A 65,306-nucleotide genomic window follows, 5' to 3' on the forward strand; every position below is an offset into this window, starting at 1 on the left:
TTCAATAAATTGGGTGAATTTTGGCCCATTCCTCCTGACAGAGCTGGTGTAACTGAGTCAGGTTTGTAGGCCTCCTTGCTCGCACACACTTCTTCAGTTCTGCCCACCAATTTTCTATAGGATTGAGGTCAGGGCTTTGTGATGGCCACTCCAATACCTTGACTTTGTTGTCCTTAAGCCATGTTGCCACAACTTTGGAAGAGTCATTGTCCATTTGGAAGACCTATTTGCAACCAAGCTTTAACTTCCTGACTGATGTCTTGAGATTTTGCTTCAATATATCCACATAATTTTTCCTGCCTCATGATGCCTTCCATTTTGTGAAGTGCAACAGTCACTCCTACAGCAAAGCACCCACACAACATCATGCAGCCACCCCCAGTGCTTCACGGTTGGGATGGTGTTCTTCGGCTTCCAAACATAACGATGGTCATTATGGCCAAACAGTTCTATTTTTGTTTCATCAGACCAGAGGACATTTCTCCAAAAAGTATGATCTTTTCCCCATGTGCAGTTGCAAACCGTAGTCTGGCTTTTTAGTGGCGGTTTTGGAACAGTGGCTTCTTCCTTGCTGAGCGGCCTTTCAGGTTATGTCGATATAGGACTCGTTTTACTCTATACTTTTATATATACTTTTGTACCTGTTTCCTCCAGCATCTTCACAAGGTCCTTTGCTGTTGTTCTGGGATTGATTTGCACCAAAGTACGTTCATCTCTAGGAGTCGTCTTCTTCCTGAGCAGTATGACAGCTGCGTGGTCCCATGGTGTTTATACTATTATTTGTACAGATGGAAATTGCTCCCAAGGATGAACCTGACTTGGGCTAACAGACAAACACACATGCAACCGACATTCTATCCCTGCCAGGGAACCAACATTCTATCCCTGCCAGGGGACCAACATTCTATCCCTGCCAGGGGTCCAACATTCTATCCCTGCCAGGGGACCAACATTCTATCCCTGCCAGGGGACCAACATTCCATCCCTGCCACGCCACCAACATTTTATCCCTGCCAGGGGACCAATATTCTATCCCTGTCAGGGGACCAACATTCCATCTCTGCCAGGGGACCAACATTCTATCCCTGCCAGGGGACCAACATTCTCTCCCTGCCAGGGGCCCAACATTCTCTCCCTGCCAGGGGACCAACATTCTATCCCTGCCAGGGACCCAACATTCTATCTCTGCCACTCGACCAACATTCTATCCCTGCCACACGACCAACATTCTATCTCTGCCATGCAATCAACATTCCATCTCTGCCATGCAACCAACATTTTATCTATGCCAAATGACCAACATTAATTCTCTGCCATGAAATTCACAGAGAATGCTGTGAAGGAACGAGACATCAACTTTTCTGATCCAGGCAAAATCATGCAACAATATTATTATCATGGATATATCCAATTAAATGTCAATAGAAAAGCTACGAAGAAAGAGGAAAATTGAGTGTTTTCTGCCCTTCCAGCTGTAGAGTGTGTAGCTTTATTTGGCTACATGAGAAGATGTTAGCCAGCCTGCATAGCAACCATTTTTTGTTAGGCATAGCAAACAATGATTTTGCATTGATGAAAGTATTTTTTTTTTGTCCTAGAATAATTAAATAGGTTGAAAAAAAAGTGATTGGACAGTCAGCAGTCTAGGCGTGGTTATTGTCCCCGTTTCACACGGGCTATTTTGGCACTGTGTTTCTGGGGCTAACTTTAAAAAGTCGGTGCTAACCCTGCTCCGGAGCAGGGCCAGCTAGCCCTGGGCTAACGTTGGTGCTAGCCCACTTACAATGTTCAAGTGTGAACACTCGCTTAGCCCCGGGCTAAAATCTCCCTTAGCTCAGGCTCTCAGGAGGCTCTTAGCCCAGGGCTAAGGTGCAGTGTGAACGCGCCTTGTATGTATTTATAAACATGTAGACAAATTGGGCTTTAACCACTACCTCTCTGGTTCTCAGACGATGAAGAGTACATGCAGCAGGCTGCAGTCCCTCTGGACTCTGAGACCCACGGCGGGGAGGACGTGGCCATCTACGCCAAAGGCCCCATGGCCCACCTCTTTCACGGGGTCAAAGAGCAGAACTATATCGCCCACGCCATGGCCTACGCAGCCTGCATCCCACCCTACACGGACTGCCCACCACATCCGCCCGCCTCAACTGGACACACACACACCCTCTCTGGGCTGCTTCTCTGTCTGGCTAGCCTCCTCTGGATCCTGTTCAGATGACGACACACAATCCGACCATCATGGGTACAGTGTCCATATTAGGACAGTTACCGGTCCATAAAAGTTGTGCCGGAGATGGTGGAAACGGGATAGTTCTAGGTTGTCTATTTTGGAGAAGTGTCTAGATTGCTACGTCATATTGCACTGCAGCAATTTCTAACCATCCTCATAAGGTTCTAAATGGAACATGTAAGGTGCTATAAAGATAATTTTCTTAAGGTTCTATGAAGAACCGTTAAGAAAGATTCTACATAGCACCAAAACAGGGTTCTGCTATGCTTATACAACCCTGTTTGGGACTATAAAGAACCATTAAGAAAGATTCTACATAGCACCAAAACAGGGTTCCGCTATGCTTATACAACCCTGTTTGGGACTATAAAGAACCGTTAAGAAAGATTCTACATAGCACCAAAACAGGGTTCCGCTATGCTTATACAACCCTGTTTGGGACTATAAAGAACCCTTTTTTATGGTTCTTTATAGAACCTTTATGGAGAATGGTTCTATAACTAACCTTTCACAATCCGAAAGGTTCTTTGTAGATCCTTTTGAAGAAACATAAAGGGTATTTTAATCTGGCCAGCCATATTATATTGTTAAAATTCCATCTGTGTAATTTTTGTGTAACTTGACAAGTAGAATCAAGTGAGCTACCTCTGGAACAACCGGGAGTAGTCAACCGTTCACAATTGACACAAGGTCATACGCGAGTCTTTCACAAGACACCGTCACTGGCCACAGTCATATATAATATGTAACGGAATAACATGACACATTAGATCAACTGGAATTACACTCTTACTCACGGTTGCACAAAAACAGCTATGACTAAAACCACGGTCCAAAATATTCACCAGCCACTAAAAGAGCTATGACTAAAACCACGGTCCAAAATATTCACCAGCCACTAAAAGAGCTATGACTAAAACCACGGTCCAAAATATTCACCAGCCACTAAAAGAGCTATGACTAAAACCACGGTCCAAAATATTCACCAGCCACTAAAAGAGCTATGACTAAAACCACGGTCCAAAATATTCACACAAGCCACTAAAAGAGCAAAGAATCCTGTAAAGAACCATTGAAGAGCTCAAAGGGTTATTGGAGTCATTACGGTTCCACTTATAACCATCACAAATCCCAAAGAACCCCTTGAGGAACCCTCATGTTTTAGTGTGTACACTATTAATGTGGTTTGTAGTGAAACTGGAAAACAGGAAACCTGGAATGTCACCCAGATGTATTTCCTAGTAGAAGTAGGCCTTACTATAAGCTCCAAAGAGATGGGGTCTGTATATTTGATTTGCAATCACTATAGCTGGACGAAGACAATAAGATGACTGGTAACTAAAGAAGATGTAGTGGCTTAAGTAGTATGGTCACGTATCTAAATTGTTACTATGGCAATTTAAAATGGAGCTGACCATAGCTCAAATAAACCTAAATACTAAATATAGAGATGTTTTTATGTTAAATACACATGTTTAGTATTAAATACATGTCTTTGCTTCGATGTATTTCCTAAAGTGTTTCCATTCCCCTTTAAGCAGTATGGTCAGGTATCCCAGACACAGGTCAAGCCTGGGCGTCCCGCTAGAGGGACAACTTCCGGTGAAACTGAAGGGCGCGCAATTCAAATAAATAATCATACAAATGATGGATATTTAACATTGAGGTACATACAAGTGTCTTCTATCGGTTGAAAGCTTCAATTCTCGTTAATGTAACTGCACTGTCTGATTTACATTTGGGCTTTACAGTGAAAACATGCCATGTGATTGGTTGAGGACGGGGTCCCACATCAAAATATTTGTCCACCGGCACAGGTTTCATACATTCACAAATAGCGATGAAATATTCACTTACTTTTTGAAAATCTTCCTCTGATTTGTCATCCAAAGGGTCCCAGCAGGTACGTCACTAGAGATTCATGGATAGGGGGGCTAAGCCTCTTTTAGGGGGGTCTGGGCACACTCCCCTAGGATTTGTTTTTAAGCCCCCAAAATCATCATGTATTTTTAGAGTAACAACGGGTGTAAAATCAATCAAATAAATGTTATTTTTGGTTGGGTAAAAGTATACCTGTCTCATAGTTTGTGTTAGACACTGATCTAATATGACTTACTTAAATTCTAACCAAATAAAGAAATTAAAGTCCACTCTGTCCCCATCCATCCAACACCAACAAAAGGCACAAACATTGCTAGCCAGAATACTAGCCAAAATACTTTCTGGGTGTTATTTTGAGAGAGAGAGAGAAATGTGAAGACTTGCAGGTCATATTATACCATTAGAAGAAAATCCAGGACTGCATTTATGGACCTCAGCTGGCATGCCCAGCCAGTGTTTGAGAGCTGTACAAGTTCAGCTGATGCTATTCCAAGTTTGGACTGAGCTTCTTTGACCTTGTGGTGGTTAACTAGGGATGTACTGAAAAACGAATACACGTTCTCCAAGAAACTGAAAAACTCAGCAGCCTCTGAAATAGCCCTGCAAGTATGACACAACACCAAATGAATCTCATGAGCTTTTACACCTGCATTGTTTGCTGTTTGGGGTTTTAGGCTGGGTTTCTGTACAGCACTTTGAGATATCAGCTGATGTACGAAGGGCTATATAAATAAATTTGATTTGATTTGATTTGATTTGATGAGCATAGCAATGTACATGAATTGCCTCCGGATGCAGCACTCTCAAATGTGCTTGTACACCTCCTTTGGACCCACTCATGACAGCTGCACCATCATAGGTCTGTGCAACGCACTTTACGCCTGCTACCCCTCTCATTTGGAGTTGCTGTTGCAACTCATCTGCTATCGATTTGGCATCAAATGACTTGATTTCTGCTAGTGCTAGTAAACGCTCCTTAACTGTCCCCTCTGTCACATACCTAACACACAGAGCCAACTGTTCAGACTGCCCATCCCTGACCTCATCCACCATAATGGTATACATTCCAGACATTGACATCTCAGAGACCATGGTGTCCATAATCTCTTGAGCACAGCATTAGATCAGGTCATTCTGAGATTCTGAAGAGACATACATCGCATTTGATGGAGTATTGTACCTTTACAGGAAAGGGTTAAACTCCTTCAAAAGTTCCATACATTCAAGAAAGTTCCCTCTATTTGTTCTTTCACTAGAGACATCATTGGCACGGAAAGAGAGTCCCGGTCTTCCTAACATTGAGGTGACCGCAACAATTCTCCTCAGATACTCCCTTCTCTCTGCAATATCACTAGCATGGGCACATGTTCAAATCTGAGCAATGTTCCCACGAGTGCTAGTTGCCTGGTAGCTTTGCCATGCCACAACACTGTCTCTGTGTGTTTGTGCCATTTCATGTTTACCGAAGATAAACAAAGCTTTTTTTCCCAATTTTTGCAGCCATTACTGACAAAAGAATAAAATTGAATGTTTTTGCCAAAAAACTCTAGATGGAAAGCAGAAAGCTGTGTTTTTGTGGACAGAGGACTCTACACAATTGTATTTCTCAAACCCCTTTTATTAGTACCAAAACGTTTGTGTTGGTAGCTATCCAGCTTCACTTGTCTGGGCCCAGTGTCTTTGTCAATTAAATCGCTCTCATTTCTGGAAGGAGTTGCTGCAGCGGCTTGACTACTTTCTTTCTCTGGATCTTTGTTCTCCCTCTCTCTCTGGATCTGTTTCTTGTCCCTCTCTCTGGATCTGTTTGTTCTCCCTCTCTCTCTGGATCTGTTTGTTCTCCCTCTCTCTCTGGATCTGTTTGTTCTCCCTCTCTCTCTGGATCTGTTTGTTGTCCCTCTCTCTCTGGATCTGTTTGTTCTCCCTCTCTCTCTGGATCTGTTTGTTGTCCCTCTCTCTCTGGATCTGTTTGTTCTCCCTCTCTCTCTGGATCTGTTTGTTCTCCCTCTCTCTCTGGATCTGTTTGTTCTCCCTCTCTCTCTGGATCTGTTTGTTCTGATCCCTCTCTCTGGATCTGTTTGTTCTCCCTCTCTCTCTGGATCTGTTTGTTGTCCCTCTCTCTCTGGATCTGTTTCTTGTTCTCCTCTCTCTCTGGATCTGTTTGTTGTCCCTCTCTCTCTGGATCTGTTTGTTGTCCCTCTCTCTCTGGATCTGTTTCTTGTCCCTCTCTCTCTGGATTTGTTCTCCCTCTCTCTCTTTGTTTGTTCTCCCTCTCTCTGGATCTGTTTGTTCTCCCTCTCTCTCTGGATCTGTTTGTTCTCCCTCTCTCTCTGGATCTGTTTGTTCTCCCTCTCTCTCTGGATCTGTTTGTTCTCCCTCTCTCTCTCTGGATCTGTTTGTTTGTCCCTCTCTCTCTGGATCTGTTTCTTGTGTTCTCCCTCTCTCTCTGGATCTGTTTGTTCTCCCTCTCTCTCTGGATCTGTTTGATCTGTCCTCTCTCTCTGGATCTGTTTCTTGTCCCTCCCTCTCTCTGGATCTGTTTGATCTCCCCTCTCTCTGGATCTGTTTGTTTCTCTCTCTCTGGATCTGTTTGTTCTCCCTCTCTCTCTGGATCTGTTTGTTCTCCCTCTCTCTCTGGATCTGTTTGTTCTCCCTCTCTCTCTGGATCTGTTTGTTCTCCCTCTCTCTCTGGATCTGTTTGTTCTCCCTCTCTCTCTGGATCTGTTTGTTCTCCCTCTCTCTCTGGATCTGTTTGTTCTCTCTCTGGATCTGTTTGTTCTCCTCTCTCTGGATCTGTTTCTCCCTCTCTCTCTGGATCTGTTTGTTCTCTGGATCCTCTCTCTCTGGATCTGTTTGTTCTCCCTCTCTCTCTGGATCTGTTTGTTCTCCTCTCTCTCTGGATCTGTTTTTCTCCCTCTCTCTGGATCTCCCTCTCTCTCTGGATCTGTTTGTTCTCCCTCTCTCTCTGGATCTGTTTGTTCTCCTCTCTCTCTGGATCTGTTTGGATCTGGATCTGTTTGTTCTCCCTCTCTCTCTGGATCTGTTTGTTCTCCCTCTCTCTCTGGATCTGTTTTTGTTCTCTCTCTTCTGGATCCTCTCTGGATCTGTTTGTTCTCTCTCTCTCTGGATCTGTTTGTCTCCCTCTCTCTCTCTCTGGATCTGTTTGTTCTCCCTCTCTCTCTGGATCTGTTTATTCTCCCTCTCTCTCTGGATCTGTCTTGTCTCTCTCTCTCTGGATCTGTTTGTTCTCCCTCTCTCTCATCGGTTTGTTCTCCCTCTCTCTCTGGATCTGTTTGTTCTCCCTCTCTCTCTGGATCTGTTTGTTCTCCCTCTCTCTCTGGATCTGTTTCTGTTTCTCTGGATCTGTTTCCCTCTCTCTGGATCTGTTTGTCCTCCTCTCTCTCTCTCTGGATCTGTTTGTTCTCCCTCTCTCTCTCTCTGGATCTGTTTGTTCTCCCTCTCTCTCTGGATCTGTTTATTCCCCCTCTCTCTCTGGATCTGTTTGTTCTCTCTCTCTGGATCTGTTTGTTCTCCCTCTCTCTCTGGATCTGTTTGTTCTCCCTCTCTCTCTGGATCTGTTTCTTGTCCCTCTCTCTCTGGATCTGTTTGTCCTCCCTCTCTCTCTCTCTGGATCTGTTTGTTCTCCCTCTCTCTCTCTCTGGATCTGTTTGTTCTCCCTCTCTCTCTGGATCTGTTTGTTCTCCCTCTCTCTCTGGATCTGTTTGTTCTCCCTCTCTCTCTGGATCGGTTTGTTCTCCCTCTCTCTCTGGATCTGTTTGTTCTCCCTCTCTCTCTGGATCTGTTTGTTGTCCCTCTCTCTCTGGATCTGTTTGTTCTCCCTCTCTCTCTGGTTCTGTTTGTTCTCCCTCTCTCTCTGGATCTGTTTGTTCTCTCTCTCTGGATCTGTTTCTTGTCCCTCTCTCTCTGGATCTGTTTGTCCTCCCTCTCTCTCTCTCTGGATCTGTTTGTTCTCCCTCTCTCTCTCTCTGGATCTGTTTGTTCTCCCTCTCTCTCTGGATCTGTTTATTCTCCCTCTCTCTCTGGATCTGTTTGTTCTCTCTCTCTGGATCTGTTTGTTCTCCCTCTCTCTCTGGATCGGTTTGTTCTCCCTCTCTCTCTGGATCTGTTTGTTCTCCCTCTCTCTCTGGATCTGTTTGTTGTCCCTCTCTCTCTGGATCTGTTTGTTCTCCCTCTCTCTCTGGTTCTGTTTGTTCTCCCTCTCTCTCTGGATCTGTTTGTTCTCTCTCTCTGGATCTGTTTGTTCTCCCTCTCTCTCTGGATCTGTTTGTTCTCCTCTCTCTCTCTGGATCTGTTTGTTGTCCCTCTCTCTCTGGATCTGTTTGTTCTCCCTCTCTCTCTGGTTCTGTTTGTTCTCCCTCTCTCTCTGGATCTGTTTGTTGTCCCTCTCTCTCTGGATCTGTTTGTTCTCCCTCTCTCTCTGGTTCTGTTTGTTCTCCCTCTCTCTCTGGATCTGTTTGTTCTCCCTCTCTCTCTGGATCTGTTTGTTCTCCCTCTCTCTCTGGATCTGTTTGTTCTCCCTCTCTCTGGATCTCTTTGATCTGTTTGTCCCTCTCTCTCTGGATCTGTTTGTCTCCTCTCTCTCTCTGGTTCTGTTTGTTCTCCCTCTCTCTCTGGATCTGTTTGTTCTCCCTCTCTCTCTGGATCTGTTTGTTCTCCCTCTCTCTCTGGATCTGTTTCTTGTCCCTCTTTCTCTGGGCATGCTTGTCATCTTTCACTTATACAGCTCACATGTTGATCTCTGCCTTGCACAGAAACCTCTCTTTCTGCATGACCCTTTAAGATATCATGAACATCATTTATTTATGCCTAACAAAGGTAAGACATATGCTGTACAATTCTAACTGAAAGCTTAAACATCTACTTGCTTTTTTTGTAATCACTAACCATCAGACATGCTCCCTCAGCCCTGACAGCCTCCAGCTTCTTAGCCTCATTCTGGTCTGCTGTGTTTTGACATGTATTGTTATTTAACTCACCTAGACAATAACTCAAGGCTTAATAGGTCGTCAGAGCTGTTGGCACTGCCTCTCTTGAAGAATGTCCATATATCCATTTAACGTTAGTCAATAGCTAGAAAAACTGAGGATTATACAATGACATTGTGATCAACACTATGTCACCTTTTCTACACATGACCTTATCATTGTTTTACAATGGCCTACTGAATGAAAGCAATTGAGTATGAAAAGAGATGTGCATGATGTTACGTCATCTGTCTCATTTATAGCCTGGCACAGATTGCAAAACTACATTAAATACAACGTTAACTAGATTTCATCGCCACATAACTTATGTCGCGTTTAAAAGACACCGTTACCGTTAACTAGCTCGTAACGTCTGTTACACTGTAACTTACAGGCAGCCTCACTTAAACACGTATTGGTTAACAAAGCTTTGATTATGACCAAAGTCTATAATAGTGAATACTCTCTCTCTCTGTTCTAACTTACCACAAATTCACATCGTAGCCTATCTGCATGAATCCATCCTGTCAGAGCCTTTTCCTCAGTTTCCTGTTAGCTAGCAGTCTCAAGCCACAGCAATAACGTTAACCAAAATGTTAGATACAAGTAGACCTAACTGTCACCAACGTGTGCAGCAGCCTCCCCCAGGTCCTAGTGCCTGCCCGGTAAGCAGTTTAAGATGCGATGGAACGGTTGACGAAAAAAAAGAAATCACAGAGAAAATATATTGACTGATATATTGATTTATTTGGGGGGGGGCTAACGACGTCCCCGGGTCCCAGAAATAACATGTAGTGTCATTTTATTAGATCAAATCCTTCTTTATATCCCATAAAGTCTGTTTGGTTGGCGCCATTGATTTTAGTAATCCACTCGTTCAACTTGCAAAGAAAGGAATCCGAAAATTTACCCCTAAACTTTGTTTCAACAAGTCAAAATATGTTTCTATTTACTCCTCAGATACCCTTAAATGTCATCAAACTATAATATACGGAAGGAAGTAATAGGAAAGATACGTCTTGTCTTCTTGGTCGTGCGCAAACACGGATTTCCAAGACTGTGTCCCTGTACTTAAAGTGTTATTTCTTACTCGTTTTTCAAGTTATAAGCCTGAACCCTTGAACATAGACTACTGACACCAAGTAGAAGCCGTAGGAATTGCATCTTGGGAGCTTGAATTGAGTATGCCCTTATACTGGCCATACTAAATTTCCGGGTGGTTTTTCATTGGATTTTCTCCTACCATATCTATTATGTTATACTTGCCTACATTATTGTAACATTTATACGAACTTCCAAGTGTTTCTTTCCAATGGTACCAATTATATGCATATCCTGGCTTCAGGGCCTGAGTAACAGGCAGTTTACTTTGGACACGTCATTCAGACAGGAAGTGGAGAACAAAGGAGCCTTTTGCAGTTAAGCCTAGTCCGGACTAAAAAGCATGTTCAATATGCTTCTTAGACAAGTGCTAGGCTTAATACGTGTCTGGGGAACGGAAAATACAGCTCATTCTAATTTCATCAGTCTTTTTACCCTGTTATTGCTTAGATCCCTTGGCTTGGCCAATGGTCAAAGGAAGTCAAAGGTTGTTCTGTTGTTGTTCTGGGAACATTTAGGATGAAATGCTCCCACTGAACTGTATTATGGACACAGTTTAGAAGTAAACAGGAAGTTAACTGCCATTTAGCAAAGTTTTAATTGGTGTATTTTGACCTTTTTGTTACCAGATCAATTGTCTTCCTCAGATTGTACCTCATATTAGCATTATAATCTTGTTTTTGTTGTTGATTTTGAAAATGAATGTTTTTTTTTGTATGAAGACGTTGTATTTTTATACATTTGTATTGAATATCTCCAAAAAATAAAAACTCAATTTGTTGATTTGCTCTTTAATTTTAATTTATGTATTGGCAAATTATGGTGGAAAATAAGCATTTGATCACCTACAAACAAGCAAGATTTCTTACTCTCACAGACCTGTAACTTCTTCTTTAAGAGGCTCCTCTGTCTTCCACTCGTTACCTGTATTAATGGCACCTGTTTGAACTTGTTATCAGTATAAAAGACACCTGTCCACAACCTCAAACAGTCACACTCCAAACTCCACTATGGCCAAGACCAAAGAGCTGTCAAAGGACACCAGAAACAAAATTGTAGACCTGCACCAGGCTGGGAAGACTGAATCTGCAATAGGTAAGCAGCTTGGTTTGAAGAAATCAACTGTGGGAGCAATTATTAGGAAATGGAAGACATACAAGACCACTGATAATCTCCCTCGATCTGGGGCTCCACGCAAGATCTCACCCCGTGGGGTCAAAATGATCACAAGAACGGTGAGCAAAAATCCCAGAACCACACAGGGGGACCTAGTGAATGACCTGCAGAGAGCTGGGACCAAAGTAACAAAGCCTACCATCAGTAACACACTACGCCGCCAGTTGGTGGCTGACTAAATACTTTTTTTGCCCCACTAACTGGAAACGGGAGATTTTTTATGGAATGTCTACAAAGGCGTATAGAGGCCCATTATCAGCAACCATCACTCCTGTGTTCCAATGGCGCGTTGTGTTAGCTAATCCAAGTGTATCATTTTAAAAGGCAAATTGATCATTATAAAACCTGTTTGCAATTATGTTAGCACAGCTGAAAACTGTTGTTTAAAGAAGCAATAAAACTGGCCTTCTTTAGACTAGTTGAGTATCTGGAGCATCAGCATTGGTGGGTTCGATTACAGGCTCAAAATGGACAGAAACAAATTAATTTCTTCTGAAACTCATCAGTCTATTCTTGTTCTGAGGAATGAAGGCTATTTCATGCGAAAAATTGCCAAGAAACTGAAGATCTCGTACAATGCTGTGTACTACTCCCTTCACAGAACAGCGCAAACTGGCTCTAACCAGAATAGAAAGAGGAGTGGGAGACCCCAGGGCATAACTGAGCAAGAGGACAAGTACATTAGAGTGTCTAGTTTGAGAAATAGATGCCTCACAAGTCCTCAACTGGCAGCTTCATTAAATAGTACCCACAAAACACCAGTCTCAACGTCAACAGTGAAAAGGCGACTCCGGGATGCTGGTCTTCTAGGCAGAGTTCCTCTGTCCAATGTCTGTGTTCTTTCTCCCATCTTAATCTTTTCTTTTTATTGGACAGTCTGATATATGGCTTTTTCTTTGCAACTCTGCATGTGTGTGTGTGTGTGTGTGTGTGTGTATATGTGTGTCCTCTCACATGGCGAGGATTACACATTTGCCCTTTGAACCCACCACATTCAGGTCATAAATGGGACCACTAACAGTGCTTCAACCTTCCTAACTTTGTTCAGATGTCCTAATGTCATTACTAAGCACATAGCACACATCATGGCTAGTCAACATACCCTCATTGGATTAATCCTATTTCTATCGGTGGATTGGACTTCATCTGTCATTCCAGGTAAATAACTGTTTTATTTGCTTGGTATACGTTTACCAATTAAGAAATTAATTTATGGTATTCTTACATTATCTGCAATGAATTGGTTATCGACGACTATTCATACATGTTGAACAATAATGAATTAAAAATATTTTTAACAAGAGAAACATAACAAATATCTACTCATCAGGATGATGGACAGACTTTTCTTTTTTAAATTATTTTAGGAGTAACAACTGTCATGTGTCACACAAAGTGTGACAAAATATGATAGGGACTAATGTAAATAAATGTAATGCAATATGACATGTATCACACATCACATGTACAGTTGAAGTCAAAAGTTTACATACATCTTAGCCCAATACATTTAAACTCAGTTTTTCACAATTCTTGACATTTAATCATGATACATGATTCCAGATTTGCTATTTCATAGTTTTGATGTCTTCACTATTATTCTACAATGTAGAAAATAGAAAAAAAATGTAAAAACCCTGGAATGATTCGGTGTGTCCAAACTTTTGACTGGTACTGTATGTATATATATATATATATATACCTGTATTGTCGTATCATTGGCTATGCCGGATTAAGTGATATGGCATGCTATTATAGTGTCTTTTGGAGGGTTTGGGTTAAAGTAAACATTTTGGTTGGACCTTGTAGGCAAATTGACCAATAAAGTGATCTTAAACACCAATTAATATCTGACCTAAGCAGGAATCACAACCATTGTAAACCTCCAACCCTGATATTTCCAGAACCAAAGTCTCTGAGCTATTGGAACTACGTGGACAATGTCATGAATAAAAAACAAACATAACAAAATGTTGATGCTCTTCCTTAGAGAATGAGAAGCATCCCAGCTACTGGAACAACAAGGGGAAGCAGGCCCTCCACAAAGCTCTGGATATGAAGCCAAACGTCCGTCGGGCTAAGAACACTATTCTGTTCCTGGGAGATGGTGAGTGAGATGGGGCTAAGTGTTGGCATGATTTCCACTATGGACAGGATGAAGGGAGGGGGGACATGTCCCCCCCACACTTAAAAATGTGTCTATTTATGTGATTTAAAGGGTAACATTTGAATTCATGGAAGCTAGAGCCTAATAAAAAAAATTGCTTTGAATGGCAAAACATTTTCAGACAGACCCGTTATGTTGTCCCACCCCATATGCAATCAAAGTGACCCTTGGGGACAGGGATAGGTTATTGAATGGGCAAAATGCTTGGAGGGGAATACGCTTCGCTGAATGATGTATGCTGTATGCATGTGTCAAAACACAGGTTCTACCGATACCAGGCCACCACAGACAGTTTTAAAAGGCAATTTGCTTGTAGCCTTGGGAAGGTTACAAACATTCAAAAACACAAGACACAAGACAACTCAGTCCCAAGATGAAGTTCTAGCTGCTGGTGAGGTGAGAACAGAGCAGGGGTCGGGGGGAAGAACAGCAGGGGTCAGGGGTGAAGAACGTAGCGGGGGCCGGGGGTCAAAAGAGAAGGGGTCGGGGGGGTAGGGGGTAGCAGGTGTTAGGGGGAAAGAACAGAGCAGGGGTCAGGAGGAAGAACAGCAGGGGTCAGTGGGGAAGAGCAGAGCAAGGTCAGTTGGAAAGAACAGATCAATGGTCAGGGGAAAGAACAGAGCAGGGGTCGGTGGTCAAAGAGAGCATGGATCGGGGGAAAGAACATCAGAGGTCAGGGGTCAAATAAAGCAGGGGTCAGGGGGAAAGAACAGAGTAGGGGTCAGGGAAAGAACAGAGTAGGGGTCAGAGGGAAAGAACAGAGTAGGGGTCGGGGGTGGAACAGAGTAGGTGTCGGGGGAAAGAACAGAGTAGGGGTCAGGGGGAAAGAACAGAGTAGGGGTCGGGGAAAGAACAGAGTAGGGGTCAGGGGTGGAACAGAGTAGGTGTCGGGGGAAAGAACAGAGTAGGGGTCAGGGGGAAAGAACAGAGTAGGGGTCGGGAAAGAACAGAGTAGGGGTCAGGAGGAAAGAACAGATTAGGGGTCAGGGGGAAAGAACAGAGTAGGGGTCAGGGGGAAAGAACAGAGTAGGGGTCAGGGGGAAAGAACAGAGTAGGGGTCAGGGGAAAGAACAGAGTAGGGGTCGGGGGAAAGAACAAAGTAGGGGTCGGGGGGTGGAACAGAGTAGGGGTCGGGAGGTGGAACAGAGTAGCGGTCGGGAGGTGGAACAGAGTAGGGGTCGGGGTGGAACAGAGTAGGGGTCGGGAGGTGGAACAGAGTAGGGGTCGGGGGAAAGAACAAAGTAGGGGTCCGGGGAAAGAACAGAGTAGGGATCAGGGGGAAAGAACAGCGTAGGCGTCGGGGGAAAGAACAGAGTAGGGGTCGGGGGTGGAACAGAGTAGGGGTCAGGGGGAAAGAACAGAGTAGGGATCAGGGGGGAAAGAACAGATTAGGGTCGGGGGAAAGAACAGAGTAGGGATCTGGGGAAAGAACAGAGTAGGGGTCGGGGGAAAGAACAGAGTAGGGATCAGGGGGAAAGAACAGAGTAGGCGTCGGGGGAAGAACAGAGTACTGGTCAGGGGGAAAGAACAGATTAGGGGTCGGGGGAAAGAACAGAGTAGGGATCAGGGGGAAAGAACAGAGTAGGGGTCGGGGGAAAGAACAGAGTAGGGATCAGGGGGAAAGAACAGAGTAGGGATCAGGGGGAAAGAACAGAGTAGGCGTCGGGGGAAAGAACAGAGTAGGCGTCGGGGAAAGAACAGAGTAATGGTCAGGGGCAAAGAACAGAGTAGGGGTCAGGGGAAAGAACAGAGTAGGGGTCAGGGGGAAAGAACAGATCAGGGGTCAGAGGGGAAGAACAGAGTAGGGGTCGGGGGGGGAAAGAACAGAGTAGGGATCAGGGGAAAGAACAGAGTAGGCGTCGGGGAAAGAACAGAGTACTGGTCAGGGGCAAAGAACAGAGTAGGGGTCAGGGGAAAGAACAGAGTAGGGGTCAGAGGGAAAGAACAGAGTAGGGGTCAGGGGGAAAGAACAGATCAGGGGTCAGAGGGGAAGAACAGAGTAGGGGTCGGGGGAAAGAACAGAGTAGGGGTCGGGGGGTGGAACAGAGTAGGGGTCAGGGGAAAGAACAGAGTAGGGATCAGGGGGAAAGAACAGAGTAGGCGTCGGGGGAAAGAACAGAGTAGAGGTCAGGGGGAAAGAACAGATTAGGGGTCGGGGGAAAGAACAGAGTAGGGATCAGGGGGAAAGAACAGAGTAGGGGTCGGGGGAAAGAACAGAGTAGGGATCAGGGGAAAGAACAGAGTAGGCGTCGGGGGAAAGAACAGAGTACTGGTCAGGGGGAAAGAACAGAGTAAGGGTCAGGGGGAAAGAACAGAGTAGGCGTCGGGGAAAGAACAGAGTACTGGTCAGGGGCAAAGAACAGAGTAGGGGTCAGGGGGAAAGAACAGAGTAGGGGTCAGAGGGAAAGAACAGAGTAGGGGTCAGGGGAAAGAACAGATCAGGGGTCAGAGGGGAAGAACAGAGCAGGGGTCAGGGGGAAAGAACAGAGTAGGGGTCGGGGGGAAAGAACAAAGTAGGGGTCGGGGTGGAACAGAGTAGGGGTCGGGAGGTGGAACAGAGTAGGGGTCGGGGGTGGAACAGAGTAGGGGTCGGGAGGTGGAACAGAGTAGGGGTCGGGGGTGGAACAGAGTAGGGGTCGGGAGGTGGAACAGAGTAGGGGTCGGGGGAAAGAACAAAGTAGGGGTCCGGGGGAAAGAACAGAGTAGGGATCAGGGGGAAGGAACAGAGTAGGCGTCGGGGAAAGAACAGAGTAGGGGTCAGGGGGAAAGAACAGATTAGGGGTCGGGGGAAAGAACAGAGTAGGGATCAGGGGAAAGAACAGAGTAGGGGTCGGGGGGAAAGAACAGAGTAGGGATCAGGGGGAAAGAACAGAGTAGGCGTCGGGGAAAGAACAGAGTACTGGTCAGGGGGAAAGAACAGAGTAGGGGTCAGGGGGAAAGAACAGAGTAGGCGTCGGGGGAAAGAACAGAGTACTGGTCAGGGGGAAAGAACAGAGTACTGGTCAGGGGAAAGAACAGAGTAGGGGTCAGGGGAAAGAACAGAGTAGGGGTCGGGGGGGAAAGAACAAAGTAGGGGTCGGGGGTGGAACAGAGTAGGGTCGGGAGGTGGAACAGAGCAAGGGGTCGGGGGGTGGAACAGAGCAAGGGGTCGGGGGGGGAAAGAACAGAGCAAGGGGTCAGGGGAAAGAACAGAGTAGGGGTCGGGAGGTGGAACAGAGCAAGGGGTCAGGGGGAAAGAACAAAGTAGGGGTCGGGGGATGGAACAGAGTAGGGGTCAGGGGGAAAGAACAGATTAGGGGTCGGGGGAAAGAACAGAGTAGGGATCAGGGGGAAAGAACAGAGTAGGGGTCGGGGAAAGAACAGAGTAGGGATCAGGGGGAAAGAACAGAGTAGGCGTCGGGGGGAAAGAACAGAGTACTGGTCAGGGGGAAAGAACAGAGTAGGGGTCAGGGGGAAAGAACAGAGTAGGCGTCGGGGGAAAGAACAGAGTACTGGTCAGGGGGAAAGAACAGAGTACTGGTCAGGGGAAAGAACAGAGTAGGGGTCAGGGGGAAAGAACAGAGTAGGGGTCGGGGGAAAGAACAAAGTAGGGGTCGGGGTGGAACAGAGTAGGGGTCGGGAGGTGGAACAGAGCAAGGGGTCGGGGGGTGGAACAGAGCAAGGGGTCAGGGGGAAAGAACAGAGTAGGGGTCGGGAGGTGGAACAGAGCAAGGGGTCAGGGGGAAAGAACAAAGTAGGGGTCGGGGTGGAACAGAGTAGGGGTCGGGAGGTGGAACAGAGCAAGGGGTCGGGGGTGGAACAGAGTAGGGGTCGGGGAAATAACAAAGTAGGGGTCGGGGGTGGAACAGAGTAGGGGTCGGCGGGTGGAACAGAGTAGGGGTCGGGGGTGGAACAGAGCAAGGGGTCGAGGGGTGGAACAGAGTAGGGGTCAGGGGAAAGAACAAAGTAGGGGTCGGGGTGGAACAGAGTAGGGGTCGGGGGTGGAACAGAGTAGGGTCGGGAGGTGGAACAGAGTAGGGGTCGGGGGTGGAACAGAGTAGGGGTCGGGAGGTGGAACAGAGTAGGGGTCGGGGGGAAAGAACAAAGTAGGGGTCCGGGGGAAAGAACAGAGTAGGGATCAGGGGGAAGGAACAGAGTAGGCGTCGGGGAAAGAACAGAGTAGGGGTCAGGGGAAAGAACAGATTAGGGGTCGGGGGGAAAGAACAGAGTAGGGATCAGGGGGAAAGAACAGAGTAGGGGTCGGGGGAAAGAACAGAGTAGGGATCAGGGGGAAAGAACAGAGTAGGCGTCGGGGAAAGAACAGAGTACTGGTCAGGGGGAAAGAACAGAGTAGGGGTCAGGGGGAAAGAACAGAGTAGGCGTCGGGGGAAAGAACAGAGTACTGGTCAGGGGGAAAGAACAGAGTACTGGTCAGGGGGAAAGAACAGAGTAGGGGTCAGGGGGAAAGAACAGAGTAGGGGTCGGGGGAAAGAACAAAGTAGGGGTCGGGGGTGGAACAGAGTAGGGGTCGGGAGGTGGAACAGAGCAAGGGGTCGGGGGGTGGAACAGAGCAAGGGGTCGGGGTGGAACAGAGCAAGGGGTCAGGGGAAAGAACAGAGTAGGGGTCGGGAGGTGGAACAGAGCAAGGGGTCAGGGGAAAGAACAAAGTAGGGGTCGGGGGTGGAACAGAGTAGGGGTCAGGGGAAAGAACAGATTAGGGGTCGGGGGAAAGAACAGAGTAGGGATCAGGGGGAAAGAACAGAGTAGGGGTCGGGGGAAAGAACAGAGTAGGGATCAGGGGGAAAGAACAGAGTAGGCGTCGGGGGAAAGAACAGAGTACTGGTCAGGGGGAAAGAACAGAGTAGGGGTCAGGGGGAAAGAACAGAGTAGGCGTCGGGGAAAGAACAGAGTACTGGTCAGGGGGAAAGAACAGAGTACTGGTCAGGGGAAAGAACAGAGTAGGGGTCAGGGGAAAGAACAGAGTAGGGGTCGGGGGAAAGAACAAAGTAGGGGTCGGGGGTGGAACAGAGTAGGGGTCGGGAGGTGGAACAGAGCAAGGGGTCGGGGGGTGGAACAGAGCAAGGGGTCAGGGGGAAAGAACAGAGTAGGGGTCGGGAGGTGGAACAGAGCAAGGGGTCAGGGGAAAGAACAAAGTAGGGGTCGGGGGTGGAACAGAGTAGGGGTCGGGAGGTGGAACAGAGCAAGGGGTCGGGGGGTGGAACAGAGTAGGGGTCGGGGAAATAACAAAGTAGGGGTCGGGGGGGTGGAACAGAGTAGGGTCGGCGGGTGGAACAGAGTAGGGGTCGGGGGTGGAACAGAGCAAGGGGTCGAGGGGTGGAACAGAGTAGGGGTCAGGGGGAAAGAACAAAGTAGGGGTCGGGGGTGGAACAGAGTAGGGGTCGGGGGGTGGAACAGAGCAAGGGGTCGGGGGTGGAACAGAGTAGGGGTCAGGGGGAAAGAACAAAGTAGGGGTCGGGGGTGGAACAGAGTAGGGGTCGGGGGGTGGAACAGAGCAAGGGGTAGGGGGTGGAACAGAGTAGGGGTCAGGGGGAAAGAACAAAGTAGGGGTCGGGGGTGGAACAGAGTAGGGGTCGGGGGAAATAACAGAGCAAGGGGTAGGGGGTGGAACAGAGTAGGGGTCAGAGGGAAAAAACAGAGTAGGGGTCGGGGGGAAAGAACAGAGCAAGGGGTCAGAGGGAAAGAACAGAGTAGGGGTCGGGGGAAAGAACAGAGTAGGGGTCGGGGGAAGAACAGAGTAGGGGTCAGGGGGAAAGAACAGAGCAAGGGGTCAGAGGGAAAGAACAGAGTAGGGGTCGGGGGGAAAGAACAGAGTAGGGATCAGAGGGAAAGAACAGAGTAGGGGTCAGGGGAAAGAACAGATCAGGGGTCAGAGGGGAAGAACAGAGCAGGGGTCAGGGGAAAGAACAGAGTAGGGGTCGGGGGGAAAGAACAAAGTAGGGGTTGGGGGTGGAACAGAGTAGGGGTCGGGAGGTGGAACAGAGTAGGGGTCGGGGGGTGGAACAGAGTAGGGGTCGGGAGGTGGAACAGAGTAGGGGTCGGGGGTGGAACAGAGTAGGGGTCGGGAGGTGGAACAGAGTAGGGGTCGGGGGAAAGAACAAAGTAGGGGTCCGGGGGAAAGAACAGAGTAGGGATCAGGGGGAAGGAACAGAGTAGGGGTCGGGAGGTGGAACAGAGTAGGGGTCGGGGGTGGAACAGAGTAGGGGTCGGGAGGTGGAACAGAGTAGGGGTCGGGGGGTGGAACAGAGTAGGGGTCGGGAGGTGGAACAGAGTAGGGGTTGGGGGAAAGAACAAAGTAGGGGTCCGGGGGAAAGAACAGAGTAGGGATCAGGGGGAAGGAACAGAGTAGGCGTCGGGGGAAAGAACAGAGTAGGGGTCAGGGGAAAGAACAGATTAGGGGTCGGGGGAAAGAACAGAGTAGGGATCAGGGGGAAAGAACAGAGTAGGGGTCGGGGGAAAGAACAGAGTAGGGATCAGGGGGAAAGAACAGAGTAGGCGTCGGGGGAAAGAACAGAGTACTGGTCAGGGGGAAAGAACAGAGTAGGGGTCAGGGGAAAGAACAGAGTAGGCGTCGGGGGAAAGAACAGAGTACTGGTCAGGGGGAAAGAACAGAGTACTGGTCAGGGGGAAAGAACAGAGTAGGGGTCAGGGGGAAAGAACAGAGTAGGGGTCGGGGGAAAGAACAAAGTAGGGGTCGGGGGTGGAACAGAGTAGGGGTCGGGAGGTGGAACAGAGCAAGGGGTCGGGGGTGGAACAGAGCAAGGGGTCGGGGGGTGGAACAGAGCAAGGGGTCAGGGGAAAGAACAGAGTAGGGGTCGGGAGGTGGAACAGAGCAAGGGGTCAGGGGAAAGAACAAAGTAGGGGTCGGGGGGTGGAACAGAGTAGGGGTCAGGGGGAAAGAACAGATTAGGGGTCGGGGGGAAAGAACAGAGTAGGGATCAGGGGGAAAGAACAGAGTAGGGGTCGGGGGGAAAGAACAGAGTAGGGATCAGGGGGAAAGAACAGAGTAGGCGTCGGGGAAAGAACAGAGTACTGGTCAGGGGGAAAGAACAGAGTAGGGGTCAGGGGGAAAGAACAGAGTAGGCGTCGGGGGAAAGAACAGAGTACTGGTCAGGGGAAAGAACAGAGTACTGGTCAGGGGAAAGAACAGAGTAGGGGTCAGGGGGAAAGAACAGAGTAGGGGTCGGGGGAAAGAACAAAGTAGGGGTCGGGGGTGGAACAGAGTAGGGGTCGGGAGGTGGAACAGAGCAAGGGGTCGGGGGGTGGAACAGAGCAAGGGGTCAGGGGAAAGAACAGAGTAGGGGTCGGGAGGTGGAACAGAGCAAGGGGTCAGGGGGAAAGAACAAAGTAGGGGTCGGGGGTGGAACAGAGTAGGGGTCGGGAGGTGGAACAGAGCAAGGGGTCGGGGGTGGAACAGAGTAGGGGTCGGGGGAAATAACAAAGTAGGGGTCGGGGGGTGGAACAGAGTAGGGGTCGGCGGGTGGAACAGAGTAGGGGTCGGGGGTGGAACAGAGCAAGGGTCGAGGGGTGGAACAGAGTAGGGGTCAGGGGGAAAGAACAAAGTAGGGGTCGGGGGGTGGAACAGAGTAGGGGTCGGGGTGGAACAGAGCAAGGGGTCGGGGGTGGAACAGAGTAGGGGTCAGGGGGAAAGAACAAAGTAGGGGTCGGGGGTGGAACAGAGTAGGGGTCGGGGGTGGAACAGAGCAAGGGGTAGGGGGTGGAACAGAGTAGGGGTCAGGGGAAAGAACAAAGTAGGGGTCGGGGTGGAACAGAGTAGGGGTCGGGGGAAATAACAGAGCAAGGGGTAGGGGGTGGAACAGAGTAGGGGTCAGAGGGAAAAAACAGAGTAGGGGTCGGGGGAAAGAACAGAGCAAGGGGTCAGAGGGAAAGAACAGAGTAGGGGTCGGGGGGAAAGAACAGAGTAGGGGTCGGGGGAAGAACAGAGTAGGGGTCAGGGGGAAAGAACAGAGCAAGGGGTCAGAGGGAAAGAACAGAGTAGGGGTGGGGGGAAAGAACAGAGCAAGGGGTCAGAGGGGAAGAACAGAGTAGGGGTCAGAGGGGAAGAACAGAGCAGGGGTCAGTGGGAAAGAACAGAGTAGGGGTCGGGGAAAGAACAAAGTAGGGGTCGGGGTGGAACAGAGTAGGGGTCGGGAGGTGGAACAGAGCAAGGGGTCGGGGGGTGGAACAGAGCAAGGGGTCAGGGGAAAGAACAGAGTAGGGGTCGGGAGGTGGAACAGAGCAAGGGGTCAGGGGGAAAGAACAAAGTAGGGGTCGGGGGGTGGAACAGAGTAGGGGTCGGGAGGTGGAACAGAGCAATGGGTCGGGGGTGGAACAGAGTAGGGGTCGGGGAAATAACAAAGTAGGGGTCGGGGTGGAACAGAGTAGGGGTCGGGGGGTGGAACAGAGTAGGGGTCGGGGGTGGAACAGAGTAGGGGTCAGGGGGAAAGAACAAAGTAGGGGTCGGGGTGGAACAGAGTAGGGGTCGGGGGTGGAACAGAGCAAGGGTTCGGGGTGGAACAGAGTAGGGGTCAGGGGGAAAGAACAAAGTAGGGGTCGGGGTGGAACAGAGTAGGGGTCGGGGGAAATAACAGAGCAAGGGGTAGGGGGTGGAACAGAGTAGGGGTCAGAGGGAAAAAACAGAGTAGGGGTCGGGGGGAAAGAACAGAGCAAGGGGTCAGAGGGAAAGAACAGAGTAGGGGTCGGGGGAAAGAACAGAGTAGGGGTCGGGGGGAAGAACAGAGTAGGGGTCAGGGGGAAAGAACAGAGCAAGGGGTCAGAGGGAAAGAACAGAGTAGGGGTCGGGGGGAAAGAACAGAGCAAGGGGTCAGAGGGGAAGAACAGAGTAGGGGTCAGAGGGGAAGAACAGAGCAGGGGTCAGTGGGAAAGAACAGAGCAAGGGGTCAGAGAGGAAGAACAGAGCAAGGGGTCAGGGGGAAAGAACAGAGCAAGGGGTCAGAGGGAAAGAACGGAGCAAGGGGTCTGGTTGGAGAAACATGGAGTCAGTCCAGGAAATGTACCATCCCTAATCTGGTCCATAGGAGGCGTTGCGCATTGTAGCACTCATTGTTCGGCAGCATGGCTCATTTGCAGTTGTTGCACTCTGTCCTCCAGGCAGCAGCATGGCTCGTTTGCAGTTGTTGGACTCTGTCCTCTAGGCAGCAGCATGGTTTGGTTGCAGTTGTTGGACTCTGTCCTCCAGGCAGCAGCATGGCTCGTTTGCAGTTGTTGGACTCTGTCCTCTAGGCAGCAGCATGGTTTGGTTGCAGTTGTTGGACTCTGTCCTCCAGGCAGCAGCATGGTTTGGTTGTAGTTGTTGGACTCTGTCCTCCAGGCAGCAGCATGGTTTGGTTGCAGTTGTTGGACTCTGTCCTCCAGGCAGCAGCATGGTTTGGTTGCAGTTGTTGGACTCTGTCCTCCAGGCAGCAGCATGGTTTGGTTGCAGTTGTTGGACTCTGTCCTCCAGGCAGCAGCATGGTTTGGTTGCAGTTGTTGGACTCTGTCCTCCAGGCAGCAGCATGGCTCGGTTGCAGATATTTAGTGATATTACCTATGATAGCGGAACTACAAGGCTGTTTATAGACATTTTTAGTCATTTAGCAGATGCTCTTATCCTCAGAGACTTACAGGAGAATTATGGTCAAGTGCCTTGCTCAAGGGCACATCGACAGATGTTTTACCTAGTCAGCTTGGCCGTTAATCACCAGGCCTACCTACCACCAACTATGAATATAATACAGGGGTGTCAAACATGCAGGTTTTTGGTTTTTCTTTTAATAAAGACCTAGACAACCATGTGAGGGAGACCTTAATACATCCATCCAGGGTGGAGCGAAAACCCGTAGACACTTGACACATGATATAATAAGGCACGAGGGGGTGTGGTATATGGCCAATATACCATGGCCAAGGGCTGTTCTTAGAGCAGTAAAAATACATGGTTTTGTCATGATATACCACAGCTGTCAGCCAATCAGCATTCAGGGCTGGAACCACCCAGTTTATAATGCATTATGAAGCACTCATTAAAGCATATATTATAAGCAGGATGAGGATGGAAAGGATGCTATTCTCTCTGTGTACAAACAATCGACTTAAAACATAGTGAGAGTTAATAATGACCGTTTATTATAAATAAATTATAAATAAATCATAAATAAACAATTTAGAAAAATATATCAGCTTTCATCTCGTTAAAAACTGACTAACGCAGTTGGTTGGATTGAGAGTTCAGCTATTTCATGATGGTGATCTTATCAGTAGTATTGTTGGATAACTTTACATCACCTGCTCATGAATGGCATGTTCATGACATATAGGGCAGATGAGCAACAGGTATGATCAAGAAGGCCAGCGGCCTTATATTTATTTTCTATTTCACCTTTATTTAACCAGGTAGGCCAGTTGAGAACAAGTTCTCAACTATTAATTCTAGTCAGTCTATCAAATCAAATCAAATGTATTTATATAGCCCTTCGTACATCAGCTGATATCTCAAAGTGCTGTACAGAAACCCAGCCTAAAACCCCAAACAGCAAGCAATGCAGGTGTAGAAGCACAGTGGCTAGGAAAAACTCCCTAGAAAGGCCAAAACCTAGGAAGAAACCTAGAGAGGAACCAGGCTATGTGGGGTGGCCAGTCCTCTTCTGGCTGTCCCGGGTGGAGATTATAACAGAACATGGCCAAGATGTTCAAATGTTCATAAGTGACCAGCATGGTCCAATAATAATAAGCCAGAACAGTTGAAACTGGAGCAGCAGCACGGCCAGGTGGACTGGGGACAGCAAGGAGTCATCAAGTCAGGTAGTCCTGAGGCATGGTCCTAGGGCTCAGGTCCTCCGAGAGAGAGAAAGAAAGAGAGAATTAGAGAGAGCACACTTAAATTCACACAGGACACCGAATAGGACAGGAGAAGTACTCCAGATATAACGAACTGACCCTAGCCCCCCGACACATAAACTACTGCAGCATAAATACTGGAGGCTGAGATAGGAGGGGTCAGAAGACACTGTGGCTCCATCCGAGGACACCCCCGGACAGGGCCAAACAGGAAGGATGTAACCCCACCCACTTTGCCAAAGCACAGCCCCCACACCACTAGAGGGATATCTTCAACCACCAACTTACCATCCCGAGACAAGGCCGAGTATAGCCCACAAAGATCTCCGCTACGGCACAACCCAAGGGGGGGCGCCAACCCAGACAGGAAGATCACATCAGTTACTCAACCCACTCAAGTGACGCACCCCTCTTAGGGACGGTATGAAAGAGCCCCAGTAAGCCAGTGACTCAGCCCCTGTAATAGGGTTAGAGGCAGAGAATCCCAGTGGAAAGAGGGGAACCGGCCAGGCAGAGACAGCAAGGGCGGTTCGTTGCTCCAGAGCTTTCCGTTCACCCTCCCACTCCTGGGCCAGACTACACTCAATCATATGACCCACTGAAGAGATGAGTCTTCAGTAAAGACTTAAAGGTTGAGACCGAGTTTGCGTCTCTTACATGGGTAGGCAGACCATTCCATAAAAATGGAGCTCTATAGGAGAAAGCCCTATCAAGTCTATCTATGGTTTTATGATATCCAATTTGATATCCTGTCTTTCATTTGATAAATCTAAGGAGTAGCTGGCTGGCACATATGAATAATTTAGCAGACAATCTACAGAGTAGGGATTAGAGCAATTTAGAGAAGCAAGTGCATACTGTACTGGTCACCCGGTGGGATTCAAACCCACGACCCAGGCGATGAAAGCGCCATGCTCTACCAAGTGAGCCACACACGACCTTGCATTTAGCCTCACTTCAACAGTGTTCACTTTAAGGTGATGGAGATATCCAATAGCAGCATAGCATCCCATTGCACCAGACATGCTCAATCAAGCGCCGGTAAAGTATTTGATAGAAAACGAACCCAGATCTGAAAACCAATAGATTCCCATTTGGTATACATGTCGTTTCAATCAAAGTAATGAAAAAACCCATAGCTCTCTCTCTCTCAAATCACAAGGTTGACATTTTCTCAAGTTAAACTCATTGTAAAGATAATTAATATAGGGTCGGGACAGGCTTCCCAGCATGCTAGCTGTTTCTGGAATCCATGACTTCATTCGACTCTGAATAAGTAGAATAAGGGCTTAGTTACCAACATTTCACACTATCCCTTTAATAGATAACAAGTATCGTGCAACCACAATATACTGTAAATGTTCATTGAGCTGGATTCAGCACCCACATCACCCACATTCAATGTTAGAGCTGATAATCTGTAGTCACCCGTCAATGTTAGAGCTGATAATCTGTAGTCACCCATCAATGTTAGAGCTGATCATCTGTAGTCACCCATCAATGTTAGAGCTGATATTCTGTAGTCACCCATCAATGTTAGAGCTGATAATCTGTAGTCACCCATCAATGTTAGAGCTGATAATCTGTAGTCACCCATCAATGTTAGAGCTGATAATCTGTAGTCACCCATCAATGTTAGATCTGATCATCTGTAGTCACCCATCAATGTTAGATCTGATAATCTGTAGTCACCCATCAATGTTAAAGCTGATAATCTGTAGTCACCCATCAATGTTAGAGCTGATAATCTGTAGTCACCCATCAATGTTAGACCTGATAATCTGTAGTCACCCATCAATGTTAGAGCTGATAATCTGTAGGTACCCATCAATGTTAGAGCTGATAATCTGTAGTCACCCATCAATGTTAGAGGTGATATTCTGTAGTCACCCATCAATGTTAGAGCTGATAATCTGTAGTCACCCATCAATGTTAGAGCTGACAATCTGTAGTCACCCATCAATGTTAGAGCTGATAATCTGTAGTCACCCATCAATGTTAGATCTGATAATCTGTAGTCACCCATCAATGTTAGAGCTGATCATCTGTAGTCACCCATCAATGTTAGAGCTGATCATCTGTAGTCACCCATCAATGTTAGAGCTGATAATCTGTAGTCACCCATCAATGTTAGATCTGATAATCTGTAGTCACCCATCAATGTTAGAGCTGATCATCTGTAGTCACCCATCAATGTTAGATCTGATAATCTGTAGTCACCCATCAATGTTAGAGCTGATAATCTGTAGTCACCCATCAATGTTAGAGCTGATAATCTGTACCATGCAATCATTATCAGGTCTTGCGGCAAGGCAGTGGTAAGTGGACTGAAAGTTGTAAATTGTATTAGTCATACACGACATTTACATTACATTTAAGTCATTTAGCAGACCCGACCAGTCTAAAGTTTTAGAACACCTACTCATTCCAGGGTTTTTCTTTATTTTTACCCTTTTCTACATTGATGTAGAAAAATAGTGAAGACATCAATACTATGAAATAACACATATGGAATCATATAGTAACCAAAAAGGTGTTAAACAAATAAAAATATATTTTATATTTGAGATGCTTCAAATAGCCACCCTTTGTCTTGATGACAGCTCTGCACACTCTTGGCATTCTCTCAACTAGCTTCACCTGCAATGCTTTTCAAACAGTCTTGAAGGAGTTCCCACATATGCTGAGCACTTGTTGGCTGCTTTTCCTTCACTCTGCGGTCTGACTCATCCCAAACCATCTCAATTTAGTTGAAGTCGGGGGATTGTGGAGGCCAGGTCTCCTGTGACAGCCTGGGCAGCACCACTGAGGTGCTGATTTCTCCATTCTAAAATGATACATTTCTTCTTCTACTTCTTTAAGTGTATTGGCAGTTCATAAATAATTTGATAAGATGCGTAGTAGGTATAAAGCCAATGTTGGTGATTTACTGTCACCTGGAGTTATGGAATGTTTGCTCAGGGGTATAATTCATTCCTTGGCTGACCTGTTGACTAAGTACCGGTACCCCTTGTTTCTAGCCTTGTTATTGTTATGTTATAGTGTTACTTTTTATTTAAAAAATGTACATTGTAAGTATTTTCTTAACTCTATTTCTTGAACTGCATTGTTGGTTAATGGCTTGTAAGTAAACATTTCACAGTAAGGTCTACACCTTTTGTATTCAGCATTTCACAGTATGGTCTACACCTGTTGTATTCAGCATTTCACAGTATGGTCTACACCTGTTGCATTCAGCATTTCACAGCATTTCACAGTAAGGTATTCAGTACATTTGATTTATCTTCCACCCAGCACAGGGCATTTTTTTATTGAACCTTTATTTAAAAAGTGAAGTCAGTTAAAGATCAAATTATTATTTACAATGACGGCCTACCGGGGAACAGTGCCTTGTTCAGGGGCAGAACTACAGATTATTTTCCTTGTCAGCTCAGGGGAATCAATCAGCAACCTTTTGGTTACTGGCCAAAAACCCTAACCCTAACCTGCCGCCCCAGGAAAAGCTGTAACCACTAGACTACCTGCCGCCACAGGAAAAGCTGTAAACACTAGACTACCTGCCGCCACAGGAAAAGCTCTAACCACTAGACTACCTGCCGCCCCAGGAAAAGCTCTAACCACTAGAAAACCTGCCGCCCCAGGAAAAGCTGTAAACACTAGACTACCTGCCGCCACAGGAAAAGCTCTAACCACTAGACTACCTGCCGCCCCAGGAAAAGCTGTAAACACTAGACTACCTGCCGCCACAGGAAAAGCTCTAACCACTAGACTACCTGCCGCCCCAGGAAAAGCTCTAACCACTAGAAAACCTGCCGCCCCAGGAAAAGCTCTAACCACTAGACTACCTGCCGCCCCAGGAAAAGCTGTAACCACTAGACTACCTGCCGCCCCAGGAAAAGCTGTAACCACTAGACTACCTGCCGCAACAGGAAAAGCTGTAAACACTAGACTACCTGCCGCCACAGGAAAAGCTCTAACCACTAGACTACCTGCCGCCCCAGGAAAAGCTCTAACCACTAGACTACCTGCCGCCCCAGGAAAAGCTCTAACCACTAGACTACCTGCCGCCCCAGGAAAAGCTCTAACCACTAGACTACCTGCCGCCCCAGGAAAAGCTGTAACCACTAGACTACCTGCAGCCCCAGGAAAAGCTCTAACCACTAGACTACCTGCAGCCCCAGGAAAAGCTCTAACCACTAGACTACCTGCAGCCCCAGGAAAAGCTCTAACCACTAGACTACCTGCCGCCACAGGAAAAGCTGTAAACACTAGACTACCTGCCGCCACAGGAAAAGCTGTAAACACTAGACTACCTGCCGCCACAGGAAAAGCTCTAACCACTAGACTACCTGCCGCCCCAGGAAAAGCTGTAACCACTAGACTACCTGCCGCAACAGGAAAAGCTGTAAACACTAGACTACCTGCCGCCACAGGAAAAGCTCTAACCACTAGACTACCTGCCGCCCCAGGAAAAGCTCTAACCACTAGACTACCTGCCGCCCCAGGAAAAGCTCTAACCACTAGACTACCTGCCGCCCCAGGAAAAGCTCTAACCACTAGACTACCTGCCGCCCCAGGAAAAGCTCTAACCACTAGACTACCTGCAGCCCCAGGAAAAGCTCTAACCACTAGACTACCTGCCGCCCCAGGAAAAGCTCTAACCACTAGACTACCTGCCGCCCCAGGAGAAGCTGTAAAAACGTTATCTGTCAATGCAGGTGAAGTTGTCAAAAGGTTGTGTGTCTTTCAGGAGAAGCTGTAAAAACGTTATCTGTCAATTCAGGTGAAGTTGTCAAACGGTTGTGTGTCTTTCAGGAGAAGCTGTAAAAACGTTATCTGTCAATTCAGGTGAAGTTGTCAAAAGGTTGTGTGTCTTTCAGGAGAAGCTGTAAAAACGTTATCTGTCAATTCAGGTGAAGTTGTCAAAAGGTTGTGTGTCTTTCAGGAGAAGCTGTAAGTAAAAACGTTATCTGTCAATTCAGGTGAAGTTGTCAAAAGGTTGTGTGCTCTGCCAATGTCCATGCAGGTATGGGCATCCCCACAGTGACTGCAGCGAGGATCCTCAAAGGGCAGATGAATGGAGGGAACGGAGAGGAGTTTAGTCTGGCAATGGACACCTTCCCACACTTAGCCCTGTCTAAGGTCTGTCCAATCTCCTCTCATGAAGACAATATCATTTGAACCTCATCATTTTTTTCATTTTGATGTCAGACATTTCAAATATGTATCATGCTCACTACTTTGAACAGGCCTACTGCTGTAAAGAAGTTAACCCTCCTGATGGCCTTTATGACTTCAGGATACTAGTAATATCATTATACTGCCATTATAATGATAGTGTTTATACCACGGCAGGGTTCCATTCAACTGTAAAAGAATCCATTCAGGAAATAAATTACTAAAAATAAAATAGTTATATATTTATCCAATTAATTTAATGGAGAACTGAACTCAAACCTGGTATAACGTAGACATGTAAATTAAGATGTTTCACTGGTTTACAACAAATCTGTGTGTGTGTGTGTGTGTGTGTGTGTGTGTGTGTGTGTGTGTGTGTGTGTGCGTGCATGTGTATTTGACCCTTCAGACGTACAACGTGGACCAGCAGATGCCTGACAGTGCCGGCACAGCCACTGCCTACCTGTGTGGTGTGAAGGCCAACTATGGAACCCTGGGTCTCAGTGCCTCAGCTCTGCGCTACAACTGCAACAGCACCTTCGGAAACGAGGTGGAATCTGTCCTTCACCGCGCCAAGATGGCAGGTAGGGGGTTTAAATAGGGTCCTTGTCTGAACGGTCTACAGCAGGCTTTTCCTAACTCAGTCCTGAGGCCCCCAATGGGTGCACATTTTGGTTTTTACCCTAGCACTACACACAGGGTTGGGAAGTTTACTTTCTAAATGCAATCCATTACAGTTACTAGTTACCTGTCCACAATTGTAATCAGTAACGTACTTTTTGGATTACCCCAAACGCGTAATAACGTAATCTGATTACGTTCAGTTACTTTTTGTTACAGGAATTAAATTGCTCTATGCTTTAATACCCAATTCAAATTAAACACTCTGTCAATTCATAAGGATTTGTAAAACCCTTATTTTATAATAATGGACAGAGCCCGGTCTTAAAGTCAAATAGCAGCCTTTATTCACGAGAGCACTGAACACGATACAGTTTACCACAGGTTATTAACTGAAAATGGCGTCATTAGTTCCAGTACCAACCCGTCTCTTCTCCCACCCTGGTACAAAGGCAGTATCTCAAGCCTTCCCACATCGTCTCCCTACCAATTTAATATAATTTATGGTCGAGCCAAGGTCTTCTTGTGTAGATAAGTATTCTAGCCAGTCTGAAGATATAGTTCATTCATTTCTTCCAAGGAACAGACAGTCATTGTTCTAATCCTTGATTATATATACACACATTATAGTCAGTACTAGGATTAAGAAAGAAAATTCATACATATACAGTAACATAATATTATTCTGATTAGTACATATACAGTAACATAATATTATTCTGATTAGTACATATACAGTAACATAATATTATTCTGATTAGTACATATACAGTAACATAATATTATTCTGATTAGTACATATACAGTAACATAATAGTATTCTGATTAGTACATATACAGTAACATAATATTATTCTTATTAGTATATATACAGTAACATAATAGTATTCTGATTAGTCAGTCCTGATTGAAATGTATACATAATTAGTCATTATTGATCAAAATTCCCTTAACACTTTTACATTACTTTCCCCTTAAGAGGCATTAGAAGAAGACAACAAATGTATGTTACCAATTGAATGACATCTATTGCAGGTCAATGTTAAAGTTGACTCAAATTTGACTTAATGGGTTGGTTACCATCAGTTTCTACTACATATAATAATATGATTACATCAGCAAACAATGGATTTAGCAACTACAGATTGCCCCTTTAAGTCTATCAAAAGTGTGTGAGTTTGATCACGTGTCCATTAGGCCTTTGGATATTTATTTTTTATCATCATGAATTAGATTGAGCGATTAAAGCCCCACTTTTATTCCATAGGCTGGGATCTGCACTATGCAGCTGTTGCAAGAGTGCATTTTTCACAGAATGTCCACTGGTTTCAAAAACAATGATTGATAGGCAGCTTAAACTTCTTGAATTCAACCATTATTGGGTTCAACTACATATTTAGATTGGTGAACAGCCATCCACAACAACCACAATCCGTAAGGTGCAAATACCTAAATGAGAGAGCAACAGTGTGATTCACATCAATGCGCTATGTAGATATTTTGTATTTATTGTACCTTTATTTAACTTGGCAAGTCAGTTAAGAGCAAATTCTTATTTTCAGTGACGGCCTAGGAACAGTGGGTTAACTGCCTGTTCAGGGGCAGAACGACAGATTTGTACCTTGTCAGCTCGGGGGTTTGAACTTAAACTTCCAACGCTCTAACCACTAGGCTACCCTGCCGCCCCAATAGTATCAATAGTAAGTGATATCCGTGTCGCCGTAGACTACACCACTACTATCATCCTTACTTCCAAGCGTTTATTCAAATGGTATAATCCTTGGATGAAGACAGCAGTCGCACCATTGGAAGACATAACTTGGACTGTAGCCTACAAAAGCCTATTCCTGCTCTTTCTCCCCGATCCATCACACATTGTTGTGTCATCACAGTGGTCTCTGACATCATAGTGGTCTCTGACTTCATAGTGGTCTCTGACATCATAGTGGTCTCTGACTTCATTGTGGTCTCTGACATCATAGTGGTCTCTGACATCACAGTGGTCTCTGACATCATAGTTGTCTCTGACATCATAGTGGTCTCTGACATCACAGTGGTCTCTGACATCACAGTGGTCTCTGACATCACACTCACTCAGGTGGAACAAACTTAAACTTGCGCCTTTTTTCAATGCTGATTTGAACATGTAAAAAAAGAAAATATTCCGCAAACATCCTTTCTGATTTTTAAAGTCATCCTCAAAGTAATCATCTAGTTTTTCAAAAATATCTGATATCTGAGTACAATATTTTTGCTGGTAACGTAAACGGATTACAGTTACCAGTTTTTTGTAATCCCTTACATGTAATTCGTTACTCCCCAACCCTGACTACCCAGCGGATTCAAATAATCTAAACTTGACAATGAGTTGGTTATTTGAATCAGCTGTGTACAGTAGTGCTAGGTCAAGAACCAAAACGTGCACCCAGGGGGTGGGGGCCCAGGACCTAGTTTGGGAAACCCTGATCTAGTGGAATAGATTCCTCCTTTCGCCTCCTTTTATTTCAGATCTAAAAGGGATTGTACTGGAGATGGACCTTTGGTGGAAATCCATCCAGAGCTTTCATTAAATTAGGGGTCATCCGTGGTCATCAGTGGAAAAAAAGGAAAGGAGAGTATTTTTAAGTGTATTGAGACACTACCTGGGACTATTTTTAACATCTACGGGATCGGTGTCCCCCTACGGGAGCTAACGTGTGCGAATGTGATTAGCATGCATACACGTGTCTTATATGGACAGAAAACTTAAATTCTTGTTTATCTAACTGCACTGTCCAATTTACAGTAGCTATTACAGTGAAATAATACCATGCTATTGTTTGAGGAGAGTGCACAGTTATGAACTTGAAAATGTATCAATAAACCAGTTAGGCACATTTGGGCAGACTTGATAAAACATTTTGAACAGAAATGCAATGGTTCATTGGATCAGTCTAAAACTTTGCACGTACACTGCTAAATTGCGCCTAAACTGCAATATTACATTATGGGCTTTCTCTTGCATTTCAATGATGATATAAAAAACTACAAATGTTTATCTTTTACCAGATATAATGTGTTATATTACATTAATTTCCAATTTCCACAAACTTCAAAGTGTTTCCTTTCAAATGGTATCAAGAATATGCATATCCTTGCTTCAGGTCCTGAGCTACAGGCACTTAGATTTGGGTTTGTCATTTTAGGTGAAAATTTTTAAAAAAGGGTCCGATATCACATTGGTATTTTCAGAGTTAGAGTAGTTAGCTAGATATTGAGATGGTTTAGAGACCATAGAAAAACATCAGGCTAGAAAATATAAACGAGTGTTTCTTATTGAACCAGTTGTACTTCCCTCATTTTCCCTCAGTTTCTCTCCCGTCGGTGCCTTATGAACATGAGCCTGTGGTTTTGATGTGTTCCAGGGAAGTCGGTGGGCATCGTCTCCACCGCCCGTGTGCAGCATGCCTCTCCTGGAGCCGCCTACTCCCACACAGCCAACCGAGGCTGGTACGCCGACTCTGACATGAACACCGCAGACATCACAGCAGGATGCCGTGACATCGCCTACCAGCTGGTCCACAACACTGACATCAATGTAAGACTCCAGAGGTGGTCATCTTAGATAATAGACAAGATGGCTGACTTTCAAGGATATTGAGCACCATAATGGGTATTATCTTATGTGAATGAAACATTTTGAATGTGTATTGTTTACATTGCAAGACATATCAGTTCAGTCAGTTAACTCATCCAGCAAGATAATTCAAAATAGCATACAACATTACATTTTAAAAAAGTAATTCCACACTTTCCAAGCTTTTTTGGAATGTAGCATCTTGAAACATTAAGTTAGCCTGCTTCCAAAAGGTTTTCCTGGTGGAACCAGACCGATTGCTGCATCCCCCATTCTGTTATGGTGGAACCAGCCCAGTCGCTGCATCCCCCATTCTGTTATGGTGGAACCAGACCGATTGCTGCATCCCCCATTCTGTTATGATGGAACCAGCCCAGTCACTGCATCCCCCATTCTGTTATGGTGGAACCAGCCCAGTCGCTGCATCCCCCATTCTGATATGGTGGAACCAGCCCAGTCGCTGCATCCCCCATTCTGATATGGTGGAACCAGCCCAGTCGCTGCATCCCCCATTCTGATATGGTGGAACCAGCCCAGTCGCTGCATCCCCCATTCTGATATGGTGGAACCAGCCCAGTCGCTGCATCCCCCATTCTGTTATGTTGGAACCAGCCCAGTCGCTGCATCCCCCATTCTGTTATGGTGGAACCAGCCCAGTCGCTGCATCCCCCATTCTGTTATGTTGGAACCAGCCCAGTCGCTGCATCCCCCATTCTGTTATGTTGGAACCAGCCCAGTCGCTGCATCCCCCATTCTGTTATGTTGGAACCAGTCCAGTCGCTGCATCCCCCATTCTGTTATGGTGGAACCAGTCCAGTCGCTGCATCCCCCATTCTGTTATGGTGGAACCAGCCCAGTCGCTGCATCCCCCATTCTGTTATGTTGGAACCAGCCCAGTCGCTGCATCCCCCATTCTGTTATGGTGGAACCAGCCCAGTCGCTGCATCCCCCATTCTGTTATGTTGGAACCAGCCCAGTCGCTGCATCCCCCATTCTGTTATGTTGGAACCAGCCCAGTCGCTGCATCCCCCATTCTGTTATGTTGGAACCAGTCCAGTCGCTGCATCCCCCATTCTGTTATGGTGGAACCAGTCCAGTCGCTGCATCCCCCATTCTGTTATGGTGGAACCAGCCCAGTCGCTGCATCCCCCATTCTGATATGGTGGAACCAGCCCAGTCGCTGCATCCCCCATTCTGTTATGGTGGAACCAGCCCAGTCCTCCCCCATTATATTTCACTTTACTTATCAGTCTGGGCTTATGCCGCATTCACGTGCTAGTCGGAACTATGAAACTAAAATTGATTATAAACACTGAGGGGATGGAATAATTGTCACGGGGTGCCCGGTGGGAAGAGATTTGTGTTTCTCCGGTGGGAGGAGTTTGGGGTTACCCCGGCGGGAGGATTCTGCAGTGCCCCGGTGGGAGGATTCTGGTGTTTCCCCGGTGGGAGGAGTTTGAGGTTACCCAGGTGGGAGGATTCTGGTGTTTCCCCGGTGGGAGGAGTTTGTGGTTACCCATGTGGGAGGATTCTGCGGTGCCCCGGTGAGAGTAGTTTGGTGTTTCCCTGGTAGGAGCCGTTTGGAATTGCCCTGGTGGGAGGAGTTTGATGTTGCCCTGGTGGGAGGAGTTTGGTGTTGCCCTGATGGAAGGAGTTTGGTGTTGCCCTGGTGGAAGGAGTTTGGTGTTGCCCTGATGGGAGGAGTTTGGTGTTGCCCTGATGGAAGGAGTTTGGTGTTGCCCTGGTGTAAAGAGTTTGGTGTTGCCCTGATGGAAGGAGTTTGGTGTTGCCCTGGTAGGAGGAGTTTGGTGTTGCCCTGATGGAAGGAGTTTGGTGTTGCCCTGATGGGAGGAGTTTGGTGTTGCCCTGGTAGGAGGAGTTTGGTGTTGCCCTGGTAGGAGGAGTTTGGTGTTGCCCTGATGGAAGGAGTTTGGTGTTGCCCTGGTAGGAGGAGTTTGGTGTTGCCCTGGTAGGAGGAGTTTGGTGTTGCCCTGATGGAAGGAGTTTGGTGTTGCCCTGGTAGGAGGAGTTTGGTGTTGCCCTGATGGAAGGAGTTTGGTGTTGCCCTGATGGGAGGAGTTTGGTGTTGCCCTGATAGGAGTTTGGTGTTACCCTGATGGAAGGAGTTTGGTGTTGCCCTGATAGAAGGAGTTTGGTGTTGCCCTGGTGGAAGGAGTTTGGTGTTGCCCTGGTGGGAGGAGTTTGGTGTTGCCCTGGTGGAAGGAGTTTGGTGTTGCCCTGGTGGGAGGAGTTTGGTGTTGCCCTGGTGGGAGGAGTTTGGTGTTGCCCTGGTAGGAGGAGTTTGGTGTTGCCCTGATGGAAGGAGTTTGGTGTTGCCCTGGTAGGAGGAGTTTGGTGTTGCCCTGGTAGGAGGAGTTTGGTGTTGCCCTGATGGAAGGAGTTTGGTGTTGCCCTGGTAGGAGGAGTTTGGTGTTGCCCTGATGGAAGGAGTTTGGTGTTGCCCTGATGGGAGGAGTTTGGTGTTGCCCTGGTGGAAGGAGTTTGGTGTTGCCCTGGTGGAAGGAGTTTGGTGTTACCCTGATGGAAGGAGTTTGGTGTTGCCCTGATGGAAGGAGTTTGGTGTTGCCCTGATGGAAGGAGTTTGGTTTTGCCCTGATGGGAGGAGTTTGGTGTTGCCCTGGTGGAAGGAGTTTGGTGTTGCCCTGGTGGAAGGAGTTTGGTGTTACCCTGATGGAAGGAGTTTGGTGTTGCCCTGATGGGAGGAGTTTGGTGTTGCCCTGATGGAAGGAGTTTGGTGTTGCCCTGATGGGAGGAGTTTGCACCGGAATTCATTTTGGAACTAGGCTGCCTCCCGGGCGTGAGCCAGGTGCCCTGCTCTGGCCGACAACGACGTTGTCTCAAAACTAAAGTCACATAGGATAAACACATGGAGTAATGAGTAGGATTCTGTGTTCACATGCTAAAGAGATGGCTTTGGATAAACACATGGAGTAATGAGTAGGATTCTGTGTTCACATGCTACAGAGATGGCTTTGGATAAACACGCTTTATCTGCCTTCGTTTGACTTCCCAGTAACAACTAGTTTGAAAATTAAAACATTTGTTTTATGGAAAAGAGATTTCTGAATGATGCATCATGCTGCCTTGTTGACAACATGACCAAGCGGCATGGTTTTACTGGTCCATTTGAACAGGGTGCTCCTCCCTCACCACTTTGGTCTGTTCACGTCACGGGCCATAGACCGGTGCACCACGTTTCGTCTTTATCAAACTCCCTCACTGTGTGTTGAATTAAGCCTTCCACTGATTGGTTGAAAGTAACCCAATTGCTGACATGTTGATTGTCAGTGAAGTTAAATAGAATGGTTAGCGATCAAACTGCTTCCACCAGGCTACCAAAATGTATCCCACAGCATGAACATGGATCCATACCTGGAAACCAACCAGCATCTACTGTCCATTAACCTCCATGTGTCCTGTGACAGGTCATTCTTGGTGGAGGACGAAAATATATGTTTTCCAAGGAGACACCGGACCCAGAGTATCCATCATACAAAGGAGTCCGTAACGACAAGATTGACCTCACCGCAGTGTGGCTCAATAACAAACAGGTAAACCATGGCTGCAGACACTAAACCTTCACTACAATTGTATCAATGACTCATTCACAGCATTGTGGTAATGCTGGACTGAAGGTGTTATACCAGCTTAGACAACCCTGGCAATTGGTGACCCTTGTGTTATTGGTATCTGTAGGCTGAACAAAAAAAGTCTGAATCTGGACAATAAGTCACAATGAGATCAGACAACTTCCACTTTCCTGCTTCTTCACCATTTCTCAACCCTTTTCAATAAACCCTTACCCGTACGTACCTCTGCTTTACAGAATGCAAAGTATGTGTGGAACAAAGATGAATTTGACAAAGTGAATCCGGAAAAAACAGACTACCTGATGGGTAAGAATATACGTCTTGCTCCGCTAGAAAGGAACACTGAGCTTTTAGAAGTTTATCATTATTATTTTAAATGTATATTTATTTAAATTTAGGTGGTAGATCAGCTTATATTAGATTGTAGCTTCCATCAATGTAATTGTCTGCATCACTTTGCAAAAATATACATTTGAAGTCGGAAGTTTACATACACCTTAGCCAAATACATTGATACTCAGTTTTTCACAATTTCCTGACATTGACAAAATTCCCTGTGTTTGGTCAGTTAGGATTACCACTTTATTTTAAGAATGTGAATAAATGTCAGAATAATAGTAGAGAATGATTTATTTTGGCTTTAATTTCTTTCATCATTTTCCCAGTGGGTCAGAAGTTTACATACACTCAATTAGTATTTGGTAGCATTGCATTTAACTTCCACAAGCTTCCCACAAAAAGTTGGGTGAATTTTGGCCTATTCAAATCAATCCCAGAACAACAGCAAAGGACCTTGTGAAGATGTCGGAGGAAACAGGTACAAAAGTATCTATTTCCATAGTAAAACGAGTCCTATATCGACATAACCTGAAAGGCCGCTCAGCAAGGAAGAAGCCACTGCTCCAAAACCGCCATAAAAAGCCAGACTACGGTTTGCAACTGCACATGGAGACAAAGATCGTACTTCTTGGAGAAATGTCCTCTTGTCTGATGAAACAAAAATAGAACTGTTTGGCAATAATGACCATAGTTGTGTTTGGAGGATAAAGGGGGATGCTTGCAAGCCGAAGAACACCATCCCAACCGTGAAGCATCATGTTGTGGGGGTGCTTTGCTGCAGGAAAGACTGGTGCACTTCACAAAATAAATGGCATCATGTGGAAAGAAAATTATGTGGACATATTGAAGCAACATCTCAAGACATCAGTTAAAGCTTGGTCGCAAATAGGTCTTCCAAATGGACAATGACCCCAAGCCTACTTCCAAAGTTGTGGCAAAATGGCTTAACCACAAGAAAGTCAAGGTATTGGAGTGGCCATCACAAAGCTCTGACCTCAATCCCATAGAAAATTTCCCGGGAAGAACTGAAAAAGCGTGTGTGAGCAAGGAGGCCTACAAACCTGACTCAGTTACACCAGCTGTCACGGGGAATGGGCCAAAATTCACCCAACTTATTGTGGGAAGCTTGTGGAAGGCTACCTGACACGTTTGACCCAAGTTAAACAATTGAAAGGCAATGCTACCAAATACTAATTGAGTGTATGTAACTTCTGACCCACTGGGAATGTGATGAAAGAAATTAAAGCTGAAATAAATAATTCTCTACTATTATTCTGACATTTCACATTCTTAAAATAAATTGGTGATCCTAACTGACCTTAGACAGGGACTTTTTACTGGGATTAAATGTCAGGAATTGTGAAAAAATGAGTTTAAATGTAGTTGGCTAAGGTGTATGTAAACTTTCGATTTCAACTGTTAAAACGTTTTATAGTCAATATTACTGAATGCTTCTTTTCTGCATTCTATTCACCCATATCTTGTAACAGTGGATTGGCCATTTTACCTGGGGATTTCCCTCTGTGTTTTTTCTAATCCAGGTCTGTTTGAGCCAAGTGACTGCCGCTATGAGCTAGAGCGTGACCATACCTTGGACCCTTCCCTCACTGAGATGGTGGACAAAGCCATCAAGATCCTCCGCAGGAACCCCAAAGGATACTACCTCTTTGTGGAAGATGAGTATTGATACTTCCCTGGATGACCTTGGGTAACAGCATCCCCAAATGATGTCCTGTGTAAGAGAACCTAGGCCAGGATAATCAAATCAGGAGGACGAGAGCTTTTCAGTGTAAACTAATGCAGTTGACAGTAGTTGGGGAGTGTATTGTACGGGAGTAATTGTGGACGAAATCATGCCTATATAGGGTACTTAACTCAAGCCCTATGAATCAATGACCGTCAAGTATGTCATTCCATTTTAGTTCTTACATTTTGTTGACAATTTGTACATGGTGTTCCTTCTTACAGTGACATCATCTCTCCAAGATGGAGTACAGTTTTGACAGTGACATCATCTCTCCAAGATGGAGTACAGTTTTGACAGTGACATCATCTTTCCTAGATGGAGTACAGTTTTGACAGTGACATCATCTCTCCAAGATGGAGTACAGTTTTGACAGTGACATCATCTCTCCTAGATGGAGTACAGTTTTGACAGTGACATCATCTCTCCAAGATGGAGTACAGTTTTGACAGTGACATGACATCATCTCTCCAGTTTTCAGTGACATCATCTCTCCAAGATGGAGTACAGTTTTGACAGTGACATCATCTCCAAGATGGAGTACAGTTTTGACAGTGACATCATTTTGACAGTGACATCATCTCTCCAAGATGGAGTACAGTTTTGACAGTGACATCATCTCTCCAAGATGGAGTACAGGTTAGACAGTGACATCATCTCTCCAAGATGGAGTACAGTTTTGACAGTGACATCATCTCTCCAAGATGGAGTATGGGTTAGACAGTGACATCATCTCTCCAAGATGGAGTGACATCATCTCTCCAAGATGGAGTACAGTTTTGACAGTGACATCATCTCTCCAAGATGGAGTATGGGTTAGACAGTGACATCATCTCTCCAAAATGGAGTACAGGTTAGACAGTGACATCATCCCTCCAAGATGGAGTACAGGTTAGACAGTGACATCATCTCTCCAAGATGGAGTACAGTTTTGACAGTGACATCATCTCTCCAAGATGGAGTACAGGTTAGACAGTGACATCATCTCTCCAAGATGGAGTACAGTTTTGACAGTGACATCATCTCTCCAAGATGGAGTACAGTTTTGACAGTGACATCATCTCTCCAAGATGGAGTACAGTTTAACAGCCTATTACATCTATTTAAAGCTTCTGCGAGTGAGGAGACTAATAAATATAATTCATAAAGATCATATTGTATTGACAATTGCTGCGGGGGGTTTTCACTTCAAGGGGGAGAATTGATCACGGTCACCATGGCAGCGGGGCCAAATTTGCCCTGACGGAGGCGGTGGAGTTTGACAATGCCATCGAGCGGGCGGCAGAACTGACCAATGAGCTGGACACTCTGTCTGTGGTCACTGCTGACCACTCCCACGTCTTCTCCTTTGGAGGGCACTCCAACAGAGGGAACCCCGTCTTAGGTAGGCTACATCATGAAGTCCATAGTTAGGCCTAGCGATACAAAGCTACCGGTAATTTGCCAAAGAAAACATATTAAACATCAATGGTATTCACTAAGTTGATGGTTTATATTTAGGATATTGTTTTACAGCTTTGTCATAATTTATTTTATTTTAAAAATGTCTTATTTGATTATTTGCCATTGGAAAGTATTCAAACCCCTTGACTTTTTTTCCACATTTTGTTACATTAGACACATTTTTTAAATTGATGAATTGAAAAAATATCCTCAGAAATCTCCACACAATACCCTATAATGACAAAAAGAAAACAAGTTTTAAAGAAATGTTTGCAAATCTATTAAAACATTAAAAAAATTTAACTTTATTGACATAAGTATTCAGACTCTTTGCTATGAGACTCGAAAATTGAGCTCAGCTGCGATGGTGGTGACAGCATCATGCTGTGCCTAGAGTGTGCAAAGCTTTCATCAAGGAAAAGGGTGGCTACTTTGAAGAATTTCAAATATAAAAAATTGGTTGATTTGTTTAACACTTTTTTTTGGTTACTACATGATTCCATATGTGTAATTTCATAGTTTTGATGTCTTCACTATTCTTCTACAATGTAGAACATTGTCCAAATAAATAAAAACCCTGGAATTAGAAGGTGTGTCCAAAACTTTGACTGGCACTGTACGTAAATGTGATATTATTATTAATAATTTTTTTACATTTGCCAAAATTTCTAAACTTATTTTTGCTTTGTCATCATGGGGTTTTGTGTGTAGATTGACGAAGGGGAAACATTTATTTAATACATTTTCAAATAATTCTGTAACATAACAAAATGTGGAAAAAGTCAATACTTTCTGAATACTCTGTACATTACATGTGATGAGGCCATGCGGGGGCTCCCGAGTGGCACAGCGGTCAAAGGCACTGCATCTCAGTGCTAGAGGCACCACTACTACAGACACATTTTGATCATCTGAATAAAGGTTCATCTAAAATAAACTTGAAATAAACTTGAAAACGGGGTGGAACTTAAATTATTTTCCAATCGTTTCGGTCTGAACAGAGCCCCCCCTTCATACTGCAAAATAAAGTTCTGAACCGGTTCTAACCCCCCCAAAACTACCGGCTCATACATATAGTCTACAAAACATTAGGAAAACCTGCTCTTTACATGACATAGACTGATCAGGTGAAAGCTATGATCCCTTATTGATGTCACTTGTTAAATCCACTTCAATCAGTGTAGATGAAGGGGAGGAGACAGGTTATTAAAATAAGGATTTTCAAGCCTTGAGACAATTGAGACATGAATTGTGTGCCAGTCAGAGGGGTAATGTGCTAAACAAAATATTTAAGTGCCTTTGAATGGGTTTTGGTAGTAGGTGTCAGGCACACCGGTTTGAGTGTGAAAAGAACTACAACGCTGCTGGGTTTCACTGTTTCCTATGTGTATCAAGAATGGTCCACGACCCAAAGGACATCCAGCCAACTTGACACAACTGTGGGAAGCATAGGAGTCAACACGGGCCAGCATCCCTGTGGAAGGATTTCGACACCTTGCCCTGATCGAGTCCATGCCCTGATGAATTGAAACTGTTCTGAGGGCAACTCAATATTAGAAAGGTGTCCTTAATGTTTTGTACACTCAGTGGATAGTTCCTTTCTGTTCCGTTTTAAACCTCTTGAAATCAACTTATTTTAAATGACTTCACCAATCAGTGCTGATAGAGCAGCTTGTTAAGGAAGTGCCAGCTATAGTTGGTTACATGTGTGCTGGACAGACAGGTGGCGAGAGATGCGATTGACATTTTTCTGGTCAGAAGAGAGGGAGAGGCTTGAAGCGCTGGGTATCTTGTTATGAAATGCATTATCTGAATTGGAGGAGTGTGTGGCTTCTATGGAGGAACTTTGAATGTCTTGAGTTTGAGTTTGCTTAACGTTGGACCAGAGCGAGCGAGCTAGATAACAAGCTTGTGTGTCCAGAGTGGCACAAGAATAAAAACATGTCTTACCTTTTTGTGGTTAATAAATCCAATGTGAAACGTAATAACTATAGTATAATGTAATCCAAAATATTTCCCTAATTTCTGAATCTCGCTTGTAACGTCAGTATGCTACAGTAACCTAGGCTTCAGAGGGGGAGGGGCTACAGTAACCTAGGCTTCGGAGGGGAGGGGCTACAGTAACCTAGGCTTCGGAGGGAGAGGGGCTACAGTAACCTAGGCTTCAGAGGGGGAGGGGCTACAGTAACCTAGGCTTCGGAGGGGGAGGGGCTACAGTAACCTAGGCTTTCGGAGGGGGAGGGGCTACAGTAACCTAGGCTTCGGAGGGGGAAGGGCTACAGTAACCTAGGCTTCAGAGGGGGAGGGGCTACAGTAACCTAGGCTTCAGAGGGGGTAGCAGGTAGCCTACACAATTACACACACTGGCAAAGATTTTCAGCTGGAAGGCAGGCACTGGAATAAGTTTCTGAGTGACAGCGTAAGTGGTTTGCTTAGGCGCTTTGTTGCGTTTTTTTGTGGGGCTGGAAAAAATGCCTAGAAAGTCAAATAAATGTATCAACCGGTTCCCATACCTTTGAAATAACGGTTATTTTCTGGAACAGTAGAGATCACTTTCGTTCCAGGTTCTGATTTCGCTCTTTTACTGTTTTCGGTTTTGTTCCCTGAACCGGTTCCAACCCCTGCTTGAAAGTTACTAAGATGTTGGTAGTTTACAGGTAAACTTAGAAAGTTTCCAGTAATATACGCACTCTTTGCATCCCTAGGTAGACCACATCATACATGGTAGATCAAATATGGCCATAAAACGCAGTGTATAGATCAGGCCCCCTATTCCATTTTCCTTTAATGTTATTTTTGGGGGGCTAAACATAGGGGTTTATATAATTATGTGGTCAAGGGGGCTGTTATGTGTATTTGAGCAAGCTTAGCGTTAGACTGACAGAATCTAACGGCATGCTGGTATGCGTTGTGTCTTGAAGGTCTGTCCCGTAACCTGGCTGACGATAAAAAGAGCTTTACCACCACACTCTATGGAAACGGACCAGGATACAAGTTAGTCAATGGATCTCGTGCAGATGTCAACACGACGGAAGCAGGTACGTTTGGCTTTAAAGCGATGCATCATATTGAGGAACTCTAAATTTAACAGAATGTGTAGAGGAAAATGACAGCAAAATAAGATAATCTTGTCTAATCAAATGGAAAAAAATTGTGTTGGGAAAAGAATTAGGGGCAGGGCAGTACATTTAGGAAGTAAATTGCATTTAAAAATTTACATTTAAAAAATTCAACTTTAAAAAAAAAATATCTTATACTTTCAGTTTAAATGAGAAGTTATTTAGAGTATAATTAAAATGTTAGTTCATTTCCTGAATTGACAGTCTTCCTGATATCAGTTATTGAAGATTACAATAGTTTCAATGCGTTTATCATGCAGATAATAGTAGGAAATGAACATCAACATGAAAGCCAATGATTGTATATGTTTATTCATTATCCTCCCCTCTTTTCAAAACTCCTTAAAAGACCTACAGTTTCCAAATTGCATGTATATTTTCTCTCTCCTAACTTTGGCTCTCCTTTTCACCTCCCCTTCAGATCACAAAGATTACAAGCAGCAGTCAGCCGTACCTCTGGACTCTGAGACCCACGGCTCAGAGGACGTGGCCATCTTTGCCAAGGGCCCCATGGCTCACCTCTTTCACGGGGTCCAGGAGCAGAGCTACATCGCCCACGTCATGGCCTACGCAGCATGCATTGAGCCCTACACAGACTGCTTCATCCCAGACCTAGAGCCAGAGCCTGACCACACAGGAGCCACCAACCCCAGCCTCATAGTGCTGCTGATGGGCCTCATACCTGCCCTCCTCTCCCTCTTCGCTGTCTGATGGGCCTCATACCTGCCCTCCTCTCCATTATATCTGTCTGATTTTGGAAACATGTAGAGACCCAGCTATGATTAATCTACTGAGATTTATCCGATATTCCACCACACAGACATTTTACATTTGAGTCATTTAGCAGATTTTCTTAAAGGAGTGAGTACATCCATCTTTGTATTGGTCCCCCCCCATGGGGAAATCGAACCCACAACCCTGGCGTTGCATGCATCACGCTCTACCACCTGACCTACACGGGACCAATAGCAAGCATCACGCTCTACCACCTGACCTACACGGGACCAATAGCAACACTCGGATAGCTCTTCTGTCCTGCAATATTGATATACCTTATTTGTTGGCATTGCTAATGTTCAATCAAGATATGGGTAATCATGTTCAACCCATGTTTGTTTGTTATTAAGGTATGGATAGTAATGTTTGCTGTTGAGTTAGGGGTAGTTATGTTTGTTACTTAGGAAAGGGAACGAGGTATGGATAGTAATGTTTGATGTTGAGTTAGGGGTAGTTATGTTTGTTACTTAGGAAAGGGAACGAGGTATGGATAGTAATGTTTGATGTTGAGTTAGGGGTAGTTATGTTTGTTACTTAGGAAAGGGAACGGGGTATGGATAGTAATGTTTGTTATTTAGGAAATGGAAAGGGGTATGGATAGTAATGGCGTTGTGTAAACTGAGCTGATCTACAGTATAATCTCCATTGACACTACATAAAAACTTATCCAAATGTACTTGCGGTTAGTCTAATTCATTTCAAATAAAATGACATGTTTTGGTAGGAAACAATAATTCTTGAAGAAGTTAATGCTTGTTTAACCATTTTATTGTCATAGTTAGTAACATGACTATTGTAAGGAAAAGACAAATGGCTATGGCTTCAGTTAGTAAATCTACTATGAAACGCAATACTGTGGACAACAAATGAGGTCCTGTTTTTAAATTAATATATTTTGGAATATAGAATGACATTTTTTTTACATACATGTAGCTGGGCATTTCTTTAGAGTAAATTATGTGCTGATTGATTATTCAAAAAGTACGGGATGAAACAGTCTTTCCCAAACTCAGTCCTAGGGAACCCAAGTTCATTTCTTTTGCTACACAGCTGATTCAAATAATCAACTAATCATCAAGCGTTGATCATGTGAAGCATCTGTGTAGTGTAAGGGCAAAATAACCAAAAACATTTTGGGGTCCCGGGGATCGAGTTTGGGAAACGCTGTGATAAAGGAAAGGAACTGTAAAAAACAAAACTATTGAAATGTAGCCATAGATTGGTCTCATATCCTTCCCTGATCGATATCCAGGTAAATAAATATTGACTGATCTATAGCTAGCTAAATAAATATTGACTGATCTATAGATAGCTAAATAAATATTGACTGATCTATAGCTAGCTAAATAAATATAGACTGATCTATAGATAGCTAAATAAATATTGACTGATCTATAGATAGCTAAATAAATATTGACTGATCTATAGCTAGCTAAATAAATATAGACTGATCTATAGATAGCTAAATAAATATTGACTGATCTATAGCTAGCTAAATAAATATTGACTGATCTATAGCTAGTTAAATAAATATTGACTGATCTATAGATAGCTAAATAAATATTGACTGATCTACAGTATATCTAGTTAACTAAATACATGGTGAAAGAATATTTAAGAATAACTCATAACTAACGAAACAAGGAAATGATTCCTCTTTTCTTCATTGAGATAAACCCCATAACCGAAAGGTTGCAAGATCGAATCCCAGAGCCGACAAGGTAAAAATCAGTCGTTCTGCCCCTGAACAAGGCAGTTAACCCACTGTTCTTAGGCCGTCATTGAAAATAAGAATTTGTTCTTTAACTGACTTACCTAGTTAAATAAAGGTCAAATTAAAAATACATGCCACCCAGTTTTGATGGTAAAGTCTAATTGGTTCGAATGCTGACAGATACTAGATTAAACCAATCAGTATTATCTGTAGGTGGGATATTGGACTTCTGCGCAAAATAGGCTGATGCAGGGTCATAGTGGATTGGGAAGTGGGCTAGTGTTAGTGGGGGGAAAACCAGATGGGGTGTGAGGAATGTGTTGAGGTACAGATTGTGAAGCATGTCCTGTTATATTGCAGGCGGTATACTGAGGATAGGAGGACATTTTTCTGTGAGATGGCTGAGTTGGGTGTCACCACATTTTCGCTTGTAACAATTTTGGCCTCAAATGACAGGCATAACGAAATAGCAAGGAAATTGTTGTGGTTTCACACTTTCACAAAATGCATGAAGACATGGCTAAAGGTCCATCAGATTTGTGAACATGGTCCCTAGCTGTGTGTTTCCGCTTTCCATGTTGTCTGTTGTCTGTAGCTTGTAAGGTGTGGAAACACTTTGTTGCTTTTATGAATTTTGTCTTTATGCTTTTTGTTCTATGTTGCTCTGTCTGTATGCTATGTCTTGCTTGTCCTATGTTGCTCTGTCTGTATGCTACATCTTGCTTGTCCTATGTTGCTCTGTCTGTATGCTACATCTTGCTTGTCCTATGTTGCTCTGTCTGTATGCTACATCTTGCTTGTTCTATGTTGCTCTGTCTGTATGCTATGTCGCTCTGTCTGTATGCTACGTCTTGCTTGTCCTATGTTGCTCTGTCTGTATGCTACGTCTTGCTTGTCCTATGTTGCTCTGTCTGTATGCTACGTCTTGCTTGTCCTATGTTGCTCTGTCTGTATGCTACGTCTTGCTTGTCCTATGTTGCTCTGTCTGTATGCTACGTCTTGCTTGTCCTATGTTGCTCTGTCTGTATGCTATGTCTTGCTTGTCCTATGTTGCTCTGTCTGTATGCCAAGTCTTGCTTGTCCTATGTTGCTCTGTCTGTATGCTACGTCTTGCTTGTCCTATGTTGCTCTGTCTGTATGCTACGTCTTGCTTGTCCTATGTTGCTCTGTCTGTATGCTATGTCTTGCTTGTCCTATGTTGCTCTGTCTGTATGCTACGTCTTGCTTGTCCTATGTTGCTCTGTCTGTATGCTACGTCTTGCTTGTCCTATGTTGCTCTGTCTGTATGCTACGTCTTGCTTGTCCTATGTTGCTCTGTCTGTATGCTACGTCTTGCTTGTCCTATGTTGCTCTGTCTGTATGCTATGTCTTGCTTGTCCTATGTTGCTCTGTCTGTATGCTATGTCTTGCTTGTCCTGTGTTGCTCTGCGTGTGCACACTGCTCAATGATTGTCTATATTGTAATTGTTTTTAATAACCTGCCCAGGTTATTGATTAATGTGCACTGTCCCTGTAAAAAAATAAACTCAAACCGGCCTGCAACTAGGATTGTGAGGCTATTAGATATTTAAATGTGTAATTCGCACTCCGACCTGAGAAAGGCAGCGATACGCAATACTGCATCTAGTCTGCCGGAAACGGACAGGCGGGGTTTATGAACTTGGAGGGAACTTCAACACAATAAACAAAGAAAGGAAATCGAAGATGAAATGTGTATTTATCAAAATTGCAAAACATAAATAAATAAACGAAACCGATCAATCTCAATTAAATTGCATCCGACGTGCACGAGAACGTGGGTTGCATGCTTTTAGTTCGGTAGCTAAAGTAAAAGGGTTTGATGACCAGACGAAATATTGCAGAAGTACGCGAGTCATGCAGCATCGAAGCAAGACCAGTCTGGCAACACAGCTGTGCAAAGCTGTGAATGACGGAGAACCAAGGTAATGTGCTGTCATCTCTTTACCTGACTAGCTAACGTTACTACCGAGGTGTATCCATCTGTGCTACTGTAACGTTACTAGTCAGTAGCTTCATCATTTACAGCGATGGAAAGCATGTATCATTAGAGTTATGAGAAGGGCCAGAGATACTAGGCTGACGTTACCGCAGATGTAAGGGATGTGCCACTGTACAGAAGGGTAACGTAACTATTTATAGTTAGCTAGATAACAACAGGGCTAGTTAACTATTTACTTCTATGGTATGTAACTTTAACCCTGTTGTCTGTAAGGTTTATACCAATTTTAATACATTTACACACGTGCAATTTTAACACTACGTAAGACAAAAGAATAACATGACTCTTTTCTGAACATTTATTTTTTTAGAACTGTGCAGATTCTTCTCGCACAAGGAGCAAATCCCAATCTTGTCGGAAGTAAAGGTGTTGCTGCTGTGCATTTGGCAGTTGGCAAAGAGACGGAGAAAAGTATACGCTGCCTAAAGTTAATTCTACAACATGGGGCAGACCCCAACATCCGGTACCGTAGACCTAAATTCAACTAAATAGGCTCTACTGTAAAACTATGTTATCTACTGTTTTCCAATGTGCAGATCATGTTGCTTGCCATTATGTTGTATAGCTAGACATTCCTATAATATGGCTATAATATGAATCAAATCTAATTTTATAGTGGTCACATATTTAGCAGATGTTATTGCGGGTGTAGTGAAATGCTTGTGAGCTAGAATCTGAGCTGACATGTCTGTCGGCTCCATTACATTCTTATAACATGTCATAAACATGCAAGCAGCAAAGCTTTGCATCAAATGAGCTTCTTTTTCCCCCATCCAGGTCTTCAGATGGCTTGACACCCCTGCACGTAGCAGCGTTATGGGGTTGCTATCAGAATCTCAAACTGCTGTTAAAGAATGGAGGGAACGCAAACTTAAAGGATCAGGTGGGAGAGATTACATTTGGGTCTGATTTCACTCAGCTTTTTTGCACATTTCTTTAAAATCTAGGCTACGGTAGGTATGAGTTACGTTACTGTAAGACTTGTAAGTAGTCACAATGCTGCAAGAAAGCAGGAGGAGCAAAGGAGGGTTACATTTACATATTAACTATGTTCTTCTGTACAGTGTTCTGTAAAACAACATGAATCAACTCTCTCTGTCTGTGTCCCTCTGTCTCTCTCTCTGTCTCTCTCTCTGTCTCTCTCTCTCTCTCTCTCTCTCTGTCTCTCTCTCTCTCTCTGTCTCTCTCTCTCTCTCTCTCTCTCTCTCTCTCTGTCTCTCTCTCTCTCTCTCTCTCTCTCTCTCTCTCGCCTACTTTGAGTTGTTCTGGTGTGGTGGTCATTATTACAGGGCAATTCCAAGGTAACATAGTGAGATAAGGTAACATAGTGAGATAAGGTAACATAGTGAGATAAGGTAACATAGTGAGACAAGGTAACATAGTGAGACAAGGTAACATAGTGAGACAAGGTAACATAGTGAGACAAGGTAACATAGTGAGACAAGGTAACATAGTGAGATAAGGTAACATAGTGAGATAAGGTAACATAGTGAGACAAGGTAACATAGTGAGACAAGGTAACATAGTGAGACAAGGTAACATAGTGAGACAAGGTAACATAGTGAGATAAGGTAACATAGTGAGATAAGGTAACATAGTGAGATAAGGTAACATAGTGAGACAAGGTAACATAGTGAGACAAGGTAACATAGTGAGATAAGGTAACATAGTGAGATAAGGTAACATAGTGAGACAAGGTAACATAGTTAAAATATTGCAAAGTTAAACAAACCATAGAACTCTATGAAAAAATGACTACTTTTACCAAATTTCAACTATTTTTTTTGTTGTTGCAAAAACACATTTACTTAAAGAACAGTGCAGATGCAAAGTTTGTAACAGAACAACAGTTTGTGCCGGCATTCTGTTACCAAACTTTGCATCGTCAAAAAAATGATAAAAATCTGAGTCTCACAATGTTACCAGAAAATTAAACACTGGACAATATCTACTCCCCCCCCCCCCCCCCCCCCTCCAGATTTTGAAACAATCACCACTTTTTCCTTCTTCATAACCTCATTTACAGTATGGCAATCATTCTCACCTACTCTTTATGTTGTCTCATTGCTCTCGTCAGGAAGGGAACAAACCAGGTGATCTGGCTCAACAACAGGACAACCGCAGATGTGCCCACCTCCTTCAGGAGTACCAGTCTCAGTCCTTGGACACAGAGGAGGAAGATCTGCCTCAATTCCAATACTGTAAGACATTTGTCTGGACCGTTTGTGATGCTTCACATCGCAAACTCTGTGACGCGTCACTGTGTGGCTCGGTTGGTCAGAGCAAGGCGCTGGTGACGCCAGGGCCGTGGGTTCAATCCCCTTGGGTCACAGACTGACTGTTGTAAGATGTGTTGTGAGGTGTGGAAAGGGGGGGGGGGGGCATTTCTAAGAGTCTTAATTACTTTGTCCTTTTCAATTCCCGTGGGTCACAGACTGACTGTTGTAAGATGTGTTGGATAAAAGCGTATGAGAAATGGCATATGTTATTATAATTGTCTGATTTCTTAAAGAGTCTTAATTACTTTGTCCTTTTCGATTTCCGGCAGCTGTTTACAATGGCCAAGGTGACGCGTCAAGCTACACTGACTCCGAAGACTGCAGTGTTATCTCTCACAGCATGTCCTTGCTGAGTGACTTCGGGGAGGGTCCACTGAGTAGCACACGGCAGACCTCGTTCTTTGAACTGTCTGCTATTAGCAACAGGCACAGTTGGAGAAGAGGATCCCATTCAGGGACGTCTGACTATAAATCTAACCCTGAGGTGCGCCACACCAACGAGTGGGACACGGACTCTGACTGGGAGCCTCCATCAATTTTATCCAGCACTCGTATGTCCGTCGCAGGTCCCAGAGCCGCACTTCCTGTACTTCGGGAGGACGTACCACTCACTGACTGCAGTGCGCTGCATCCGTCTGTAAACAGGAACAGACTCTCTCCTCCTCCGTTGGACCTTCTCCCTCCTTGCTTTTCACGACGCACGAGCCGCAAGAGTGTGAGCTTCAGAGAGGAAGCGGAGGAATACTTCCCCGTTTTTAGTTCAGAATCCCAGAGGCGGGAGCCAGGGGGTCAGGGTACTGCCTACTCTAAAGACTATACTCTCGACTTCTCGGAATACTCCGAGTTCCTGGATCCAGAGCGCATGGCCACCGTCCTACATCACCAGGGGATCGACGTCACCTCCCCTGAACATGTGTTTGTATTCTCCAAGGATAATAATGAGTGCACTGAGATCGACATGGAAAAAACATTTGTTGGGCACTTCCCGTTTGAGGAAGAGGACGGAGAAGTCGTTGAGAATCAGGTAGAAGAAGTGAAGGTCCCTGAACGAGCATTATGTGGCTCTGCTGGCAGTAGCAGCGGAGCTAGTAGGTACAGCAGTTGTGATAGTGACCACTACATTACGACCCTGGAGGCGTCCCCCAGGCGGGTCTCACCCTCTGAAGAGGAGCGTAAAGTGAAAAGCAGAGGTGTTGAAGACGACAAACACACACAAAATCCTATGAACACTAACAATGTAGATAGTGATGAAACTCCCAACAGCTCAGAGAGGTCAAAACCATCCATGGTAGAACTACCAGCCATGGTGGAACTACCAGCCATGGTAGAACTACCAGCCATGGTAGATAACCTTACATTGACTGACAAAATATCTCCAATCAAAGGTCCAGGTTGTGAAAAAATATTTCCAGATGCTGTCTTAGCGGTTAATGTTGAAGACTTGTCAACAAGACCGACTGAATGCACTCCCAGACCTGGACCTGGTTCTACTCCAGCGTTGGAGGAGGACCTGCCTCTGACCCCAAGTCCCTTTGTCACTGGTAGGACGCACTCGCGGCTGAGTCGCTGCTCGGTAATTAGCGGCAAGACCCCCGAAAGCCTCCTCTCAACCTCCTCGCTGTTTGAGCAGACCTTGCCTACGCCGACACGCACACGCCGCCAAAACATCAAGTCGCAAGGCAGCGACAACGTCTTTTACGACACGCCATGCGGGCGTAGTCGCACCCCAGTCTTTTCTGGAAACGGGACAGGTAGTACTTCTGGGGACTCATTTGTCATCTACGAGAGCCAAGAGCCTCAATCTAGCACTCTCAGAGCCGACAGAGGTCAAGGGTCATATGTCAGTGCCAGCCAAGCGGACACCCTCATCATCGCCAAGGACGACAGAGGTCAGGGTTCTTGTGTTAGTTCCAGCCAAGCGGACACCCTCATCATCGCCGAGGACGACAGAGGTCAGGGTTCTTGTGTTAGTTCCAGCCAAGCGGACACCCTCATCTCTAAAACCATGGCTGACACAGTCATCGTAACTCCACGTTTAGCTGACAAATTATCTTTACTGGATAATTACTTTACTTTAAAAAATCCTCACAAAGAGACTTTACCCACTTATCTGAGAAAAGACGTTCTTGAAAGTGGTGAATTTCTAACCGACGATTTGTCCAGCTCCAGTGATGCAGTGACCAAGGAGGGGACAGTTGGTAGCTTTGGGCCAAGAGTGGAGGAATCCTGGACCACAGAGGAGGCCGACTCAAGCTCATCTTTGTCAAGTTCCCAGACTCCATCTTCATCCAGCTCCAGTTACTTCTCTCCAAAAAGAGATCAGGCCCCCTCGACCCCAGGCACTACCCCGCGCTACAGCATGAGTCGACTCTCCCACTTCCACAAGCCCCAGCGGCTGGCCAGCCTCTCCTACACCCCAGGCGGACGTCCTCAAATACCAGACCTGGAGGAACCGGTGGAGTACCTCTACACGGACACGGAGCAGGGTCACGAACTGATCGAGACCCACGTCCCACCTGCGGCCAACACCTCGCTCAGCTCCAGCATGAGCACGTCCAGTGGCGAGGACACAGTGCTGTACGACTGGCGCTCCCTGCAGGGTGGTGGAGGAACGGTGGCCAAAGGGAAGGAGAACCAGGAGCCCGTGGTGGCTCAGGAGTGGTCAGAGACCAAATGCCTGACGGACAAGGAGCTGAGACGCAGGCTTGTGGAGATGGGAGAGAGTCCGGGACCCATAAGTCATCGTACCCGGCCAGTTTACATGAAGAGGCTAAGACGGCTGTTGCTGGAGCCGGACACTCAACAACAACTGACGGACCAACCCCAAGGTAATGTTCCTTTCAGTTGTGTTAACTCTCAATCAAATGTCATGATGACGTCATTAAGGTTAGATCAGAGTTGTGGGGGGGGGGGGGTTAACACTGTTGATTATGGAAATAACATTTTATTGGTCACAAGTAGACGAACCGAACGAGTGTGTTCGCATACTCCCTTAAAAGACCTTCACTTGAAAAACAAGAAGAAAATGGCAATAGTACTTTTTGTCCATTTTGAGACACCGTAGCCAGTATACACTTCCTCAAAATAATCAGAATTAAGATCACTCAAGAAATCTGTCATAAATTTTAACATTTTTGTTGAGGAGATCTTCGTCTCGCAGTTTTACATCTGACAAAAGATGTTTGGTTCAGTATTTCTCAAGTGAAAACAATTGCAGATTCCTCCTTCATTGAATGACAACAAAAATCTTTACTGTTGACCAAACGCCGATGAAGGGGCTATAGACTTCAGCTACCGATTTTGGCGCACCTCAAGAAAAATATTTGTGTACACAAACCTCCGAAACAAAAACCTTGCCGAAGACCACGAACTGTTTCTGATGTGACGCCTTAACAGTGAAATGCTTCCCAACAATGCAGAGAGATATAGCAGCAATGTTCCAACATCTAGTGGAAAGCCTTCCCAGAAGAGTGGAGGCTGTTATAGCAGCAATGTTCCTACATCTAGTGGAAAGCCTTCCCAGAAGAGTGGGGGCTGTTATAGCAGCAATGTTCCTACATCTAGTGGAAAGCCTTCCCAGAAGAGTGGAGGCTGTTATAGCAGCAATGTTCCAACATCTAGTGGAAAGCCTTCCCAGAAGAGTGGGGGCTGTTATAGCAGCAATGTTCCTACATCTAGTGGAAAGCCTTCCCAGAAGAGTGGAGGCTGTTATAGCAGCAATGTTCCAACATCTAGTGGAAAGCCTTCCCAGAAGAGTGGAGGCCTTCCCAGAAGAGTGGAGGCTGTTATAGCAGCAATGTTCCAACATCTAGTGGAAAGCCTTCCCATAAGAGTGGAGGCTGTTATAGCAGCAATGTTCCAACATCTAGTGGAAAGCCTTGGACCAACTCCATATTAATGCCCATGATTTTGGAATGAGATGTTTGACAAGCAGGTGTCCACATACTTTTAGTGATGTAGTGTATATGTAGGTAGGGATAACGTGACTAGTCAATGGGATGGTTAATAAACAGTAACAGCAGCTTATGTGCTGTGTCAAAAAAAGTTAGTGGGTCAATGCAGATAGTCCAGGTAGCTCTTTGGTCAGACTATACTAGTCTTCTAGATTGAGGCTAGAAGTTTTTAAGGGTCCTGTTGATTCCAGACTTGGTGCAAGTTAGTTGTGAGCTTAAAGTGGTTGGTTCGCTCACACCCAGTCAGGTGTTCAGTGTTTAACCACCTTCTGATTTTAAACCACTACATCTCTGGGTTAGTTACCTTTTGAAAGATTATCCAATTAACTAGTAGTACTTATGAAAACGCTACTCTTTTCTGCTGTGGTGACTGACTGAGTTATGTGTGTTTTTAGGTCCTGCGCAGGGACACAGTCCAGAGCTGTGTGGGGCCCTGCGGACGCTGGTGCTGCCCGACTGCCAGGAGGACGAGCTGGCGCTGTGCCAGCAGTTTGACCAACCAGACCAGAACAGGAAGTGGCGGGAGGGTGTCATCAAGTCCAGCTTCAACTACCTGCTACTGGACCCCAGGTCAGTTGTAATCGTTTGGCTTTTCCAATGCCTAAATGAATCCTTCCTTGCATCCTCTCACCAGGCGAATCACCCTGGACCTTCTCCTCCAATGGGGTGAAACTCATTGCAAATTTGATATTGAGCTTGCGTAATTTTTAAACAACATAATTTCATTGTGTTCCTCTTCCGGCACCTTTTCCTGCATCAGAGTAACAAAGAACCTACCGTATCGGAGTCATTCCATGAGCCCTATGGATTGTTTTCAGACTTTCATCAGCGCTATATTCTATGTGGGCAAAGGCAAGCGCTCCCGACCCTACAGCCATCTGTACGAGGCTCTAGACTACCACCGAGGAGATAAGACTTCTAAGGTTGGAGTCACTTTTCTTTAACTACACTTGAACTTCCGTGGCCGTTTTGTTGTTTTTCCTCTCGTTCTGGGTCTATGTAGTTTCCTCCTGTCGGTTGGTTGTATTGGAAAATACCGTATTGGGGCAGTGGGGGATTTGGGTCATTTGTCTTGACAAACAACAATGACTAACCGAAGTTCAAATGTAATATAAATGACCCAAGTGTAAAGTCATGTGAAATGGGATGTGGTCCACATCAATACACATCAATGGGGCGGCAGGGTAGCCTAGTGGTTATAGAGCGTTGGACTAGTAACCGGAAGGTTGCAAGTTCAAACCCCTGACAAGGTACAAATCTGTCGTTCTGCCCCTGAACAGGTAGTTAACCCACTGTTCCTAGGCCGTCATTGAAAATAAGAATTGGTTCTTAACTGACTTGCCTAGTTGAATAAAGGTAAAAATATTTTTTTAAATATGTTAACGTCCATATCGTTCCTCCTATTTTTTTGGGGGGGGGACAGAAACTGTGCTCCAAGGTGCAGCACATCCTCCAGATTTGGAAGGCCGAGCAGGGAGTGATCTCTCTGCACTGCTTCCAGAACGTCATCCCCGTGGAGGCCTACACGCGTGAGGCCGTCATGGTGGATGCCATTGGTGAGTGACCATTCTTTTATTTGGGGTCCATCTCAGTAGTCTAAAGTGACTAATCCTTTTTTCTTTCTTTTTTTTACTCGTCTGAAAATACAGGCTACAAAACAAGTCAATATTTTGAGGATACCTTTCAGTCATTTCCTTTCGCTGGTGTAGTTCGTAACGATCAGTGAAGATGAAGAGAGGAGAGGAAAACATCTTATGTAGCCTGTTTGTACTTCTATGTTCTATGGGTCCCGAGTGGTGCAGCAGTCTAAGACACTGCATCAGGAGTCACTACAGACCCTGGTTCCATTCCAGGGCTGTATCACAGCGGTCTAAGACACTGCATCTCAGTACTACAGACACTGGTTCCATTCCAGGCTGTATCACAGCAGTCTAAGACACTGCATCTCAGTACTACAGACCCTGGTTCCATTCCAGGCTGTATCACAGCGTCTTCCGGGTATGGCCGGTGTAGTTAATAAGAACTTAGGTCTATTTTTTTCCCCTAATTTCTATCTAATGTATCATTTTAAGTCTCATTTAAAAATTAAAAATTAATTGTCCTACAAATTCTTTACATTTTTTTTGTCTTGCCTATATACGAAACTAAAATGAATGCAACGAAATAAGATAAACAGTTTCAACAAAAGAAACCTTCCCATTGCAGGCTTGAAGATGCTGACCAACCAGAAGCGAGGGGACTACTACGGGGTGGTGTCCACGTGGCAGCTGAAGAGGAAGAGGGAGCTGGGGGTGCACCTGCTCTACAGGGCCATGCAGATCTTCCTGGCTGAGGGAGAGAGGCAGCTCAGACCTCCTGACATCAGGGTGGGACAGTAGTGCCCCCCAGTGGGTAGAGTTGGGTACTGCACCAACAGAAAATGAAAGCATTTATTGAACAAGGTGTTGACTAGTTTACTCCATTCAGACGAAACTTGGGCTTAAAGGTCCATTGCAGCTGTTTTTATCTCAATATCAAATCATTTCTGAGTAATAATTAAGTACCTTTATTATGATTTGTTTTCAATTAAAATTGTTAAAAAAGGAAAAAAATAACTTCTTAGACAAAGAGCAATTTCTCAAGCAAGAATTTTGATGGGACTGTCTAGGAGTGGTCTGAGTGGGGAGAGGAACATTGAAAATTGACAGATTTACAGCCTGTTGATGTTACCGGGCAGGTCAAAACTCCATCCCAACAAAACAGGCTGACATTTCAGACAGCTCTTACACTAAAAGGGCATTATCATAATTTTCACAATATTATTTCAAGCTCGTAGTGTGGGAAGTTAATAAAACCACATTTTTGACTGTACTGGGCCTTTTAAAGTGTAAATGTTTTACTTATTGATGTAGAAGAGATTGGCTTGTTGGAACACAGGACCAAGATATAGGTTATTTTTCTATACATTTTTTGTGTCCATGTCATACCTAGGCTCAACCAGATTCATCTTGGAGCTCTAATGGTTGTCATTTCACCTTTCTGTTCGTTCTCCAATCTCCTCGCCTCCTTCTCTAATCCCATCTCCTCGCCTCCTTCTCTAATCCCATCTCCTCGCCTCCTTCTCTAATCCCATCTCCTCGCCTCCTTCTCTAATCCCATCTCCTCGCCTCCTTCTCTAATCCCATCTCCTCGCCTCCTTCTCTAATCCCATCTCCTCGTCTCCTTCTCAACCTCATTGGAAGAGAAATTCCAAGGTCCCGCCTGTCGGACCTTCTTCTCAACCTCATTGGAGGAGAAGTACCAAGGTCCCTCCTGAAGGACCTTCTTCTCAACCTCATTGGAGGAGAAGTACCAAGGTCCCTCCTGAAGGACCTTCTTCTCAACCTCATTGGAAGAGAAATACCAAGGTCCCTCCTGAAGGACCTTCTTCTCCAATACGTTTTTAGAAGGAGCCGAAGAGAAAGGTGATGAATTGAGAAAGAGACAGAATGAGTCATTGGAAGAAAGACTGATATTGAAAGCTTGTTCACTTACCTTAGCATCAGTTAAATATGTACGTCCATTAAATATGATGCAAATACATGTATTTCTTTAGCAGGAAAACCATTAGGCTTGTATTGTTAGTAGTATGATCATTATGCATGTATTTGTAGGTAAAGTCTACCACCAGAATGAAAGCACTAAAGGAAAAATAATCGTGTCACAACCAATGTATGTCTATGGTCAAAACACTGGGTGGAAGGAAACACATATTTACTTAACGTTTAGAGGATTTCCTTATTTACCTCGGTCAAACCAATTACAGATGAACTCCCCCTTTTAACAAGTGATATGATAAATGCATAGTTAAAATAAAATAAAATGAAGTTTCCAAACAAATGTCAATATCATTAGCTATATGCCTATGCTGGTTGTGTCAAACTGGTAGAAGTTTACATGTTCTAATCATCTCATCCACAGAATCTTTCAACTGTCTATTTCATCAATGTAGCATTATTTTTCTTTGTTGTATGTTAGGATGTTCTTATAAAAACAAAAATACCGAAGTAATTGACTTGTTTGTCACCTTTCATTTCAGTTTACCTCGACATTTCACTATAACAGCATTTGGCCAAGACCTGAACAATAAACTGTAAAAGGTGTGCTTGCGTACCAGCATCATTTGAACAATAGGAGAATGGCAAAGTCATTTCCTTGATTCCTCCCATCCTGTCTTCTACTGTAGCTTCCTCCTCAACCCATTGGATGAGAAGTTCTGAGGGGGAGGGACCTCTGACCTCATCCAATGATTTTGAAAACGAGGCAAGGAAATGTTAGAGATTCTCACACAGTCTTAAGTGATTTTTATTTATCTAATTGTAAAAAATTATATATATTGTATTTTTTATGTTTATAATTGTACCTTTTATTTAACTAGGCAAGTCAGTTAAGAACAAATTCGTATTTACAACGACGGCCTACTCAGGCCAAACCTAGACGACGCTGGGCCAATTGTGCGCCGCCCTATGGGACTCCCAATCACGGCCGGATGTGATACAGCCTGGATTCAAACCAGGAACTGTAGTGATGCCTCTTGCGCTGAGAAGAAGTGCCTTAGACTGCTGCGCCACTCGGAAGCTAGATGAAGGACATGCTAGCTCTGCTGTATGAGTCTCTTCGACCAGCTAGAGTTTGATTTCAATGGGAGGTAATTGGACCTGAAGATGTATGTAATGACTAGACGTACAGATGCACTGGATTTTATATGGATACATGTATTGTAATGAACACAAACATTTCATAATATAGCAGTGAACTTCAAATGGGTACACATGTTTACCATACTGTACTCAGTGGTCTGAATATCCTGCAATGATGGTGTTTATCACCACGTCAGAGTTCCCTCTAGTGGTCTTCTGATGGTGTCTATCACCACGTCAGAGTTCCCTCTAGTGGTCTGATGGTATCTATCACCACGTCAGAGTTCCCTCTAGTGGTCTGATGGTGTCTATCACCACGTCAGAGTTCCCTCTAGTGGTCTGATGGTGTCTATCACCACGTCAGAGTTCCCTCTAGTGGTCTGATGGTATCTATCACCACGTCAGAGTTCCCTCTAGTGGTATGATGGTATCTATCACCACGTCAGAGTACCCTCTAGTGGTCTGATGGTGTCTATCACCACGTCAGAGTTCCCTCTAGTGGTCTGATGGTATCTATCACCACGTCAGAGTTCCCTCTAGTGGTCTGATGGTGTCTATCACCACGTCAGAGTTCCCTCTAGTGGTCTGATGGTGTCTATCACCACGTCAGAGTTCCCTCTAGTGGTCTGATGGTATCTATCACCACGTCAGAGTTCCCTCTAGTGGTCTGATGGTATCTATCACCACGTCAGAGTTCCCTCTAGTGGTCTGATGGTGTCTATCACCACGTCAGAGTTCCCTCTAGTGGTCTTCTGATGGTGTCTATCACCACGTCAGAGTTCCCTCTAGTGGTCTGATGGTATCTATCACCACGTCAGAGTTCCCTCTAGTGGTCTTCTGATGGTGTCTATCACCACGTCAGAGTTCCTTCTAGTGGTCTGATGGTCCACGTCAGAGTTCCCTCTAGTGGTCTGATGGTGTCTATCATCATGTCAGAGTTCCCTCTAGTGGTCTGATGGTATCTATTACCACGTCAGAGTTCCCTCTAGTGGTCTGATGGTATCTATCACCACGTCAGAGTTCCCTCTAGTGGTCTTCTGATGGTGTCTATCACCACGTCAGAGTTCCCTCTAGTGGTCTGATGGTGTCTATTACCACGTCAGAGTTCCCTCTAGTCGTCTGATGGTGTCTATCACCACGTCAGAGTTCCCTCTAGTGGTCTGATGGTGTCTATCACCACGTCAGAGTTCCCTCTAGTGGTCTGATGGTGTCTATTACCACGTCAGAGTTCCCTCTAGTGGTCTGATGGTGTCTATCATCACGTCAGAGTTCCCTCTAGTGGTCTGATGGTGTCTATCACCACGTCAGAGTTCCCTCTAGTGGTCTGATGGTATCTATCACCACGTCAGAGTTCCCTCTAGTGGTCTTCTGATGGTGTCTGTTCCCTCATAGAGTTATCTATTGTACTTTGGATGGAAACACTCCCAAACTTTTGTCATTGGCAAAACCTTGTGTTTCCCCATGTATTGTTTGAGTTATAAAACAGTGGAATTATTGGATCTCTTGATCTTTATTTTAATGAGCAAAAAAATACATACACAATTACTCAGAGAAAGAGATTTTGTAATTGAATATATATATATATATAAATAAAAAAACATTCTCAAAACATTCTCCCCCTTGTGAGGATAACAGCACTGTGCCTTTTTCTAAAATGTTTGATGACATTGGAGAACACATTGGGATGCTATCTTAGACCAGTCCTCCGTACAGAATCTTACCACTTCCTTGATATCCTTCGTCTGCACTTATGGACTGTCCTCTTCAAAATCAAACCACGTGTGCAGAGAATGAGATGGTCAAGCATATCTTTGTGGATTTTTGATGTGTGTGTGGTTATTATCTTGCACGAAGATTCAAATGTAACCAGGTTTTTTTTCTTTTTACTAAAAATGTCTTGGTCCTTGTTAAAGTTCATTATGCTGTTGACCTTAACAAGGGCCCCAAGACCATTGGAAGCCAAATAGCCCCATTATATCAAAGAACCACCACCACATTTCACAGTAGGCATGGGGTTGTTGTATTGTTCTTTCAAAGGCCAAACCCACATGACCACAGCACTGGTTCCAAACCAAGTACCAAGGCCGTTTCGCCAACTCCAGGCAGTGATATGGTCAGGTGCTGGGAGTATTGAAAACAGGGGATCCTGACCCCTATCTTTCAGGGAGCTTTTTAAAAAATTATTATGAGCAATTGTATTAGTATGAAATAATATAATTGTTTGAGCATTCCCATATAGCTCAGTATTTTAATTATTTTAGTCTTTTTTTTGTAAAAAAAATATTTTTATCAAGGGATCGTATAATTCCAGACCCCACAGTATCTGAAGTTGGACTACATTTACATAAGTAACAGCATAATGGGGTCACCGATTCTTCATGATATTATTCAAGTGTTAATTTCCGGAAGATAAAGGACTAGATAAATGTAAAATTAGATTATGAGAACAAAATGTAAAAATGAATTTTAAAGTAATCAAATTCCAGACACACAACTAGTTGAAGGTCTTATGTTTAATATGAGTTGCTCATCATCCTTGTTATGAGGTACAGTATCATTCCCTTTATGGATTCACAGAACTTCTCTCTCTACATTTATTATATAATGCCTACTAAATACCTTTAAATCACTACAGGCGGGGGGTGGTGGTGTGATGCACTGTTTCTCCAAGATGATTAGTGGGGCTATTTTCTTCAGGACATAACAAATCTAATCAACATTTATTTGTCACATGCGCCAAATACAACAGGTGAAATGCTTACTTATACAAGCCCTTTAACCAACGACGCAGTTTTAAGATAATACCTAAACAAAATAAAAATGAGAAAAAAGGAAGATAAGAAAAACAAATAATTAAAGAGCAGCAGTGAATAACATTAGCGGGGCTATATACAGGGTATTACGGTACAGAGTGAATGTGGAGGCTATATACAGGGTATTACGGTACAGAGTCAATGTGGAGGCTATATACAGGGTATTACGGTACAGAGTGAATGTGGAGGCTATATACAGGGTATTACGGTACAGAGTGAATGTGGAGGCTATATACAGGGTATTACGGTACAGAGTCAATGTGGAGGCTATATACAGGGTATTACGGTACAGAGTCAATGTGGAGGCTATATACAGGGTATTACGGTACAGAGTGAATGTGGAGGCTATATACAGGGTATTACGGTACAGAGTGAATGTGGAGGCTATATACAGGGTGTTACGGTACAGAGTGAATGTGGAGGCTATATACAGGGTATTACGGTACAGAGTGAATGTGGAGGCTATATACAGGGTATTACGGTACAGAGTGAATGTGGAGGCTATATACAGGGTATTACGGTACAGAGTCAATGTGGAGGCTATATACAGGGTATTACGGTACAGAGTCAATGTGGAGGCTATATACAGGGTATTACGGTACAGAGTGAATGTGGAGGCTATATACAGGGTGTTACGGTACAGAGTCAATGTGGAGGCTATATACAGGGTATTACGGTACAGAGTGAATGTGGAGGCTATATACAGGGTGTTACGGTACAGAGTGAATGTGGAGGCTATATACAGGGTATTACGGTACAGAGTGAATGTGGAGGTTATATACAGGGTATTACGGTACAGAGTGAATGTGGAGGCTATATACAGGGTATTACGGTACAGAGTGAATGTGGAGGCTATATACAGGGTATTACGGTACAGAGTCAATGTGGAGGCTATATACAGGGTATTACGGTACAGAGTGAATGTGGAGGCTATATACAGGGTATTACGGTACAGAGTGAATGTGGAGGCTATATACAGGGTATTACGGTACAGAGTGAATGTGGAGGCTATATACAGGGTGTTACGGTACAGAGTGAATGTGGAGGCTATATACAGGGTATTACGGTACAGAGTCAATGTGGAGGCTATATACAGGGTATTACGGTACAGAGTGAATGTGGAGGCTATATACAGGGTATTACGGTACAGAGTGAATGTGGAGGCTATATACAGGGTATTACGGTACAGAGTGAATGTGGAGGCTATATACAGGGTATTACGGTACAGAGTCAATGTGGAGGCTATATACAGGGTATTACGGTACAGAGTGAATGTGGAGGCTATATACAGGGTATTACGGTACAGAGTGAATGTGGAGGTTATATACAGGGTATTACGGTACAGAGTGAATGTGGAGGCTATATACAGGGTATTACGGTACAGAGTGAATGTGGAGGCTATATACAGGGTATTACGGTACAGAGTGAATGTGGAGGCTATATACAGGGTATTACGGTACAGAGTCAATGTGGAGGCTATATACAGGGTATTACGGTACAGAGTGAATGTGGAGGCTATATACAGGGTATTACGGTACAGAGTGAATGTGGAGGCTATATACAGGGTATTACGGTACAGAGTCAATGTGGAGGCTATATACAGGGTATTACGGTACAGAGTCAATGTGGAGGCTATATACAGGGTATTACGGTACAGAGTGAATGTGGAGGCTATATACAGGGTATTACGGTACAGAGTGAATGTGGAGGCTATATACAGGGTATTACGGTACAGAGTGAATGTGGAGGCTATATACAGGGTATTACGGTACAGAGTGAATGTGGAGGCTATATACAGGGTATTACGGTACAGAGTGAATGTGGAGGCTATATACAGGGTATTACGGTACAGAGTGAATGTGGAGGCTATATACAGGGTATTACGGTACAGAGTGAATGTGGAGGCTATATACAGGGTATTACGGTACAGAGTCAATGTGGAGGCTATATACAGGGTATTACGGTACAGAGTCAATGTGGAGGCTATATACAGGGTATTACGGTACAGAGTGAATGTGGAGGCTATATACAGGGTATTACGGTACAGAGTGAATGTGGAGGCTATATACAGGGTATTACGGTACAGAGTGAATGTGGAGGCTATATACAGGGTATTACGGTACAGAGTGAATGTGGAGGCTATATACAGGGTGTTACGGTACAGAGTCAATGTGGAGGCTATATACAGGGTGTTACAGTACAGAGTCAATGTGGAGGCTATATACAGGGTGTTACGGTACAGAGTCAATGTGGAGGCTATATGCAGGGTATTACGGTACAGAGTGAATGCGGAGGCTATATACAGGGTATTACGGTACAGAGTGAATGTGGAGGCTATATACAGGGTGTTACGGTACAGAGTGAATGCGGAGGCTATATACAGGGTATTACGGTACAGAGTGAATGTGGAGGCTATATACAGGGTATTACGGTACAGAGTGAATGTGGAGGCTATATACAGGGTGTTACGGTACAGAGTGAATGTGGAGGCTATATACAGGGTGTTACGGTACAGAGTCAATGTGGAGGCTATATACAGGGTATTACGGTACAGAGTCAATGTGGAGGCTATATACAGGGTATTACGGTACAGAGTCAATGTGGAGGCTATATACAGGGTATTACGGTACAGAGTCAATGTGGAGGCTATATACAGGGTATTACGGTACAGAGTGAATGTGGAGGCTATATACAGTACAGAGTGAATGTGGAGACTATATATAGGGTATTACGGTACAGAGTCAATGTGGAGACTATATATAGGGTATTACGGTGCAGAGTCAATGTGGAGGCTATATCAAATCAAATGTATTCATATAGCCCTTCATAAATCAGCTGATATTTCAAAGTGCTGTACAAAAACCCAGCCTAAAACCCCAAACAGCAAGCAATGCAGGTGTAGAAGCACGGTGGCTTGAAAAAACTCCCTAGAAAGGCCAAAACCTAGGAAGAAACCAAGAGAGGAACCAGGCTGTGGGGTGGCCAGTCCTCTTCTGGCTGTGCCGGGTGGAGATTGTAACAGAACATGGCCAAGATGTTCAAATGTTC

General features: G+C 44.9%; 3 protein-coding genes across 3 annotated transcripts in view; all 3 read left to right on the forward strand.

Moving 5' to 3' along the window:
- alpi.1 (alkaline phosphatase, intestinal, tandem duplicate 1) overlaps positions 1–4,869 on the forward strand; it is a 23,770-nt gene extending 18,901 nt beyond the window's left edge. The window contains exon 11 of the mRNA XM_029633408.2: positions 1,950–4,869. Within this exon, the coding sequence (XP_029489268.2) occupies positions 1,950–2,221 (272 nt within the window). The 3' untranslated portion in view covers positions 2,222–4,869. The remainder of the gene's footprint in view (positions 1–1,949) is intronic.
- A 7,521-nt stretch (positions 4,870–12,390) lies between these two features.
- On the forward strand, positions 12,391–45,497 carry alpi.2 (alkaline phosphatase, intestinal, tandem duplicate 2). Its single transcript, XM_029633554.2, has 11 exons — positions 12,391–12,531; positions 13,364–13,480; positions 29,400–29,515; positions 29,961–30,135; positions 33,577–33,749; positions 37,235–37,360; positions 37,636–37,705; positions 39,280–39,414; positions 40,675–40,866; positions 43,847–43,963; positions 44,466–45,497. The coding sequence occupies exons 1-11, from the start codon at positions 12,459–12,461 to the stop codon at positions 44,753–44,755; spliced, it is 1,584 nt and encodes a 527-aa protein (XP_029489414.1). The 5' UTR covers positions 12,391–12,458; the 3' UTR covers positions 44,756–45,497.
- A 1,148-nt stretch (positions 45,498–46,645) lies between these two features.
- ankle1 (ankyrin repeat and LEM domain containing 1) lies at positions 46,646–58,816 on the forward strand. Its single transcript, XM_029633555.2, has 9 exons — positions 46,646–48,478; positions 48,866–49,018; positions 49,333–49,438; positions 50,633–50,756; positions 51,104–53,662; positions 55,183–55,357; positions 55,548–55,710; positions 56,211–56,343; positions 56,993–58,816. Exons 1-9 carry the CDS (start codon positions 48,411–48,413, stop codon positions 57,163–57,165), a joined length of 3,654 nt encoding a protein of 1,217 aa, XP_029489415.2. The 5' UTR covers positions 46,646–48,410; the 3' UTR covers positions 57,166–58,816.
- Positions 58,817–65,306: the final 6,490 nt, after the last annotated feature.

The sequence above is a fragment of the Oncorhynchus nerka genome, linkage group LG25, assembly GCF_034236695.1.
Source record: "Oncorhynchus nerka isolate Pitt River linkage group LG25, Oner_Uvic_2.0, whole genome shotgun sequence".
In the NCBI taxonomy this organism is placed as follows: domain Eukaryota; kingdom Metazoa; phylum Chordata; class Actinopteri; order Salmoniformes; family Salmonidae; genus Oncorhynchus; species Oncorhynchus nerka.

What these genes read in the sequence shown, in the direction of transcription:
- alpi.2 (XM_029633554.2), top strand. Translation starts at nt 12,459, where the DNA reads ATGGCTAGTCAACATACCCTCATTGGATTAATCCTATTTCTATCGGTG. An exon ending in TCACCGCGCCAAGATGGCAG is followed by an intron (nt 30,136 to 33,576) that starts GTAGGGGGTTTA and finishes GATGTGTTCCAG; the next exon opens with GGAAGTCGGTGGGCATCGTC. An exon ending in AAAAACAGACTACCTGATGG is followed by an intron (nt 37,706 to 39,279) that starts GTAAGAATATAC and finishes TTTCTAATCCAG; the next exon opens with GTCTGTTTGAGCCAAGTGAC.
- ankle1 (XM_029633555.2), top strand. Translation starts at nt 48,411, where the DNA reads ATGCAGCATCGAAGCAAGACCAGTCTGGCAACACAGCTGTGCAAAGCT. An exon ending in TCTGCCTCAATTCCAATACT is followed by an intron (nt 50,757 to 51,103) that starts GTAAGACATTTG and finishes GATTTCCGGCAG; the next exon opens with CTGTTTACAATGGCCAAGGT. An exon ending in GAGGAGATAAGACTTCTAAG is followed by an intron (nt 55,711 to 56,210) that starts GTTGGAGTCACT and finishes GGGGGGGGACAG; the next exon opens with AAACTGTGCTCCAAGGTGCA.